At 39.2% G+C, this 72,089-nt stretch overlaps 1 protein-coding gene across 2 annotated transcripts; it reads right to left on the bottom strand.

Moving 5' to 3' along the window:
* Positions 1-45,547: 45,547 nt before the first annotated feature.
* ZNF326 (zinc finger protein 326) lies at positions 45,548-68,719 on the bottom strand. 2 transcript variants are annotated; one of them, XM_030953334.1, is made up of 13 exons: positions 68,592-68,719; positions 68,027-68,101; positions 62,129-62,255; positions 59,688-60,093; positions 56,710-56,908; positions 54,941-54,975; positions 53,990-54,077; positions 51,641-51,755; positions 50,443-50,590; positions 50,027-50,126; positions 48,711-48,841; positions 47,708-47,803; positions 45,548-46,259 (listed from the first exon to the last, which is right to left on the bottom strand). In XM_030953334.1, exons 1-13 carry the CDS (start codon positions 68,605-68,607, stop codon positions 46,098-46,100), a joined length of 1,698 nt encoding a protein of 565 aa, XP_030809194.1. In that variant the 5' UTR covers positions 68,608-68,719; the 3' UTR covers positions 45,548-46,097. The 2 variants fall into 2 exon arrangements, with proteins under 2 accessions (XP_030809194.1, XP_030809195.1); XM_030953335.1 differs by lacking the exon at positions 68,027-68,101 and having other exon boundaries at positions 46,092-46,259; positions 68,592-68,717.
* Between the last annotated feature and the right edge of the window lie 3,370 nt (positions 68,720-72,089).

Below are 72,089 nucleotides of genomic sequence, written 5' to 3'. Positions count from 1 at the left end.
CAGTTTTAGCTCGCAAAGCAGAACAAATAAAAACATGCATTTTAATAACTCAAATTACTCCCAGGAAGTGACCCTCAGCAGAAAGCCTGATTATCACTACTTAATTAGAAGCCTTGGAAATCTAAATCCTCCTTTAAATCCTATTCTGTGTACAGTGAAAGATGAAGCCGTGAGTTTTGTCTTAGATTCAATATTTACTCTTTACTAATATGTTTGCAGGGGAGACTTTCCAAGCATTATGAAGACATGCAAAAAAATTAATATTCAAAGAAAGAGTGCATAAAACCTGTGTTGGCTTGCAGGTGCAAAGCAATTAACAAGCTGGCATTTGCAGTACTTTTAATTAATTAATTAAAAATTCAAAGCTGACTTTCATTTCTTTAAATGTTTGAACATTTTATCCATCAATAATGAACCACTACTTACTGCTGTGCTACAACAGCTGGTAAATGAAAAACTTAGTCCAACACTGTAAAAAAAGTGCACAGGAATTTCACATTTTGCTTTCTCCTTACAATTTAAAAATGCACTAGATTATGAAACTCTGTATGATGTCGAGATGGACCTTGTGTGTCTGCTTAGCTGTAAAAATGAATTGCATTCTGTATTACAGTTCAATCTAGAACAGGAATTAAAATCAAAGTTTCAATATAAAATGTATTTTGGTTTAAATTTTAATTTGACTTGAAAAATTTAATTCTGTCTGCTTTGGGAAGTCAAGAGATTTTTCTCAAGAATAAAGTGTTCTGCCCTAATCTTGAGAGGTTAAAAAATTATACTATAAAAAGAGACCTGGAGTAATTGCTAAATGGTTGCAAATAATAAATAGTTATAAAAAGATGCTGCTATTAAATTTACAGGTTGTTGTCACTTGAAAGAAAAATGCATTGTTTTCAGCAGAAATAATTTGATCAGTATGTATTTAAAAGACATTATCATTAATATACTTTAATTAAAACATAAATACTACATTGCTACCTCACTAAGCATTCACTCAGCTGGAACTAACTGTATTTGCTTAATCTACAATTTTAGATGTATTAGCAAAAATAAATGTTGGTGAATGTAAGAGCCTGATTACATATCTTGGGTAAATTGGTGATAATGAGTCAAGAGACTTTGTGTTCATTCACATATATTAGAATAAGAATCATTATGAAATTAAAGCTAAGATTAATCCTGCTAATGACACCATGGAGCATCTGGGAATAAGATAACCCAGATGTCAAATTCACTGTGATACTGTGCTGCTATTTGATAGAGTAACCCCTTGAAGTGTTCTTCTAAGGCAGCTAGCTGGTACCCCACAGTCCCAGCACTTGAAATGCAAATGAGTGACAAGATAGACTAATAATGAGAGCAGATTCTAGCAGTAAGGAAAATGAATTAATTAAAAAAAAATCTGAACCACTGATAAGAACAAGCAGCAGGCAACCCAATGTCCTCAATTAGGGTGGATGACATCTGCAGTGTATTTCTCTCTAATAAAGCCCTCACTCTGTATTCCAAAGCACACGATTCTAACACTGTTAACATTTTAATGTCTTGGGCGTGCATGGTAACATTAATTACAAGATGATTTGGATGACTTCTGAATCTCTTTTATGTCTTCCACTGAGTAAAAATCTGAGTTGCAGCTTTGATATCATAAATAAAATGTAGAGACCTGCCAAGCATTAAAGCTCTCCTGAAGTAACTCAGATCTGCTAAGTTACATTAAACCTTTATAGCTAAGTAAAGAGCATTCTCTATGAATTTAAAGAGGGTCAGTGTCTATACATTTTAATGGCAAAGCTTTACACATCTCCAGCATTTTTCTTTAGACTGCAGCTGTTGTTGTTTTTAATTACTAATTAATTTAATCTAATGTTTTGTTGAGCTCAATTTACCTTCTCCACAGCATTTGTTCAGAAACTCACACCAGGATTAAGCGACTTGCTGCCTAATTTCCCCAACCCTCAGTCTTCTCTTCCTGCTAACTGCTCTGCTCCTTGTCTGGAAAGAGCAATTGTTAGCACAAACACTCCCAAAACAAGACAAAGATTATCCCCAGCTGAAAAAAACCACACTTAACTATAGCACAAGCCTCAGTGAGCAAACCAAGAGCAATCCAGGATCTCCATGGGCTTTTCTGAGTCACACTGAAACATAGTGGGACTTCATCTCCCTTGCTGCTAGGCACACCAACCACCCACTGCAGTGCCAGCAGCAGCAGCTGTGTAAATACACTCAGTGCAGTGAGGGAAAATGAACAAGGGACAGCTTTTGTGGAGGGAAGACACACAGTGTCCCTGCTTCTGTACTGCCCAGAACCTTCTGTACGTCAGCACAGTGAAAGTGAGGAGAAAGCTTTTCACACAGCTTCATAGCCCACTTCCTGCAAGGAGCAAAGCCATGCAGAATGGAGCTCTTATTTCCTAAATGGATGCCTGAAGCAATGAACTTGCACTAGAGTTTGGGTGACTGAGTCGAGAGGCCAACCTTCTTGCAGCTTCACCAGCAAAACTTCTCATAGAACCTCACTCTGCTGTAAGTTATGATACACAGCTTAGTAAGAGCTTCCTGAGAAACGTCACTGTAGGAAAGGCTTACATACATTTGAAAACCAGCATTTCTTTGGGGCAAATGAGCAAATGCAAATATCTTCATCTCTTCTCTGAGACAGGGACACATGTTGACCCGTGTCTTTGTGCCAAAGGCATAAGATTCAAATTGAGTCATTTCCACATGTAATTTGCAAGAAAAACAAATAGCAATATGTCAATCCACAGTTAAGATTTGTGATCATGAGATTTGTGATTAGAAGCCACTTAAACGATTTCACATTGTTACAAACTTCTTCCCTCAGCATCTTACATCTGTGCCCTCTTCTGATGACACTTCTGGGACACCACCACTAGTCTGTCTTCTGCTTTTGTTGGGTTCCACACGCATACACACTTCTCTGTCCTGCTCACCTATGTATATAACCACATGCACCTTCTTCTTATTCTGTCCCCCTCCTCGCCAAATACATTGATAAGAGACTTTTGCTCGTTCAATTAATTTTTTTATGAGTCTGAGACAAGATAATTGAAGAGAAAGTAAGAGGAAAGCAAACTGGCCTTGGGATCTCTGCCTTCAAATATATTTTTGGTGCGTTTTAGAGGGTAATTTATACAAAATCTCATTTAATGCAGATGTTCTTTCATTTTTCAACCTTCAGAGCCTCAAAAATTAATGAAGCACTGAGAAATTTCAGAAAATGTCTTGATATTAATAATTTTTAAGTCATTCTCTGACGAGCATGGATAATAATTTCTACCATTATTTTGTTGCAGTAGATCTTGTCATCCAGGGGGACCCAACTGCTGGCACAGTCATACTCTCTGTATGCCAGAAATTTTTTTTGTTGGGGGGGGAAGGGATTTACTATTCAGAATTGAAAATATTTTTGTTGTTATAGTTTTAAAAAGTGTACCCTTTTAAATCCATTAGCCCATGATCTGCTCAGTCAGGAACGTAATTCACATGAAGTTGCAGAAAAGGCAGAGACTCTTTCCCCTGGACAAAGATTTGACAGCACTCACATCTTCAGACTTTAATTGACATTCCACAGCCCTGTGGATTTTCCTTTCAGCCCTGCTTTTTAGCTTATACTGGTTGTTCTCCTCTCAGCATCTCTAGATCAGCTGCAGAGGATTTGTGAAGATGGAATAATCCACCCATATCCTGAGCCATTCAGAGAACTGAACATTTTGCTCAAGCACCCACAAAATTAAGTTAAAATAAAGAGTTCAGCATGTCTATACCTATAATTAAATCTGTACTATCAGCTCTAGTTATTAGAATGAATGTGCAACTAGAACCATGGATTATTAAAAAAATATTCCATTGCACGTTCACAAGATGAAAGCACAAACTGCAAATCACCCTCATCTGCTGTCCTTGATACATGTCATGTCTTTGTTGGTGGTCTTTGCTAAGAGACAAAGACTGAGCTTGACCCAGGCTACATCACTTATCCTATTAATCAGCATCTTAATGACCATTCCAAGTGGCTTTTGAGCAGAAAACTAAGCACCCACTGTCTAAGCACCCTTCCATTTTCTGGAGAAGCTTTCTCCTCCTAAAAATGGCTTTGCATCCTGCTCTGCCTTTCTACTTCCCCCTGCTCACCCCTGCAATGACCTGGCAGTGAGCTGGAGGAACCAGAGCCTCCTCAGCTTTCATTCCTTGGAGCTGGCTTGCTGGGGTGCCTTCACAGAGCACAGCATGCATGCTGCACGTGTTCCATCACAATCTGCACTAAACCCAACATTTCAGTGGAGTTTTAAAACCCCATGAGCCTGTATCTCTCCTCTGACAATACTAGCAGATTTGTTCCTTTGAATTTTTCTGTTAGAAAATAGTATGGTGCACCTCCTTGCAAGAACATGGAGTAATTGTATAGCCACTGGAGCTTTTTAAAATTTATAATATAAGCTTCATTATAGGAAAAAAAATTAAGTATGCATAAAATGTGGCTTTTTAAATAGCTGAAATGCTTGTAATGTAACCACAGGGACAAACTAGAGACCCAGAGGGGGAAAACCACAGAACAGATAATAGAACTGCCCCTTGAAAAGGTAACTGTTTTATCTACACACCACCATTTTCACAGGTAGGTTTAGCAAATTACAAGCCAGCAGGTTCCAAGAACAACTATATAGGGAATTTCCAAGGCAAAAGTTTAAGTCACAGTTACACAGGTCTTGTCTTTCCCTGTGCTTGGGCAAAATTGCCATTAATATTAATGGCAGACAGGCATGCATGTAAAGGAGAGAAACCCCTAATTAGTGTCATAGCACATGCAACATTCCTAACAGGGAAACCATTTTGTATGCCCTAATTGCACAAAATTGGCAACAAGTTACCGTATGCATCTGTATCAAAGGCTACAGAAGCTCATGAATTCTCCAGTGGTAGGAAAACGTGCCCATACTGCAGAGTTTGGGTGACAAAAGCACTCTGCCTGTGTGTTATTCTCACAACCTCTGCTACCTAGCAAAGGTAGCCCTCCAGGGGTCCCTCACTCACCAGGGTCAGTGCCTCCTGTCTCACAGGGTAAGCGCGAGTACCTGGGTTTTCCATCGAGGTACAGATATTTTTCAGCTTTTTTTACTTAAACAGATCTGACTGACCAATCTGTGCTGATATGCAGATATTACAAAACTGCACTAAGAACACTGCAGCCTTACAAGGGTATCAGAGTTACACTGATCATATCAGAGAGTGGGGCCTTCTCCCTCTAAATTACAGGAAGTTTCTTCACTGCTACAAATCACAAGAAAGTCCATTTGGCTGCAGAAAGATGTTCAAAGTCCCCATCATGCACACTATGATTTCCACTAAATACAAAGCATTACAGTTTCTGAAAAAATACTTCAGAACTCTTCTCACTTTTAAGTCAAAGTCAATATTTTTTCTAAGTAAAACAATAAGCCAATTTTATCTGCAAGCAAAAGTAAGTGGTTAAGCAGAATTCTATGAGCGGAAATTTTGTGACAATGTTTTTACAGAGAAAACCCCTACATTCCTATTCCTTTTTAGATTTTTAAACCTTTAAATATGCATTTCTTAAGCATCTATGTTTTCCCCTTCTAAAAACATCAGGACAAGCAATTCCTCAAGTAACTCAGTTGACTTCTCACTGATGCAACAGACTACATTTTTGCTCCAGAGATTCAGAGACAGAAAAATATCTTATTCAACATTTTTTAATTTTTAAACTGGAGAAAGAAAATACTGTGCAAAACATTTTCACCTAAATACTTAATTGGAAGTCAACATAAATAGAAGACTGGCATCAACCTACTTAACAAGAAACATGATTGACTCACTTGATATTTTCTTCACTTAATATAGAAGTTTAGAAGTTTCTTTCAAAAAACAGATTTTTTTTGTCTGCTGCCTTTTTTTTTCTTTTAAGCAGTAATCTTCATTCTTCTAAAACCAAAATCTGGAAACCCAAGCAAAGTCTAAGAATGCAAACATTTAACCATCTAGAACTCCAGGTAGCAACAGCATATCCACTTCACCAATTACAGCAACACAAATCTGCCCATGTTATATTTCTGGTTAGATTATTTGGCTCTTAATACTCAGCTTGGATGAGTTTAATGTTTCCCTGGCTGGTCTACTGTCATGCCCATCTGTCAGAGTGGCATGTAGCCCATTCTCAAGGTAGAATGCCAGTTTCAACCAGAGCATGGATTCTAACCAAAGACCAGTTTAGGAGGAAAGCCTATTGGACACAGCTAATGACACCTTATTTACAGAGATCCTCCTGGTGTCAAGCCGTGCCAAATTAAGAACACATGCTACATTACAAGGATCACATCTGTTAACAAATATTGGCACTTTGTCACTGGCATCTGCCTCTTTTGTTAATCCTCTTCAGTAGTGAAAAGGCTGCCTCAGAAGAAGAGGTGTTCAGGCCTCATCATGCCACTATAATCACAGATTTTACTCATCAAGCATTTCCCAGTAACAGGCCAAAATTTGTCAGCATTACCTCCGTAGTCAGTGATGCCCTATAAAAAGCTGTGAAATTATAGAATTATAATACTGATTCAAATGACCTTTTTCCATGTCTTTGAGGGTTTGCTAAACCTGTTGTCATCTTGTCAGCAACAAGAACAACATGATTGTAGAAAAAAGAGTGACAAGTAATTAAAAAGTAGAGAAATTACTGTTGTATATTCTTGGTACAGCTGAGTTTACAATCTAAGTAAAATATTGAATTAAATACCTCAGTCCAAATAAAAAACAAAACCAGTGAGTACCAAACATGATGTTCAATGCGATGGTTTTGGGGACTCCTTTGCACTCGAATTTAAGGCTTTGGGGGTGTTTTTGTTTTGTTTTTTCAAACTGAACAGTATGGGTGTATTAAGGCATGGACAGCACAGGCCAGTACAAAAAAGGCCTCTGTGCTGAAGCATGCAGCTATACAATTTCCATGTTAAGATTCTTCCCAGTTTGCACCATAAGAACAGTGAGCAGTTTGCCATGAGCCACGGCACAGATATTAAGTCCAGAAGCTGCCAGTCCTTGCCAGCAGTCTCAGCAGTGCTCTGTGTGGGAGGGGAGGTGGGCTGGCTCTCCATCCAAGCAAGTGGGAATATCAGCAGTAGGGACTCCTCCCTTTTGAGAGCTGTTTGCAAACATCCAATTTTGCTGGATGGAACTCAAAGGGATCTGCACTCCTAGCAAGCCTCTCCCTTCCCCTTAGTCCAGGAGGGAGAAAGGAAGGCATGAGAGATACCACACGAGGTTGAGACTGAGGGAATGCAACTGGTTCCTGCCTTCTAAGGCAGAGAGGAAACCAGTTACAGGGATCATCACTGTTCAGGGCTGGTGTAAAAGCATCATACACAGCAGAAGCAGGACACTTGCACTAACCTGCTTCCAGGCACCTCACCTTGGTGGAGAGACCAGGATTTCATTCTGTTTGCTGAGATACAATTGCCTGGCTGACCACACTGCACCAGCTATGGGTAATTTACAATAGGTTTGGAAGCTCCTGGACTGCATTAATTGATAACAAGCTACTTTCACTACAGGTACCTTAAAGGACAAGCCACATTTTCCTGGAAAGACAAGAGGCACATCAGTCCTGAAGAAGCTCTTTGTGTTGACTCTGGGAAGAAGAAACTACTTTTAGACCCTTCTAGGACGCCAAAGGTCTGGGAACAGGATGATGCTATTTGGAACAAAATGAAATGTTTTCACTCCTTCATCAGATGCAGCTACTGTTCAATAAATCTCTATCCAAAAAGGACCACTAAGTACTACTACATATTTCACATGATCTTTGGTACCAAGACATCTGGCACTAGCTCTCTTCTCTGTGAAGAGTTTCCTCTGGCCACTCTGTTCTTTCAGTTACACCAACCAGCCATAGCAGGTAGGGTCACTACTGTGAGCTGGCTGAATTATAGCACAGCTCGCAGAGTAAGCACAGTGCTCCTCAGCAAGCATTGATAATAAAGATGGCATAAAACTCCAGTCTTCCTGTGCTATTAGAACAGCTCTGCCCCATATCTCATTGGTAAGCAATGATCTTTGTGGAGGTTGGACCACAGGCTTCAAAGTGAACTGGCAAGATTATTAATTTTAAATGAAATGAAGACACAGGGCTGTGTGCCTGTGCCTTTGGTGTATGTGGAGAAACCACTCTCTCCTAACACCACGAGCCAGACATTTCTTGTACGCTCTTACCTCTATTAAAATGTGAAGCAATGGTTTGTTTTCCTTCTGTTGTTGGGTGAAGACCACTCAAGCCTTGAGCTGACTGCGCTCTTCAGCGGCGCCACGGCGTTTCGCTCACCAGGCAGCAACAGTTTAACCAGCCAGGATACACAAAAATAGACTGAAGATTTTGTTGAATGGTCACAGGAAGCTACAGTTACCAGGGATGTTACAGGCGGTTCCTGCCTCTTCCTTTTTTGGGGCAGGTCTTGAGCAGAGACGCCACACAACCAGATAGAAATATGCAATTGGGACAGAAGACAGAAATATCTTACATTGTGCATAAATAAGGTAAGTTCTCTAAACATCTCTAAGCCATTTGTCAGCCCACAGACCTGCAAAGCTTCAAGACAAACAGGCACACATTGAGAGGTATTTAACAAGAGTTAAAAAAATTAAAATGAAACAAAAATCCAACATTAAGAACAAAAAAGCAGTTTTGTCTTGAAGAACTGAATAAAGTCTGTCTTGTGACAATCTATTCCAGCAAAAAGTAACACACATATGATGATACAAACATCACTTGGCTGGTGATTTATTTTGCTCAAATAGTCTTGAAGCACCAAATGACATTTGTGATAATGTCATAGGGGAAATGTTTAGCTGCCTCCTGGATTTACCTGGCATGTGAAAGATGTAATTCCAAAGATAACGACAATGATATTCCATTTATACATCTCATGCTATCCAGATGAATTCTTCTGGTTTTCTAACTACACAGGAATATCTGTAACCATAAAGCTACAGTCAGTTCTGGAGACTAACAGCTTAAAATAAGAAATCAGAATTTCACCCACTCGGCATCCAGCATCCGAACCACACGAGGTGCAATGTGCTTAACCACAGCTCAGCCCCTGAGCTGGGAGAGTCCTTGGCATGTTTATTGCAGGCTGAGCACACACATCCTCAGGATCAGGCTTTCACCTTGCCTGTGCAGACAGCAATCCCAGCAAAGATGTCATTTACAAAGAGTTCACCTAAGTCAACGCCACTTAACCTGGTAAGAAAGAGAAGTCTATTAAACCACCAGAGCTTTTCCCAGCAGCCCAATGGTTCCAGCACAAACCCTGGGCATATCCGCCCCCTGTTCACCAGGGAAAAGCACTGGCATCACTGTTAAAAGTGACCTATGTGGCTGTGGAGTCCAGGTTACATCCCCTCATTTTAGACACATACAAATTATGTGTCTTATCACTCAAATGCTTTCTCTGGAGGATGCACATCTCCAGAAGGCATTTCAAATCTTCGGTCAGTTAAACTGTCCTTTTTAACAATCTCTCCCTCCCCCACAACTAGAAAGCCAAGGGTGATGTAGTGTCCTCGAATAGATCCCTAATGCTTGGTGGCAGAAGTCACTTTTCATTTGATGCCCCTAGTTCAGAGAAGCAAAATGGCATTTCATGGCTAGTGATGAATCAGAAAATACCTGTTTATCTAACCTTAAATGCCAAATCACACCTCTTCAAGGGTTCCTGTCTGATCAGGCAGTCCAGGTAGGCTGCCTCCTGGCCATCTGCATCCCTGGCCTTGTGGAGGCTGCAGGGAGCTGCTGGCCTGTCCAAGATAGCTGGAAGCTCTGGCAAAGCCAGGGCAAAGCCTTGCAAACAATTGAGAACCAACACCAGCAGGAGAGAAGGTTTTGCCTCTAGCACCATGACAGGGCTCCACAGGTGCCCAGCCATACAGATCTACTGAGACTCTGCAGCAACAAGAGATTTTTGCTGAATAAAATAATAATGCTGAGAGGACTGCTTGAAAATCAGTAGTAATAAAAAAAAAAAAAAAAATAAAAGGGAAGGGCTAATAGACAAGTGGACCCATTCATGTTTTATTCTTTTGCAACAATATAAAATTTAAAATATTAATTTATGTACATTTAAAAGGCTAAGGATAGAAGATAGGGCTGCAGGGTGCAATTTCTGCAAACCTGAAATAATAAATCCATCTCACACCAATTCGTATTTATTAGTGGAATAAATCCTTACATTTCTTTCAAAAATTCTCATCAACCCAAACATTGTTCCAGGCCCCAGACCAACAAACAGATATGAAAACTTATGTCAGAGATCCCTGCAAGAAGTGTTATTGGAGCGATCTGCATGCGTGTCTCTCACTTGTGGGGAGCCCGCTTTGAACATTTTATCAAATGCTGCCCTCTAGCGAGGTCTGGCTCCCAGAGAGCACAGACTGAATCAGCCTCACGGGCTAAATGAGAAACAATTAAAATCACCAAAGAGCCCACCAGTCGAGACAAAGGAGTCAAAAGAGTTGTCTGATTCATTAGTAGAAATTCTTACCTTGTTCTATCATTGCTGGTGATTTTTTCTCCATTACTATTTTATAACCATCTGAGTTAAGCACATTCAGCCAGTTCTATGTATTCTGTACCCTCCATGTCTCCAGCACCTCGCTGTCAGACATTTGGATTTCATAGGTTCAGGTTTAAAAATATATTTCACCATTCTTGAGACTCTCCAACATCACACAGGTAAGCCTGTTCAGAGTTAAATTCTGAACCTTAAATTAGCTGCAAGACAGCAGAGTTCAATGGCATGGTATAGAAACCAACGTGTAAGGGAACAAAAATAACAGAATAATATGAATCAGACATGGTGGTAGGCATTTTTCACTTTCTCCCTTTTTCTTGAAAGGGATATCTCCCATACTGCACTTGCTTACACAATTTAAGCTTCTGCTTCCTACCCATTGATGAAAAGAACTGCACTGACAGACTCAGAAAAAAAGAATGGAATTCTCATAAACCATAGGTATAATTATATAAAAAACAAAAAACCACAAACTACACCTCTCCAGCTCCCACAATAATGTGCATTTAATAGATTCCAACTCGTCAACATTTACAGTAGCTCAATATTTTAGTAGTATTGCTTTTATTTCCCCATCAAGTACTAATATCACTCATTAAGGTAGACTTAGTTGCCTTATAGTTTATGAGTAGCATTTAAGTCAAGGGGTTTGTTTTTCATGGGATAATTTTCTTTTAAGTGCACACTGGTAATATGCTCCAACGCTCAGCTTTCTTCCTTTTGCATATTGCATATGCTAAGTAAGTTCTTTCGGCAATAAAATAACAACCCACCACTTATCACTGCAGTCCAAAACTCCATGTGTAACAGGGTCATAAGCAAGCATTTCTTTAAGGTTGTGCCTCCCAGTATTTTCTTGAAAAACAGAACACTTGTGTTTTATTAGAGGTACATGAAACAAAACATGTAACATTAAAAATTACCTTTCCAGTCACTGCTACCAAATAGATATTCTGTCCACTACACTGGTAGGCAGTCATGTGAATTAGTTTGAAGCCTCATCCTCCAATCCATCTTAGAGATCTATTGATTCATAAGGTGGGAGGTTTCAGCATTCTGTGCATAGGAAATAGCCAAATCTTGGCAGCTGCTTGATTTTTTTTCTTCCACAATATCAACATGCTGAAGATTTTCACTGCAAAGGAAAAACAATGACAAATAATGGCAGGTCTTCAGAAGAACTGGCAAATCTAAGGGCATCCAGTTCCAGGTGGCCACCCCCATACAGCTTTGGGAGATCTGCCTTTTAAGAAGATGCTTAGCACTTACCTCTTTAAAAATAGGCTCTTTTCAAGCTTCTCAGATGAAATACTATCCAACAGAGATGCATGGTGGTACAGCACATTTTTGAAACTGCTGGTGTGGCAGCTTTGATTTTAGCTTTATATCTACATCTGAAAAAGCCAGAAATAATGAAAAATAACCCCAACAACAAAAACAACAAACTGGGAGAAATAGGGAAAAATATATTTAAGAAAATAGAAAATTCAGGTTCTTGTTCAAATTATTTCAGGCAAAATATATACCACTATCATGTAAAAAGATCTGCTACATGTGTCAAAAACGCAGGCTTTATATAATGCAAATATCTGTGGAAGGTGATGCACAAAAATCCAGCTCTGGCAGTGACTGTTCATTCATAACCATCATGGGCCACTCGGTCCTTAGACCTGACTGTGTTGCAGGGATTTTTCAGGAGGGTACGCAGGAACACAGCTGCATGACTGGAATACAAGCAGGAAACAAAAGCCAAAAGATAGACCAAAATACTATCCAAATACATAAAGTTTCAATAATCTGTTTTATGTTTCTGTAAGAGTGCAGAGCAAGTGTAGGAATCATTTTCAGTTTTGACAGAAGACTGCCTTTTCCTTTCTTTCATCCTGCCTTCTAGGCAACAAGAGAGCCCTCAGCAGCACTCCTGCCTCACGATGACAGTCTGCTCACTCTCCAGTGAGTGTGTGTGCCCAGGACTCAGGGACAAAGATGGCTGGATGGAGCATTAGCTTTGCTTGGTAAAGGCCTAGCACTGGCAGGGAGAGCAAAGAAAAAAACTGATCCATTGCTCCCCAAACCCCCACTAAAAGGAGCTCATGGACTGCACTGTAGACTTAAACAGACTTAATTATGGCATAGGGAGATTAATGAACTCCATAATTTGTGCAATGTGGAACGTACTGGCATCCCACACAATGAAGAAATTCAGAGTGAACAGGGCTTGGCTCTCACAGAAAGACTCCCAGCACTGTGTGTGGGATGCAGTGCAACAAGCCTTGGCTGCACCTCACCCACCTGAGGGGCTGGCTACAACCTGAGCAACATAACATGCAAGGCAATTAATCCCTAGTGCCAGTTCTTGTGGTTTTATTCCAAATTACATCAGTTTTAGATAATTTCTAGCCTGTGGTTCTCTGTCAGCACAGAGGGGTCTTTTGGAGGCTGAATCAGTGCTTAAATGAGGGCTTTGCTGGAAATGGTTCTGCCCAGTTGGTGCAGTGGCTCGTTAAAATCTGCCTCCAGCGAGCTGCAGCCCCCCACCACTGCTCCTTCTGATGCCCAGGCTGTGTCACTGACACAGAACTTCTGCCTCCCCCCCTGCCCAGCCAGCCATGGACCTGCCACTGCCCATGCAATTTAGTGTCATTAGTTTGAGGTGGGCCCTGGGCAGAACCATGTACCCAACTCCAGTGCTCATCCTCCTCCTGGAGCATGGGGAGCTGCAGAAAGAGCAGGAGAGCTTTTCTACACACTGTTTCCTGTCTGACCAGCACAAAAATGAACAACCCAGTTTGTGCTGGGCTTCTGTGCTGGTTAGACACCTGCTAACTCCATAACCTCCCTGTCCACCAAAACTTCATTGCAATTAGATTTTTCTTTCCTGAATGTCACCAGTTACAGGTTATGCCACTACTCCCAAAACACAGTTTTTACCCCACAACCAAGCATTGAAATGCTTTGCGTGTTTCAAAGCAGCACGTTACAGCAAGCTCTGGATGCAGTTTAACCAACCTTGATAAACCTACACCAGCAGCCATAAGTAGATTGATTTTTCTAACTATTTCCTTGAGAAGAGTGTCAAAAGGAACATTTCTCCACCTGCACAAAGACAATGTCCATCCTGAAAACTCTGCAGCACAACCCAAATGAGGTTGAGGGATCTGTCTTCCTCCAAGGTCTATTGGGCACCAAAATCACACATCCCAGGCCATTCAATTTGCACCTTTACTCAAGACTCCTTAACTAATTTGTATTCCTGTAAACACTGGAGATAGAACTTCCTAATCCATATAAATATGAGAAGAGAGAAGTCAAATCAGGGGTTAAATTTTATATGGGTCAGAAATCCAAAGTAAATCACAAATTATTTTGCATATACCATTTCCAAAGTTCGTCAGTAAAATCGCCCAATATAGCTAATTATTCCATTGTCAAAAAACTTCATCTTCCCTCCTGGTTTAAGGTGGATTTTCAGTAATGGCACAGGTAGTCAAGCACCTTATAGAATTCATTGCTGACCCTATGCTTCCACATCAGCTCCTCTGCTGTCTGTTGCCTACTGTTCAGTGTGAAAATCCATGATCCACCTTACAACTGGCAGCATTCTGGCAGGCATCAGACACACTTGGCTTGGTTAGGAGGAGCACCCCTTCCATGAGTTAGGCTCATATGCTTTTCTTCCCCTTAGTTTACACAGGTAGATGGTTTAACTCTGTTTGGACCAGGCTTTAGGTTGCAAAGATGAAATGTATTTGTCCATATGGATGCACATGCATGTTTATAAAACATAGCTATTGAAGTCATATAAAAGCTCTGCATAAAGTCTTTTTCTCCTGTAAAATGATATTTAGTTAATATTCATCCAAATACCTATTTAGGTAAATACTAAGACAGTAAAATCATCACTATCAAATAGGTATCAAATGGAGTTTGGTATCCTACTTACCCTTCAAAGAGTGACAAAAAAACCTTGATTGCAGAGGAAGAAACTGACATCTAAATGGCTGCTACCTGCCAAATATGTTGTCCTGTTAGCATTTTACAATTAAAAATAATTAAAATAATACAAAAAGAGCAATTAAATTGGCTTTGCTTATTTGTTTCCATTGTTTTCTTTGTGAGACATGTTATGAAAATTACATACATGTTGACTGTTGTCTAATTTTTACCAAAGGAAAACTCTGATTTGTTTGAAAATTTACTTAAGAAAATGCTCCCAGGTTAAGACCTTGTATGCCAAGTTTCAGCCCAGAGTGAATTTTTATGACCGAGTTATAAACCTTTGAAAATAAGAAACTAATACTGCAAGGATTTAAAATAATAGAAAATGTTTCACATAATATAAATCTATAAGCAGAGCATTATATTTAAGTCTTAATATCTACATAGTTGGATTAGCTTATATCTTGACAATCATACTAAGTAATCTTGCCTCCTTTCCCCTTCTTCTGATTCAGTGTTTCATTCTTATGCATAACAATGCTCTGGGCCATAAAATACTGTATTAATATTAGTTTGTCACAGTAGACTAAATTTAGAACAACTCATTAATATGGGAGAGTAAAAGGCATTCTGCCAGGAGTGTGAGTGACTCTACAAGCTCTTAAGGCTATAAGTTATGCAGATATGCCACTTGAACTAGAGAGCTAGCAATTCCTTTTGTTATTAATAAGAGATTCTATTAGTTGAAGCCATTTCTATTTCTAATTAAGAAATGTGGAAAAAGGCAATTTTACCATTGGATGTATCTCTGATGTGTAGCCAGAGTAAGCCACACGCCATCTTTCTCTGCTTTCTGGTCAGATAGGATTAGTGGCACATGCACAGAATGAATTTTCCCCTGCAGTACACAGGAAAAAACAAATGTACTATAGTATTTTCTTTGGTACAATCATAATCTGTGCATCAGGAAGAAAGTCCAGCAACCAGAGCTGTTTCAAAACAGATCTGATAACGTTTAGAACTGCCCCAGTGAAGAAAGTTTTCATTTTTCACAAATACAGTCTTTCATTCGTATAGTTTCATGCCAGTAATGCCTTCTCAAAGGTTGTCAAATATTAATTTTTTTAAATTTAGTCCCTTGCTAAGCTACAAATATTCATGTTTAACACCAAGTAGCAGTTCAGGGGCTGACAACAGTATGTACCTTTTGAATGATGCATAGAAAGCAGCAGTTAGCACAAAGACAAAGCCACCAGATTGGTCTCAGGGAAACCCAGTGTCTGAATTTTTCATGATTCCTCCAGCACTTAAAGAATAAGAAACTGGCTACTACTGTTGGGAGATCAGCGTTGTGAAGGTCAGAGCCCAAAAACATGCAAGTGAATCAGGTTTTGCCTGGGGAAAGTGAAAAGGGATTTAAGCTGCTTAAGAGAATTATAAAGAATTTTTTAATGCATTTTACAAACACTGTGGTAGCAAAACAATAGCTATAAAAATGAGGAGAATCATATCCACCTACCATTCATTGCTTGTAAGTCACAAAAGACAGAGCAAAGACCTTTTTTTATGTCTGAAGGCTTAAAACTTACAGAGATGGTTCTTTTACTTACAGACTCCTATTACCTTTCTTTTGCCTTTTAAGAACTGCAGCTACTTCAAATGAAAATTGATAAATAGGAATTGTAAAATAAATTCAGTAATTTATCTACGCTTAAAAAATGCAGCAAAGTGATGTCTTCATTACCCCACAGCCCAGTGTCTTGTGTATCTATTTATTTTACATAGCAGACAAACTTTGCTTGATCTCATAATTATTTCTAGAAAGTATAAATTGATTCCAGGGGAAAAAAAAAAAAACAAAAAAGAAAAATAACAGAAACTGCTTAGAAAAACATTACAGTGTTTAAGCAACTGATGGCTTCACCTGTCATCATCTAGTTAAGCTCTTAATGAGTTATTTTCTATTCTTGGTCACATCTGATTTTTTTTTAATACAAGTCCCTTTGAACAGCTGGGAGTTACAGCATCCTTTGATCACAGTATTCTGAATTTTCAGTCAAAATGAGGACATTTTTGTCCTTACTTGGGCTATTTTTACAAGTCTATTTCCTCAAGTATGTTTTTGGACATTACTTTTCAGGCATACAAGGAAGCAGAACAATTAATGTATACATTTTTACATAAATGTTTATAAATTTAGTAAAGGGAAAGAGCTTTGCCACAAGAAACCTCAGCTCTTTTGAAGGCAGTTTTCTAATGATGACCCTTGGCATGCTAGCCCACATGGGATTCCTCTGAGAAGAGTCTGATGAAAATTAGTCTATTCTCATTTCAAACAGAATTTTGCTGAAGTCCTGATCAGAGCATCAGCATGGAGTCCAGGGAGACAACACACGCTACTTGATTCACTCCGCAGCCTCCCTCTCCTGGTAATTGTTGCAGGAACACATAGTGACAAGACTATAGGATGTGAGGGGTCTGGATGTACTCAGGCTGTTACTCTCTGTTTAAAGATTTAAACCATCAGGGTATGATAAGGCTTTTTGATGTTCATTGAACATGGAGCTTGGGTACAGAAGAAGGGGAAAGGGCTTCACCGGAAGGCAATCATCTTTCAGAGCCACAGTAAGACTGAGAGAGGTGGGAAAATCTCAGTCTCAGCATAGACATGGAACAAAGGGAGATGAAAGGGCTAGGGTGAAGAAGGGGCCAGATCTGGCTGTGAGGCAGAACTTGCACTAAGAGATAGTTCGATGCCTTAAAAAGCAGAAAAAAACATTTAGTGTTCTTGCTCCATTAACATACACTTTTGGCTAAAATTTAACTATTCTGCAAATTTTTTACAGTTTATGTTGACACTATGTTTAAACAATGCCTCTGGCTTATTTTGAAATTATTTAATGAATGTACTTTGTCAGATGAACATCATTTCCTAATTACACAGGGAAGTACTAAGTGAAGAGCTATTTTCAAGCGTGGATACGATCATTTCTTTCCTGAGGGACAAACTGAAACCAGGCTGGTGCCATACATTCCTGTATAGCGGGAATGACTGGGGAGGAGAGTGCACACACTGAAATTTTCCTTGTATTGACAAAGCAAGGCACCTTAAGACAAACATGAAGAGGCATTACCATCACCAGGTAAGGCTGGTACAATACTGTTCCATCATCCAGAAGAGAATGATATTTCTGAGGATAATTAAGGGCCTAATCCTGCACCATGAATGGTGATGAGCACTTCTGATTCTCATTAGCTTTAAAGGGAGATGAGAGGAATCCGTGGGTCACAGGATCATGCTCTAAAATGAAAGAGAGATTTGAAGGAGTCATCTACACAATTTCATAGACTAGGAGGAAGAGAAAGGCAGTTTGATCTGAGCATCACTTGTATGCTCTGGGAGTTTCACAGCACCTCTGCTGTACAGCACGGTAATTTTGTAGGTCCAACAGGCATTTGCCAGCATTAGCTGCTCTGAAATAAGGGAGAAGGTAAAGGATTCACATAGAAAGCTGAGTGTTAAGCTGATCAAAGTTAGAGATACAGGGATTTATATGCACCTTTCTAGCTAAGAAACACTACCTGCTTTTTTATACTAATCTCAGTGGGCCAAATTTATCCTGATGTAACTCAAAGCATATCAGAAGAATTACTGCAGAGATAAAGCAGACCCAGTCTCCCTGTGATGTTATTTATAATCTGTATGTTTTGCTCTATAAGAGCATACATACTTGGAGGGTTGCCTAACTGCAGTCACTTACAAGGGTGCAAGAGTCTATTGACTTCAGCAAAGCTAATTCTGAGTTTGATGAGGGAGATTCACATCAAAGTAGTAACACGGACTATTCCTAAAAATCATTCCTATCAATTCACTGATGTTCTTAACTTGGCATTAAGGGCTGCATTAATACTTACATTAGGCTGTGCATTCCCCTTCAAATCTGAAGTCTGACATCCTTTCTCTAACAGCTAAATGCCTTATATATATCTGTTGTGAAACTTGGTCCTGCAGAGTGGACATACCGTGACCAGTCTGTTTCTGTGAAAATGCTTAGCACACATTTGGTTTGCTTTCAAATCCAAGGCTGGCGTTTTCAGAAGCATTTAAGAGACTCAGGAATGTTAATCCTGCTGAAAGTCAGTGAGACATCTTCCTAAATCAGTTAGGTTTTCTGAACACTAGATCCTATTGCCCTTCAGTGAGAGTTGGCTGCCTCCCAGCTAAGGCTTTGAAAAATCTAGCCAACAAAAAACACTGACACAAAAGCAACACAAACAATAGGAAAAAGTTGTGTAAACTGAGTCTTTCCATGATCAGTCCACTTAGACAATGGTAAGATATCTCAAAAACAATTACCTTCTATCCAGGAGCCTCTCTAGATTTCATGAGGAAAGGGATGCCCCAGTTTATCCACAGATGCTTTATGTGACCGTCCAGACAAGGCTCCCTGTATTGGCCTCCATGCTGGCCAACTTCCACTCAAAGAAATGAGACATTCTTTGCTGCCATTAACCAAAGGGGCCAAACTTGTCCATCCTCTCCTACAAGGACTTGGTAGGAAAATTTTGGTTCATTCTGAAAAAGAGACAATGTACATTCACCTTCTGTTGTTATTTTGATCAGTGTTACATGAACAGCAAACCTGAAAAAAAAAAAAGAAAACCTTGCAGGAAGCTACACATAAACCCAGAAGATGCTGCTGAGCCATTCAAGTCTCTATAGGCATATTTGATGTGGTGTTTGCATAATAGCAGTTGCAGGAAACAGAAGATGAAGAACAGTTTTTAGTACAGTTTTTTTTAAAGGCAAACGTATTCCCTTGCTTTCATTTTCCTATTTGCTGCCATACAACATATTCATCTGCAGCCATCAAAGAAATTATGCACAGAGCAGTAGCTCACCCAACCCCCTGTGGCTTCAGCCAACACTTTAGAAGCTGGGATTCAATATGCAGTCCTAGACCATGGGTATCCTACTTCTGCCATACAGCACTCCTTCCTCAGACAAGTTTAAAATGCAGCTTTGTATGAGCTGACAGCCAACAACACTGAAAAGGGCCAAAGTTTGCAAGATTCATTGCAGTCACCACAGAAACAAAATTTATAGGAAGAAAAAGAAGTCACAGTGATTTTCACAGCTTCAGTCCAAGGCTACTGGAAGACATTACGAGAAGCACAAATTCAACCTGATTTTTTGTGACGCACTCAATTGTTAAATAAATGGACACCTACAGCAACAAGAACAAAAATAGCACCAGTTGCTTTTGTGTTATCATACTTCTGTGTACTCTCACAAAAACTTTCCCCAGAAAAATCAATAAAGCAGATTGTGCCCAGCAGTCCCCCATTACAGCATTAAATCCATATGCCAACAGAAAACAATGAAGAAAACAAAACTAACAAGGTATCCATTTGGCTTTGTTTGACTTTGCCTGCCAGAGAATAAAATGTAAGGCTGGGTGTAATTTAATGCAAACCTTGGCCTATCCTGGTCATGCATATGACTGACCCTCAGTGCAAGACCATCAATTTTCTATTAAAGATCAGAGAGTTGACATATCAAAGTCAACATCTAGCTGAATAACTGCAGTAACTTGATAATAATTCTTTTGTGGATTTCAGAGTGGCTTTTCGGTAAAGTATCAGAAAGGTAGCAGTTTTCAATCCTGACCCAACAAGATCTGAATATGAAATAAAGGATTTGAGCTTGATCTCCCCATGATGTGAGGATGAATGTTCTGGTAAATGTTAACTTAGTGCTCTGAATAGCTCAGTAATAGATGGGTTTAGGCAGTAATAGGTTTAAAATGTCAACTTATTGAATAATAATTTCATGTTGTACAAATACTACGTGTAAGAAGGGATTTGTTTTGCAAATTTTGAAATAAATGAATGGATTTATGATGTCCTTCACTGTTCCGTTCAGAATGTTATACAAGAACAAAAATTAGTTTTGCTTCAATAATATCCCTCATTGTTTCCCTGCATTATTCTGAGTGTGTGTCATAACTCACAAGTGTTGTTTTCTCCTGTTGTTTACCCTTAAGTAGCTTGATGTGTGCTTTGGCCCCCGACAACAAACACAATTATTCATTGCAAAAATAAATAATAAGATAGAAAAAAAACCTTGACAAATTTTCCTTAAAGTTCTGCTATCCAAACTAAGGACAGTGTTAAAACTTCTTTACATCACTTACATCCAAACAATTCCTAGTGACTCTTAGTGAAGGAGGTTCTGAAGCAATGACAGCCCCATGCTGTCTGACTGCTAACACACGGATGAAAGCATTCAAGCTGCTCCCTTTTCATACCATGCTATTTCAGCCATTGCCTTCCATCCAGGCACTGATGTTCAGCAACCTGTAAAGCATTGCTAGCACACTTGGGAAGATGATGCCAAGCAATTGACCATATGGCATTTTGGAACAGAACAGCATTCTTGGGGCCTTTTTATTTTTTAAATATGTTTTTCTTTACTTATTTCTCAGCTTGCTTCCCTCTATGTACACTTCCACACTTACGTAAGTGACTCTCGTTTAGCTTACGTAAGCCTGGATGCACTATGCTTAAATTGATACCAAATCACCAGGGCTTGAGTCCTAGCAGTTGTATTTTTCTGACTGACCCTGCAACCCATTACTTGATGTTTAACTTATTAATCAAGAACCAAAGCTACAAACTGTGCCAAAACTGTTCAGAAATTCACTCTTCATGAATCAGGAGGACATGGGATAATGAGGAGGGTTAGCTAAGCCTAGTTATTCCTTCTACTTTCTCTTGATGAGTGCCAGTAGAAAGAACCCATGCAGCTCCAAGCCCTTTTCCAGACCTGCTGGAAGAATGCAGTTGCACCTGCTGAACTCAATGATTCCATGGCCTATTTTGCACAAATAGCTTCATGTGTTCGAATTTATTTAAATCTCCCAAATAAGCACAGGACTTGACATCACTGGGCAGATAACCCTGTCCCAATTTCAGAGCGAAACAGACTTCAGACACTCAAGTGATCAGAGCATACCTCAGTTAAGCGTGATGCTGTTCTTTGCTTCTTGATCCCAAATTGTTGAGCAGTGTGAGCACAGGGATAAATATGTGTTATGTTTCAGCCCAGAACAACCTGCAGTTTTGGGCAGCAATTCTATCTAAACTGTCCTAAGCTGAAAGGACCAACAGCATAAATTCCTGAGAAGACATGTCCCAACCATTAATTTGCGAAAGTGGTAGCTTAAAAGGTAGACCCTGCTGGGAGACATAAAACTTGGGAGCATCCATCTATTTCAATGGAACTGGCTGTAATACCATAAAGCAAAAGGTGATAATTCCTGTACAAGATCAGACATAAAGAGAGGGGAGGCTAAACTGTGAAAAGCAATTCCTCACTTTCATACAAATATCTTGAAGAACAATATAGGGATTGCAGGAAATCATAAGCCAAGTAAACTGCTTTTTGGATAAGTATTTTCCGCTTACAAGGGTGCCCCAAGGCAAAAGTTGCTCTTTAAACAGAATTTGATTTTAAGGGCAAATTTACAATTATAATTAGCTACAACAAGCAGACAAACCCAGAGGGAGGGCTGTGTTCAGGTCCTAAGTACAGATCCTCATGGTCTGGCAGCATGATCAAGAGCCCTGCCTTGTCGCCTGCCCCCAGGAGCGCCCTGCAGACAGCTCATGGGCCCTGCTGGCACGGGGCTGCTGCCCTCCTGCAAGGAAAGACACTGGAGCTAGGGATACTGGCTGGAAACGGGCACATAAATAAATGAAGCATTCCAAAGCTGGTCACAGAGGGGACATAAGCTCTCAAAGAAACCAGCAGCCCAGAGTTATTTGGAAAGTTCCCAGGCTGAACCCCCAATTCATGCCTCAGCTTTGTCTGAAGTCCCTTTAGGTCAATGCATGTGTACAGCACAGGGGAAAAGGAGGCAGCGCAACCAAAAACCCAAACAACAAAATACAATAAAACAGCCCTGAGAGACTCAAAGAGGGGTCACTTCTGAAAATACAACACAATTTTAGTCCAAGGTATGACAAGGTATACCATCAACTGTGATCTTGCAAAGAACATCAAATGGGAAGCACATGGCAAAGTTCCACCCAGACAACATTATACATCTCACAGACACCATGTTGTGTAGGTTAGGAGACATTATAGATTAATCCAGTCATCATAACAGCACAAACCTCTAACAGTGAATGGCAAACTGCAATGCTAGGGGTTCTGAGAACTTTGTTTATCCTTGGCTGCCCATTGACTTTACTAACTGCTGTGAGCACAAATGAGCTTACATTTCATCCAAAATGATTGCATACACAGTTAACGTTCAAAAGCAGACCTGAAAAAAAAAAGGAAAAGAAAATTCAGTTTTCTTGACAAATACAGGAGCAAAAAGACTTTCCAAAATCCATACCTCTATAATTTGATACAAAAACTGTGATGGTTACCACTTTCCTTGGAGTTGGATGCTTCTATATTTCTTTGGAAATATAGAAGCATCAATAAAATCTCTCCTAATAGGGCCACCCACAAAACCTTTTCTCCTGACTTCTCTGATATAACAGAGCAGTTTGGCCAAGGAACAAAAACTGGCTTCCAGAAGCTGTCACCATCCTTCATGTAAAATCATAACTTGTAGAAGCACACAGCTTCCCTCAGGTCACTGGCTTGCAGATACTGCCATTCCTGCCCACATGTTCAGATGAACCCTTCTTCCCCCACTTCACGAAAAAACTCCCAAAGATTCAGATCTTCCAGAGAAGGAAAGCTTAGCTAGTATTACTGGCAAAAGTAATAATAAAAATAAAGTAAAAGTTTCTCCTTTTTTCCTTAAACATATTAAAGTCAAGCTTCTAGACAGATAATACCACTGAATCAGGCTGTGAAAGTGCTATGCCACAAGAAGCTAAATAGCTGAACCTGGAGCAGCTGGTGGGTGAACCTTTGGGCAGGACTGGTAAACAAACATGACTGATACTATCTAGAGTGGTCACATTAACCTCTGAAAAAGCCCTAACAGGCTTTGAATTTGGAAAGAACTCATGCTGTAGCCAGTGCTATCTGAGAGCCCAAGCAAAGGGCTTACAGTTAACTCGAGTACAAAGACTAAATGACCTGAAGCTTTCTCTTCAGGATTAAAGGAAGGCATGAAGGAGGGAGCTGGGTGCTAACAGTACCTGAGTGCTTTGCAGGAATATGCTCCCTGAGGTCAAAGACTGCTCTTGGAACTAACACTAAAGCTTGCACTATCTACAGAAAAGGTGATTTTAAGGCACGATGCAGTTTCAATACCCAAAAATCAATACTGCTCAAGTAATTTTGAGCCAAACTTAAGAAAATCTATCCCTTCACTAACAAAAACATCTGGATAGCAGGATCTGCTTGGAATAGGATCTTTCATATGGCAGTTCAGATAGTGTACAAAAAAAACCAGACCCTAGAAGGAAGAAGAAAATCAAATTCACATCATCATGTTAGCTCCTCTATAGCTTTGTGTTTTCGCTAGGTTCTGACTTCATTTATTTTTGTGTCAAAATGTTATTTTTTTTCCTGTTAGCAAACACTTAATTTTCCAAAGACTAAAAAGGACACCCATCATGTTAGAAAATATTCAAAAGAAAGCCTCTTTAGAAAGCAGAGAAAAAGCTGTGTGTGTAAGACAGCAGCTCTGCGAGGCAGATAACATTTTTGGAGAATGAAGAATTTGGACCATGTAACTTTTCCTGGCCATGTGCTACAACCTCCACCAACAGGTCTGGTTCGTGGCAGAGCAGCCTGCCTCTTGAAGGTTAGTTAGGATCCAGAGGCCTCCCTGTATTGTTCATAGTACACACACAAGTCCCATCCTTTGGCAGAATCTAACCTTTATCTTTTTCCACTCTTGAAAAGAAAGCTTATGTCAAGGGGTCAAGGCGTGCAGAGTCATCTTCCTCCTCTCTGCCTGCCATATGTTGAGCCTGGGGGAGCACTGGGAAGAGCCAAGGATTTGCCCTTACAATGAGAGGCACCACAACAGCTCCAGGCTTGCCCCAGGGAGCTGCCTGTGTCCTTACAAGTGTGAATTTGGGTACATCTGCCTCACCTCTAGCTCAGGGAAGTACAAGGCTGTGGCATTTAGCCTGGGAGAGCCCTACACCCTGATTCCTTAAACAATCCATAGATATTGAACAGCATCCTTGATGGGATATGAAAAGCAGGTAGCAAGAAATGCAGAGTTTATAGAGGATGCCACACAGCTACCAAAAGAGCATTCAGGATACACAGGGACATAAATTGCAGAGCTGAAATCAAGCTGGTTTTTTAGCTGCAAACTTGTTAAACCCACATTCATATGCCTCCACCAAAATATTTCATTCTCTTTGATTAACAAATCTTTCTTAAATGAGGTTCAGTCCTACACAAATGTAAAATGGATGTGTGTTTTTTAAAGCACTGAAACTGATTTGCATTTCAGCACATCCATGTATCTATAGAACAACTTTAATAAAAAGGCTCAGCTCTTTCAGATTATTTGGTCTATGTGTTTGTTTTTCTGGTGCATATACAATTATCTTTAAAAATGTAGGCAAACCAGGGATCCATAGGTAATCTAAGAAGCACAACATTCATGCTTGTTTATATCTGTATTTTCAGCTAGTACATATCCATGATTTATTTGCAAACAAATTAATTAATGTTTCAGCAGCTGTTTGCAGCCAGTCTGTGATCTAGTTTAAACAGAGATGACACTTTTTTTTATTCCACAGGGGCAATTTCAAGTACTCATAGATTGTATTCTTACTATCAGTCCAAATGATAAAAGAGTAGTGAATCCTGAAACAGCATAGCTGACTTTATAAGATCCCTGTGCTTCCACATATCCACTTATTCCCTAATGCCATCTTTCCTGTGTTATCTTTTAATTAAGGCTGCATAATGCTAGTTTATAAACAAATCTCTAAGTAAGATCAAAAACTGACATATTTTAAATGTTTTTCATTCTCTAGTTTGTGGTCTCCTGGGGGTGTTATTCTAAAATGTACATCCCTGTATGAAATTACTTTTTTATCACATTGTGTATAATGAAAAGAAATGTTTGAATATTTTTCTGTAACCTGACAATGAACAAACAAATGAAAGAACAAGTGCTGGGTAGTGTAAAAGATAAGAACAGTGTACAGTAGGTAGATAACTGCAGAAAACATTACTGTACTTCGTGATTTTATTTCTCTTGATTAAAAAAAAAGAAAAATACAAGACAAAATCCCCAAAGCCTCACTAGGCTAAATTTCCTCCTTCTTCTTTGAACAGACTACACAGATTTTGTTGACTAATTGAGATCAATCCCAGTTGTAAATCGCCTTGCTATCCTACAGCTTTAATTAAGCTACCAGAGGGAGTTGTTTATCAATTAACACTTGTTACAAATTATTAGTAATTATATGGACTTTGCGTATATACATCAGCCAGTAAAGACTAAGCCATACCTCCCTGTGATATAAATTAAGTCAGATATAGTGTAGAATATTTTTCTTACCAAAAAAACAATCAGCACAAAAACATATGGAAATTAGACTGGTGCAGGAAGACCTAAAGTAATCCACATATTAATCTTAACTAAATGCAACAAATTTTAACATATCTTGTGCATAAATGCAGGCAATTACACTAAGTAAATTAAGTTAGTCAAACTTTTTAAACAATGATAATGTTCTTTAATGCATTGTATGCATTCCCATTTTGAGTAACAAACATCTTAAATAAGGAACATTAGGTAAAAGTTGATAATGTATTCAAACATTAAAGCTACCTATTGCTCTGTGCACTACATTCTGTGATAATTTTAATTGGCTTAATTGAGATGCACAAGTCTGATTAATGTTTAATTCCTTTATATTAAAAAAGAGGGAGTCAAGTAGTTAGACATTTCTTCAATTATGTTAGATCTTTCTCGACTTCAAAGGAATGTTACAGTAGACAGCCAGATACTGGATGAACTGATTAAAGAATAAAGACTGCTCATTATAATCTAAGAGTACAAAATTGGTTTGTGTAGCCTTTGAAAGTTGAAATTAAGAGCTGTTGAGTTAAAACTCAAGCTACAGTAATTAACCCAATTTATAGCCATCTTCACTTACCTGGTTGACTAAGATTAGTCATTTGAAATGATCCAGTAGATTCACTGGTTCATTTATTATTCATTCCATCACCAATGAGATATAATTTCACCCTGATGAAACCTTCATTTATGAGACAAAGATTTAGTGCCTCTACTTAATTTGTTTTTAATTACTTAGGATAGAACCTTCCTCTTTCACATTAATGAGTAACAAACTCTTCAAAACCTGCCGAGGATATTTTGGTCAGGGTTTGGTGGTTTTTTTTGGCTATGTAAGAAAGAAAAGATTACCAAAATTTTTATAATAATACAAGTATTGCATTATAGACATAAGTACATTACAGTACATTTTATATCAGTGCCACAGTTGCACTTTGCTAATACAAGTTACTGTCTGGCAGAAAGGGATGGTCTGTTCCTGCAGGACGTGTGTGGATAACACAAAACTACTACCGGGTATGAAAGGTGTAACTGAGCTTCTACTGTAATGTTAGAAAAAGGGGCATTGAAATTTCTTTGAAACTAGCCTGTGCTGGCAGGAGCTTACAGTTTGTCTCTACTGACAATAAACACCGAATCAATTGATTTTAAAAAATCTTTGTGCTTTGACCAAAATAACAGCTTGAAAAGTGACAGCACTGCATTTGTCTGAAGACAGATTCACACAGGTCTCTAATTAGTCACTATCTATAACCCTTCATAAGGAGAAAGAGACGAAAACAAGCAAACAAAATTTATAATAATAAATGGGCTTATGAACTATACTGCTAAATTAGTCACAGAAAGTAGAATATGAGTACAAAAAGAAGTGAATAAAGCAGGCAGGTAATCTGTTTTGCCAAATGAAATTAGCTGTGTTACAGAGTGTATTTGATTGTCGTAGTAATGATTTGATCAAGACTGTTCTACAGCTGGGCTTACATGAGAGCCCTACACCCAGAAACAACACATGGACTGCATGAAAACACCCACCCTGACTAACCAGCTTCAAGGTCTGCAAAACCAGAAGTGATAGCAGAGGAAGAGAAGCTTTTCAAATGGAAGCAATACAGTGGCCAAGGGCATGCCAGAAGGCATTGCTGGAAACCTCTGAATACAGTATTTTATGACAATACCTAGGTAACTGTAACTGAACATGAAAAGACAGCAACATCCGAAAATTTCTCATCAGGTGAAAACTCTCACGAGTTCTAGAAACACTAGCTGGGGCAAAGGTAGTTTTCATATTCTTAGAAGATATGCCTAGCAGTTTGTAGTACCTTACTAGTACTTAGTTACATTAGTGTTACCTATACAGAAATGCTGCCTTGTAATCTATTCACCACAGGCAAGAGGGGTTTCCTTATTCCCCTTTTCCACACAAACTGAAGTTATTGCTCAGAGACTGAAGTGGCCTCTCTCTGTAACACATTATGGTCCCTTTCCCTGAACTATCAGATTTATAGTTGATTAAGGAAAAATAAACACAAGATATATCATAGTATGAAACCTGTAACCATCTATCCTGCCATTACAAATACCTAAATAATTCTTTACAGAAATTCAAAAGCCAGCTAATCTATCTCTAAAAAAAGAAGGCTCTCGTTATTTCTGAAGGAAAAGGAAACAGTATTGAGGCAGACTGACAGCCCCAAATGTCAATTATTGCCACAAAAATGCTCAGGACATGATTACTTAAACAAGATTATTTCTTCAACAGAGCTAGAAGGAACTGTTTTTGACAGACAAATTATTTCAGATAAGTTTTCTCCAACCTCTGAAAAAAACAGATGGAAAAATCCTAGAACCTTATCTTGTCTGCATCAATGTGTGGCAGCACAGAACAAGCAAAGCAGCACACTGAGGAACTGGCTGGTTTTGCTGGAACAACGCCCACCATACAACAGCACACTGCTTTAGTCTTTACCTGCAGAGTCCCACCGCCAGCCATTCAAGTTTCTGCTGCCTCTCACAGCAATAGCAGATACCACCAAAGATACAATTCCATCATGCAATGCCATGATAGCATCCACATTTTCTCATATCAGAGAAAACGTGCTCATTTTCTCCATAGTGAGAGGTTTTCTCACAAGTTAGGACAAGCTGAGATTTCCTGTCCTCTTCAATACCACTGCTGTTTCATCCCCGCACCAGGGAGACTGTCCCCAGGCTCCCTGTATCAACTGATACTTCATAGATATAAAAGAAGTGGTCAGGTGGTAACCTGGAACAAAAAAGTTTTCCTTTAGACAGTTATGTTTGAATCCTGTAGTGCAATTCTGCAAATGGAAGCCAGGAAGACACTGAAAATCTTTTTCCATTGAGCTCTTCCTATATATGCAATAAAAAGGTTCCTATATACATTTTTATTACATGTTCCTATGGCATTAATAGTATCTTATTAAATTACACAACAATGATGGGGTTTATGTTTTTCCATAATACTCTTCTTTCTTTGGATGAAAGACAATCACTCATCCAAGTGGCAGCTACATTTTATTGAGGCGTAATACCAAATACAGTAATTTTTTCAAGCAATGGGTATCCTTTACAAAGTAAGATACTATTTGATAAGTTCATCAGCATCTACCCTTGTTTTGTCACTACCTGATCTGCCAAATTATATGTTGCAAGAGCAAAAGGAGCAAACTTATGGTACCTTCCCACCTATTTAGTATCTTCAGTGGATAATGGGAAGCTCTTACAGCCTTAGGAGCGCTCACCTGAATATATGGCAAAGAAAAAGCAGCCCAGGTTAGTTCTGTCCTCCTCCACCTGCGGCAGGGAGCTCTAGCAGATTTCACATCTAATTGTGAAGTTTCTTGATCTGCTCAAAAATGTTCCTAAACTACAGAGTACCTTTGAATTTTCATTGTTGGCTGAATATGACAAAACTCCTGGTATCATATCTTACTCTCACTCATCTTGAGCAGATCTTGTTAGTGCAGATTAGATCTTGTTAAAGATTAATTCTTAAAGCATCCTCAAGCTTTCTTTTCCAACAAAGGAAACATCAATTATAGGCTCACACATAAACTTTGCCCCTATCTTGAATACTTGCTGCCCTTTATAAATCTTAGATTTCTTCCCCTTGTGTGTGTTCAAAGGAGAGATTTTATTGCCTCCAGGGGTTGTTAAACTGATTGCAATACCACGTATTTAGAGCAGTTCAGTGGGAATTAAGCTGGTTCAATGCTGTCAGACCTAGAATATAGCTGTCAAATAGCATTACAAGTAAAACACCCTTGATAAGAAATAATGACCAAATGTCAATCTGTTTTTTACCAGCAGCGCTACAGACGTAGCCTTGCCAATGAAAAATGCAATATTTTGCACATTATAGTAGCTGTGCTTTTGTGATGTTACATAGTGAAGGGTGTTTCAGTCTTTCAATGGAGCTTATTTTCAGATGATAGGATTTGATCACAAAAATGTGTGTCTTGGACCTACCTCGGATTCAAACTAGCAACGCCTTAAGTGTGGCTTTACCCTCCTTGTAATTTTCTGCTATTAAAAAAAACACAAAACAAAACAACAAAAAAAAACCACAAAACCAACACATGCATTAAAAATTCATTAATCATACTTCCTAAATGTTAGCCATGCAGAAATTAAAACAGCCAATTTGCTTAGAGCGGCTTTATGCTCTTACAGCATAAAGGTTCATGTAACTTCAGACTACAATGCAACACATTAGCTAATGTTATTTTTCTGATTTATGGATTGTTGTTTTTTAATAACTCTACTGTGTACAAAATTAATACATTTCTTATCATTTCTTTGGCAGATACAAATATTTGTCACCTATATGAAGAATTAATATGCAATAAATGTTTTTAATACTTAAATACACACTATTCCTAATCCAATACTTAAATAGTTCTTACTTCAATACAGTGTTTACAAGTGTGTATTCATTTTTGATAATACACGTTTGACGTATATGAAACTGTTGCCATAAGTAAAAAACAAGACTTTAAAAACTAAAATAAAACCATTGCCAAGACACAACTTAAGACTTATTTATCCAGATGTGATGTGGTTCAAAGCAATATGCCTGGAAATTTGGTTTAGATAAAGCAGGAAGTATTTAAAAATATCTGCAATAATTCGGGGTCACAGTTTCAGCCAGATTAAGTGTTGCAAGAGTGGGGTTTTTTTGTCTGGGAGAGATTCAAGAGGAATTATATCCAAAGAAAGGGCAAGGAAAATCTAATACAGTGTCTTTCAAAAAGACATTTTAGAACTAAGAACAGTACTAGTTCCCCAGGAGCTGATGAATGAACAGAGAGGGAAAACAAAACATGATGCAAACTCTCAAGCACTGTAAGACTATGAATGTGAATGCCAAATTGTGCTCTCCACAGCACTCAAAGAGGGCACCTGTTGACAACAGTGAAAATCTCAGCACATGAGATAAAATTAATGCGATATGTTTAAAACAATTACACTACTTTTACAGAAACCTCCCAAAAATAATTAAAAATATTTGAGACGCATTAATATTCTCTCACACTTTAAATCTGCAAAATACTTTCCACCTCTGAAATATGCAATTAAAGTACAAACAGCATCTTTGTGTTTACACCTTTCAAACTCAGACTTAATTTTTCCATCTTGCAAACTTCTTCCCTACATTCATTAATCCACCATACACAAAGAAGTCACATTAATTGCTAAATTGCACATGGCTGAAAGTACAGGTTTCAAGTATGCATAACCTGACAGCTTCAATCAGACTGCAGAAAAGCTGAATGCTTCATACCTGGTGAGCCACTCAAAGTCCTTACACAGCTATGCAACTCCCTGTCTTCAGAGAAGCTACATGACATGGAAGTTAACGCTGAAAATTAGCCACAACATTTGAATAGAGGTTTGAGATTTTTGTTGTTTTTTTTTCCCCACAGATGTATTTCAGGCAGTAAAGCATGTTGCCAGCTTCTGACCCTGATCTTCCTCATCAATCCAGGGCTTTGAGCTCAAACTCAGAGCACACACATCATATGTAACAGGCAGGAACTACTACCAGGCAGCAGTACTAGATAAACAGTACAACATCATAATCACTCTAAAAGATAATATCTGTGTTCCAATGCATTTAACAAGTAAATTCTACTTTCTGCATAAATGATCAGCATTCATTATTAATGGCTGAAGTAATGCATGGGGTAATCCCTTTTGGGTGAATTCATGAGAATTAACTTCCACTTGTAGTTTTATTTTAGTGCTTTTTCTGTTCCTCTTGTGAAATGTTTACAGCTCACACACTGATGCTGGAGGAGTAGCTGATTTCAAACTCAATAACATCGTTTCATAACTACACTTAAGGACTCACAGGGGAATTGAGTGTCACCACTGAGTAATATGAATAATTTCACATTGTGAGATAAATGAGGCAAAGATAGGGACATTTATCCAAAAATCAATCCAGAGCTGCATGCAAGATTCCCTTTCATTTTTTCTTTCTTAAGTGAAGTGGAAATATCTGTGGGTGATGTCATTTGGCTTCCAGTTAAAAAATTCAGCATGCAGTCTGTAATTATAGATTTTGGCACAAACCAGCACAAGTTTCTCACTATGATGTCAAAAAGCCAGCCCTTAATTGGTCTTGCAAATTATTTTCTTTTCCTTTATTGTAGCTATTTCACAACCAGTTAAGATATACTGCAGCAAGCCTCTTTTACATTTATTTGTATTTTAGCAAATATTTTCAACTGCAATTTTTGTACTTATTTTGAATCAGAAGAGTACTAACCAATGCATCAAACTGACATGATCATAATTTATCTTGTTAAAAAATTGGTTTGAACCTCACTTAAAAAAATAGAACTTTGCTGCCCTCTACCTGTCAACTCCAGGATTGTGTAACAACACAGAAAAATCAAAAGTGGGTCCAAAGTCTCAGACTCCACAGAATTCTAAAGAGAGAAAAGAGGTCAGAATTCAGCGACATTTACACAAGCTGTCTTGACCAAGCAGAAAATCAAAGCCTCAATTATTGTCCCCATTGATTGAATTTAAATGAGGAAGTAGAACCATAGCATGTTTTGGGTTCGAAAGGACCTTGAAGATGACAAAATCACAATCACCAAGTGGGAAAGGTTGGAAGGAATAATGGCATCATCTGTTCCAACCTCCCTGCTCGAGCAGACGCTTCCAGGAGCACACTACACAGGATTGCATCGAGATGATTCTTTAGTATCTCCAGTGAGGGAGACTAAGATCGTAGAGTTCCAATGCCCCTGCCATGGGCAGGGATACCTTCCAATGGAATAGCTTGCTCAAAAACCTATCCAGGATTCCCTGGACAACCTGTTCCAGTGCCTCACCATTCACACAGTAAAGAATTTATTTTTAATACAATCTAAACCTACTCTTTTTCAGTTTAAAGCCATTTACTCTTATTCCATCACTATTTGTCCTTGTGAAAAGTCCCTCTCCAGCTCTCTTGCAGACCCTACAGGTACTGGAAGGGGCTCTAAGCTCTCCCCAAAGCCCTCCCTTCTCCAGGATGAGCAACTCCAATTCTCTCAGCCTGTTTTCACAGGAGAGGTGCTCCAGCACTCTCATCATCTTTGTTGCCCTCAACTGGACTCATTCCAACAGGTCCATGTCTTTCTTATGTTGGGGCCCCAGAGCTGGACACAGCACTCTCTGTATTGTCTCATGAGAGCAGAGGGGAGAATCACCTCCATGCCCCTGCTGGCCACACTGCTTCAGCTGCAGCCCAGGGCAGGGTTGGTTTCTGGGCTGTGAGCGCACATTGCTGGCTCATGCAGAGCCAAACCCCCGCATCTCCCCAGGGCTGCTCGCAATCCATTCTCTGCCCAGCCCTGTCAGTGCTTGGCATTGCCCCGAGCCAGGAGCAGGACCTTGCTCTCGGCCTTGTTGAACTCCACGAGGTTCACAGGCCCTCCTCTCCAGCCTGTCAGTGTCCCTCTGGGTGGCATCCCTGCCCTCCAACGTGTCAGCCACACCACACAGCTCGGTGTCATTGTCACCGACGAGGGTGCTCTTGATCCCACTGTCCATGCCACTGACAAAGCTGTGAAACAGAGCCAGTCCCAATACTGACCCCTGAGGATCACCACCAGTTACTACCCACTGGATTCCACTTGGGCATTGACACGTTGACCACAACTCTTGGAACGTGGCCACTCAGCCAATTCCCCATCCACCAGGTAGTCCATCCATCAAATCTATGCCTGCTCAGTTTAGAGACAAGGATCTCATGTTAGGGTAGTGTCAAGTGCTTTGCACAAGTCCAAGTAGATGATCAGTTGTACTTACTTCATCCACCAGCACCAGCTCCCTATGTAGAAGGCTCAAAATTTGTCAGGTATCATTTTCCCTTAGCAGAGCCATGTGGGCTGTTACCAATCACCTAATTTTCCACATGCCTTTGCACAACTTTTAGGAGAATCTGCTGCATGATCCTGCCAGGCACTGAGATGAGACTGACTAGCCTGTCATGCTGTAAATGTTTTATGAATTCTCTAAAACTATTTGGAAAATATAATAAAAACTGACCAACAAATCAGTTTGTGATTAAACATGAGAAGTACCATTGGAGGAATGATTGCTAAATGCTTTTAATGCTATTCAGCTCTAAGATACTATCCCAAAATTACTCATTTAGTCATCCCTTACCAAAGCTACCAGCATGTTTCCCACAGGCCAAAGACACTCCATTTCAGTGCATGAAGGACAACAGCAATGTTTCTACCTCTGCTTTCTCTCACAGTCTTTTTCTTTTGACAAGCTATATTCCTCAAAAATTCTGAGTTTGTTTTGCTGTTACATAAGGCAAGACCTGGACAAGAAAGCAGGAATCAGTCTGCTCTGATTTTCTTTCTGTTGCACTAAAAAGTGCTGAACATCTATGACTGAAATCACTGAAACAGAAGAAAACCTCTCTTCATTACTCTCCTTTTCCATGAGAAATTTAAGTTTCGTTTGTGCTAAATACTTGTGATCACAGAATCAATACAGCAATTACTACACTCAGACACTGTTAATTTAGATGTCAACAGTTTTACCCCTCCTTTTTAAACCTGCAGTTTGTTCACTGTTTTCTCCTAATACTCCCTTAATTAAAACATCAAAAGAAAAAAAACCTCCTCTTTGAATGCCATTTTCTGTCCATCCTCCTCTCTTACTGAAGAGTAAGAAGAGCTTCCAGTGAATATTTCCAATGTCCCCAGTCGGTTCTATGAAATCAAAGACAGACAACGTCCTTAATATCATGATGGCTAAAATCAAATAGGAATAATTTCATATCAGCAACAGCTGGGTTAAGAGCTAAGGAGACACCCTCCACCCTGTCAGCTCAGCTTTTGTTACTGAAGTCATCAGCCACAAGTAGGCATACATGGAATATAATGAACATCCACTGTTTTTTAATGAAGTCCTAAGCTAAGACAGATGATTCATGCTACTTGTATTGCACACTAGAGCACACCAGGTCAAACATCCAGAGCGAGTCATTAACCTTAAAATGTAATGAAGCATTTGCATCTACTGAATGTGAAAACACAGGCTACATCCTCTTTGTTAATTGAGTGCACCTTTTTTAGACATGGTCTTGATTTGCTCCAGAGAAAAGCCCTTCTTCACAGTCAGACCCCAACTAATGGTTGTCTCAACATGTTTTATTCCAGTCATACAAGCAGGCCTTCAGATCTGATTCTTACTAAAATCTAAAAATCAGGATGGTGAGCAAAAGTTACTTTTTGTTAGGGTTAATGGCAAAACTTCTGAGACAGCTCCAGTTCTGTAAAGCTTGTAAAGATGTAAGAAGAGCATACACTATCCAATGAGGGAGAAGGGGCAAAAAGGCCTTTTCTCAGTCATGGTCTAGGTTCCACTCCCTGACAAAGCTAACAAATCAACACTGATCATCTCAGGATTACACAAGGCTCTGCTGTCTACCACCACAGAGGATAAAAAGCCTCCAAGTTCACTTGGGATCTCATTTTATTAACCACACTGCTGCACAGAAACTACACCAGTGGGCTCCATTATAAAGTCTAAAGACAGAGAGCCAGACAGACTCGGCAATTCAGACTTTGTTGAGGTTTCTTTTTAATCCTGAGCTTGTTTTAAAGAACAACTCCTTTTTTTGTGAACTTCCCAGAAAAAAAAAAAAACAAAACAAACAAACCCCAAGTCTTTCAAGAGGACCTGAAAACCTGATGAGCTTCAAATACAAGAAATAACAAGCTTTTGAATGGAAACCATGGAGAGCCACTTTGGAAATTCAAGAACTGAAACATTAAGCCAGCACATGGAAAAGGAATTAAATTTTGCTCATGAAAAAGGAATTAAATGAAAGCATTTTCTTCAAGAAAGAATACGGAAGTCCTGGGGTTATTAAGTCATGGTAGCAACAAAATATGTGATTCTGTGGTAGACTCTCTCACTTGGAATCTCAAAATATTTTCAGCTTATTAACTTTTATAATTTCCTTATCCAAATGAGAAGATTAATCATTACCAAAAGAATTCCCACAAAACATCAGAAGTGCTTGAAAGAGCTAAACACAAGCAGAGAATCCTTGCTTGACTCTTATTCTGTTACTTCTAAAGCAATGCTTCACTGTGATACTACCACTCACTCAAGGACACTTTTGTGTTTTGTTTGGGGTTTTTTTGTTTGGTCTTGTTTTGTTAACTACCAGTGCTCCCAAATAGCAGGCAAACAAATAAGAAACTAGAAGGGCCACAACAAAACTTCTTCAAAGCAATCCTTTCCTAACCCATAGCAGCTCTTCAAATGTCAATGTAAAGGACCATACAACTCTAAGAATGTAGTTTACCTCCACTGACAGAAGTGCAGCAACCTGAAGCCTGTTCTCCTGTGAAGGGTTATGTTTTCTGACCCCCTCAGAGGAAAGGAGCAAATACAGGAAGTTTTATGAGGACAGTTATGGATTTTAAAGTAATATCATCACAACTGTACTCCTTCATGCAAGTGCAACAAAACTAGGACTAGAAATGTACTATTGCTAGGGAATATCATTAGCAAAATACAAATATTCTGCATTTGTATACTGTTACTGTAATGTTAAAAAAGGCTAACGAGCTTGAGCTTATGACAATCTGCCAAAAAGGTCCAAAAGAATTTTATAAAAATATGAACATTGATTTAAACTTACAAAAAATAAAAATTAGGCCCCTTATAATAGGGATTTTTTTTCTTAAGTTAGGAAAAATAATTCCCCAATAACTTGGGGGAGGGGGGAAATTATGGCCAAACTCCATTTGGAAAGAAAATACAATTCTCAGGAGCTAAACAATTAAAAACCTCTTACAGGAAGTGAGTAGGAGTCTGAAATTAAATGAAAGGACTCATGAAACATTGCATTCTTGTTCTGCATTTTGTGTGTCTTATTTTAGCTACTTAAAATCTCAGGCACTTGAGTTTTGAAATACAAAAGGTACACTGAAGTTAGATCTGAGCTTATGTGTTCAGTGCTACAATTGCATCTGGATTTAAATAAACTTTCTACTATAAATGTATAGTAAACAAAAATATTGGAAAGTGGACAACTCCTTTTTTGTGTTCTCTCAAAGACCAATATTTACCTGTCTGTCCATATTTACTCTTCCAGCAATATTTATCATTGATTCAGGTTGGTAAAAATAGTGATAGAACAACTGTGGGATAAGGAAGAAGAAATCAGACTGTACAAAATATCCTTACCTCTTTGATGACAAATTAGAGACCATGAGTGGAAAAGGAAATGTGATACAGGCACATTCCTTGATTCCTCTCTTGAAGGAATCAAGAGAGGCAGAAGAGAAAGTAAGTCAGTCTTGATTTACAACAATGACATCAACCTAAGAAATGAGATTTGACAAAGCTAATACGTAGAAAGAAAAATTAGCACAGTAGGGTACCCTGGCACATTATGGCACCCTCCACAGGCTTGAGACATGAAGGCTTCTGAAGGGAGCAAAAGACAATTAGAAGAGAGCAAAAGAGTAAATGTAGATTATATCCTAAGAAATATGTGGAATTTAGCTGCCTCTGATCTTGACATGTTCTCTCAGCTTACTTCTATGGAAATTAAATAAGTATTCATGATTTGGATGAAAAGAAGTAAAGGCTACAGCATCTAGAAAAACAGCAGGCAAAATTCACATTCTGAGACGCATTCACATTCTGACAACTTCTGTAAGGCAGGAAGTTGGGTGCTTTTTGCTTGAAGTAACACCTTTTTGTAAGAATAAAACTTTCACTAAAAAGTCCCACAGCATTTAAAATGTCCCATGCTGTTATCTTTCATACCTTAAACGTCCTGAAATACTTTATTGAAAAACACTCAATCATAATGAAAAATGTTTCAAACACTGTTAAACAAGTTTGATAAGTCCATGAGCATTTTTGGTAAGAAACAAAATGATAATGTGATTGTTTGAAAACTCTGTGAAATGGAAGCAAGCTAGTTCTCTTCAATGAAGGCCTTTCCTTGTTTTGGCCATATTTAATGTCCAAAAAATCGTATTGTCATGAATCTCCAGATAAAAGAAACCTCCTGAAAGCAGCAAGGATAAAACAAATACAAATTAATGTTGATATGATGTTCATTTTAGCTGACCAAGACTATGTTAATTACATCATACATTACACAAACACTGTAACCATAATGTCCATCTCCACAACAAGCACGGTGCTCAGCTCTTATGCAAAAGGAATTAGGAAACCACCGTGCTCTGGCATGGAACTTTGAGTGCTCTGAACAGTGTTTTATGTAATCGCTCTTGCATTCACAAGGACTTTGTCCCGACCAAATTTTGCTGCAATTAACTAAGACTAAAGATACTGATTATTTTACATTTACTTTCGGAGCTTGAGATATCCTTTGTTTAGGTCATCTGAAAACAAACACCACCCTAATTCAAAAAGGTTACTGCAGTTTAATAATCTTTAACTCAGTCCAAATCCAAGTTTATAAGGGATGAATTCACACAGTTTGATATTTAACTTGGGAAATGGAATCCTTTGTTTGACATAACGCTTTAAATAGGAATTTTTTTCTCAGCCTTCCTGAATTCCCACCTGACAAAGGACAGGTTAAAGACATAAATGTAGAGCTATCTTTACAAAGGGGACTGAAACACAAGTCAGATATGACTTGCATGGTTTGTCCTCTGTAAGTAAGCTATTCTTACACCTTCTAGCAGACAAGTCATGCATTACCTTTCAAAGAAGACTACCAGTTCTTAAAAATATGCACAAGAAACTAATGCAAAACTAGAGATGAAAACAATAAAAGATTCCATCTTTTCTTTAGAGATTAGCTTTCACAGAACATGTATGGAATTGTACTTCTGTAGTATCAGCAGAACTATCAGTTTTGCAGGAGTAGTGCTGATGAGCACCCAGCCTTACTAGAGCAGGCTGGGAGCTGCCCTGCCTGTGCTGCTGCCTTTGCCCTCGATGCAGGGGGGGCCTTGGCACACAGTACACTCCTTCTATCAAAATGTGACTGCTTTCCATATACTGAATATATTTTTCTGGCAAATAGGAAATCACTAAACTGAAGCAGTTTCATGTCCTTTAAAGATGTTGCAGAAAATAAAAATAGTATGACAATTTTGTCAGCATTAAAGATGCTTGGATAAACCAAGTGCAGTCAAAGACTGATAGCATGTACATAATTCCTCACACTTAAAAATAGCCTTTTACACTTCATTAATCTCAATGTTTAAGCAGATGATGGAGGTTTAGGAGTAAACGAGTGCTAGCTTTCAAGTAGATATGTTCTAAATAATTTATAGTTAAAATACATGTCAATGCTGCTATACAGACATGAAAGTTGCAAAAATCATACAGCTGAAGTGAATATAGCTAGAGATTACAAGGAGATAGCAACAGCTATAGGGCAGGGATCATCTTCTGTCTGTACTCTGAAATGCCTGCCAGGCTTTTAGGTGGTGTGAAAACAGAGTATAAAGTAACATTTTCATGAGGCGTGTGCAGCATAAAGGTCAATCAATCACATTTTTCAAACTATGTCTCTTTGTTACAACATAAATGTTGCTATTTTACGAGAGTATTTTAAAACAGATGTTATTTTAAAAGGCCAGTGTTGTATTCTCATTAAATCAATAAAAAGCCAGGAAATCCCTGGAATTAGAAAACCTATACAGCTGTCCTCCTTACCTCTTATCCGTGTGACATAGAAATGCAGATTGTGACTGCATTGTGCAGATCTTAGCAGTGAATGCAGCTTTACAAGGTGCTTAGATTGAGTCTATTTCTTCTCACTTAAAGTTACATTATGCTAGACTTAAGGCATGCTTTATTTACATGCATTCAATCTCTAGTGGGAGTTTATATACTGTGCACTGGATAATTCTCTAAGTGAACAACAGTCCAGCATCAAGAAGAGTTTCATGCAGAATACAAATAGAAAGCATTAGACAACTACCTCCCAGGGACAGTGAGTTCCCTGGGCTTACGCTGGGGATGAGGATTGGTCGATCTGTTCACCCTCCGGGGCTGTCTGGAATTATAGACCAGGGACCTTATTGTCATACCCCAGCTGCTGCACAAAGCCACTAGAAGAAAGGAGATTTACGAGTATTTCAGCAGCACTGAACAAGGGATACAGCAGCTATACAACTGGGAGTACAGTGGCTCTAAATCTATAGGCATTATGCAAAAAGAAAATGCAGAGTTCGGCATCAAGGGAGCTCTCCCAGAGCAATAGGACATCTTTGTAAATTCTCTAAAGAATAAATTTAACAGTTATTAAAGAACAACACCCTGTTATTGCAGTCACTGAACTTTACAACACAAGGAAAGATGCAAGGGATTTTCAGAAAGACATCTGTCATTTAACAGTGACAGTGACCTCAGCACAGACAAGGAATTCAAATCCCCGGTGATGGAAACAAATTAACCCCTTGGTACACAGTGGGTTGAGAACTCCAGCATTAGGACTGCCGTGCATTCTAACAGTAGTAACAGGCTACACCAAATTTTACCTTCAGCAAAGCAACAGATGGAATGAGGGATATTCTTTAAATTATAATTGCTGTACACAAAATGTTATGACATTATTTAATATATGCTACTGACAGTCAAAGAACCATAAAATAATTTATGTTGGCAAAGGCCTTTCAGATCATTGTGTTCAACCACTAGCCTAACACTGCCAAATGCACCACTAAACCATGACCCTAAGTGCCACATCTACATGTCTTTTAAATAGCTCCAAGGATGGTGAAGCAGCCACCTCCCTGGGCAGCCTGTTCCAAATGTTGATAAACCCTTCAGTGACAAAATTTTCCCTAATATCCAATCTAAACTTTCCCTGATGCAATTTGAGGCCCTCTCCTCTTGCTTGTCCTACTGCCTGTGACCTGGGAGAAGAGACTGACCCCCCCCTCATTACAACCCCCATTCAGGAAGTTGCTCATGGTGACACTGTTCCCCTCAAGCCTCCTTTACCCCAAACATCCCCAGCTCCCTCTGCAGCTCATAGGACTTGTACTCCATACCCTTCCCCAGCTCTGCTGCCCTTCTCTGGACATGCTGCAGCACCTCAATGTCCTTTTTGTAGTGAGGGGCCCAGAACTGGACACAGTATTCAAGGTGCAGCTTCACCAGTGCTAAGTACAGGGAGACAACTACCACCCTGCTCCTGCTGGCCACAACATTGCTGATACAGGCCAGGGTGCCATGGACCTTCTTGGCCACCTGGGCACACACTGGCTCATGTTCAGCCACTGTCAACCAGCACCCCAGTTCCTTTTCCTGTGGGCATCTTCCTCCCACCTTCCCCAAACCTATAGCAGGGCATGAGGTGACTGTGATCCAAGACAGGATCTGGCACTTTGTGTTGTTGAACCTCATACCACTGGCCTCAGCACACCAGCTTGCTGAGATTCCTCTGCAGAGCCTTCCTACCCTCCAGGAGAAAGACCCCTGCTCAATTTGGGCAGAAAGCCTGCAAAATGAGGGTATACTCAATCCCCCCATCCAGAACATTGATAATGATATTAAACAGAACTGGTCCCAGTACGCCCTGGCCTCTAATACTGGGGAACACCACTTGTGATCAGATACCAACTGGATTTAACTCCATTCACCACCACTCTGGGCCCAGCCCTCCAGCCAGTTTTTACCCAGTAAGGAATAAAACTGTCCAAATCGTTAACAGCCATTTTTTTTCTCAAGAAAATGTTGTGGGAGACAGCATCAAAGGCCTTACTGAAGTTCAGACCGGTAATATCCACTTCCCCCATTCACTAAGCAGGTCACTGTGTTGTAAGACACCAGGTCAGTCAAGCAGGACCTGTGTTTCCTAAACCTCTGCTGGCTGGTGCAGATCCCCTGGTTGTCCGGCATGTGCTGGGTGATTGCACTCAAGATCTGCCTCATGACCTTCCCAAGCACTGAGGTCAAGCCTGTAGGTCCTCAGACCCTCCTTTCACCTGTTCTTGTAGATGGCAAATGTGACACCTCAATTCCAACAATCTGGGCCTCCCTGTCAGCCAGGGCTGCTGGTCAGTGATGGGAAGTAGGGATAAGCACTTCTGCCACCTCCCTCAGTAACCCCTGGTAGCTCTTGCTGATCCTTTACTCACCATTTACCCTTGGATTATGGGGGCTTCATCCTGTTGCCTGTCCTTGCCTTCCAGCTCAGGAGGCTGGCTACCCAGACAATAACTGCTTTTACTATTAGACTGAGGTGAAGAAGGCATTAAGTACCTCAGCCTTTTCCCCATCATTTGTCATTGTTTCCTCCTACATTCAATAGAAGATGGAGAGTCCCCTTATCCCTCCTTTTGTTGCTAATGTATTGATAGAAGCATTTATATAGAAATACACAGAAATCTTTATACTACAAAAGGTGCAAATTTCAATTGCAGAAATAAACCCTTCACTAAAAGACATATATAATGCAGGGTTCAGGGACTGGATACAAAAGTAGGAAGGCACCATCCTTTGTACATACCCATTTCACACAGCACTTATGTTTTACCAAGAGGGTGTTCAGTCAGTAAGATTCAAAACTGGAATACCATAGAGATCCTGCAAATTCTCTCTCTTAGGAAATGCTACAACACTGGCCTGCAACCTGGCCTGACTCCAAATGCTACACATAGTTTGTTAGAAAGTCAGGGAGAAATACAAAATCTGACCAGAAATACAAAATCCAGACACTCAGCAGATGCCTGCAGGGCAAGAGACACAGGCCATAGGCATCACTCCATCTCAATGACTCTAGTATGCCATGATACATATAGAGAGCAGACCCAGATAAGAAGATCTAAGGAGTAGGACATTCAGTTGACCCCAACTCTGATGGTAAGGCAACTGTTAACTGTCTACTCCCACATGTGCAGTAGCTAATTAGCTTAGCAGTGTTCTAAGACTTTCAGACAGGCTCCAAAGTGTTTCAGTGTGAAAAAAGATTGATTTACAGGTACATTTGGAGGAACTTTAACAACAGATAGTTAATGATTAAGCAACCTTACTGGTAACAAAAGAAAACAAAAGGATATGAACAACCATGTTATTAGCTGGTGATGAAGGACATCTATCTTATGACCTATCTGAAGTGAGAAGATTGAAAAGGACTATACAATAAAAATGTTCTTTTTTAAATGGGCCACGTGGCCCTTCTCCTAAGCCCACACAGCTGCTCTGCTCTTCAAAATCTTTGAAAAATATTCAGTTATATACACAGTAGGTTGTGCTTATTCACAGTACATGCATTGCTCCTGCCACCATGTTACCCATCCTTAGCTTTTTAGATGACCCGCAACAACTCTCAACATTGCTGACTTACCTTCGCAGCTTTGGGTATATAAAGAACTCTACAAACACAGCAACAGTTTGGAACACATGTCCTAGAGTCCACAAGGAAGATGTCCAGGGTAGACAGGAATGAAGATGGTAAGTCTCCATAAAAAGAACAGGCACGTTTGTTGCAAATACCCAAATGTTTCACCTGCAGGGGACCAAAAAGGCAGGGAGGTTACTTATTCCTTGTTCTCCTATAACACTTGGTAATCTTCAAATCATGGGGAGGAAAAAAAACCCACCACAAAAACCCCTCAACCACACTTCTGCATACACAAAGGACTTTATTTTAAATCAGAATCAGAGGATAGTAAGGGGTTGTGGGGTCTTAAGAAGTCTTCTCTTTTATTTTTGTCTCAGCAGATTCTGATGCTCAAATTTACCCTGTGGATATTTACTCCTTTCCCTGTTGGCACCAGCTTTGAAGTAACAAAGAATGGGATGAGGAAAGCTTAGATTTGCAGAGTAAGATCAGTTCTTTTGTATTAGATGTTGGACTTGAGTTTATACACCTTTTTATTTATACAGAAAGGCTTATCATTCATCAGCTAACTTTAAACCAGACAAATCTGTTTGAACTGAGGTGCAGGACTTAACTTTAAAGAGAAGTACACTATTGTAAGCCTAAAAACGTGACACAGTTTTAGAAATTAACTTCAAGAAATTAAACAGATGGTATATTACTCATTTTTACATTTAGGTCAGAACAGACTTCACTGCTAAATGCAATGTAACATTCTAATCCTCTCACATGATTTGAGGGACTTCACTGCAGGCTTTTGACTCAAGAGGACGTGGGATTTAGCAAGGGTAGGAGAGATCCAACTCCCTGCTTGCTAGGGGCATTCCTTACAATGAAGTTTCTCCCTACAATCTTAAATCTGAGTGGGTGAGGACTTCAGTAGTAGGATAACCAACTGAAGAAAAGCTCTGGATCCTCTATTTTAGGGCTACTTAGAAAGAGCAGAAGACATTCTAGAAGCTGAAAAATACATTTAAAGAAAAGCTTCATTTTTTTGTAAAAGTCTGATAGTCAACAACAAGAAAATGTAAAGCTTCTATTCAGCAAGCTGAAAACTGATTTCCCGCTACAGACACAGCAACAGTTTGGAACACATGTTCTAGAGTCCACAAGGAAGATCTCCAGGGTAAACAGGAATGAAGATGGTAAGTCTCCATATTTTTCACATTCTTAACTGTAACAAAACCAGGAAAAGCCAAAGCAAGAGAATCTACAGGCTTGTTTCAAGATTTCAATTCTTCACACAGCATGAAATCAAACCAAGTTATTACACAAGTATGATACTAATAATCCTACAGTTATACTGTGTAGCAAAAAAATAATAGTAGGTAAAAACCCTAGTGCATTTTGGCTGCAATACACATAAGAGCTTGCATATATGGCAATTATTCCCTGAGAGCAAATTGCAAGGATTAGTGCCCATATTTCTTACTACTCTACTGGCTATTTTAAAAGTTCAAACCCTAAAGAAAACAGAACCACAAAACTCCACACAGTATTTGTCAACATTTCTCAGAGCAAAAAGATTGAAGTTCTAGCTCCCGAGGTAGGTAGAATGTGAGATAAGTTGTATGTACTCTTCAGCACAACTATAAACCAAAACCACCATTCAGTCCTATGAAAGACTTAAAATGCACCAGGATGTTTCCAGCAGAAATAAACATAGCATGAGTATCATCATGCAAGTCAAAACTCTGCCACCCCTGTATAATGTAAATCACCACCTGAAACATTCCATACCATTTTGACTATTCAGATAAGAGGCACCAAACCTCCTCTATCGATTCCACTCAAGACCCTAAAAAGTTACACAGCTCATGCTGTTAATTCCTAAGATAGGCATGAGTACACCATATGTAAACACACAGAAAGCACACCTCCCCCAGGCATACTAGGAGGGCCCAAGGACTTACCTGTCCTGGCAGGTGGAGTCTGAATATATAAAAACTCAGCAATAAATTAGTCACTTAAGATGCAACTACAAACTTCAATGATAGTATCAATCAAGATTTAATTTGAAACCAGTTTAGTAGTCAGCATGGGGAAATTTTTGAAATACTTGAACTACAGACATTTAAAACAGTAATACCTCTTACGTATTTTATTGCTACAAACTGGTACATCTTATCACAAAAAGCTACAAGGCATATTATAAACACATACTCTATTATACAGAGTGCAATGCAGTCCCCCAAACAGCCACACTCAACAGCACAATTTTTGAAGTTACTCATCCTGTACTATGAGGTAAATATGTATAAGCTTACATCATAAAGCTTTTAAAATATTTACCCCACAGACCCACCCTCCTTTTCAACTGATTAGACCAGAAGTTATCATATTCAGCTTTCAGTACACACACCAAAAAAATAGGATGCTTAAAAAAATATACAACACAATGTTTGATCAGCTTTAACAGTCAGTTTTCTATAAAAAGCTCAACTAAAATAGTCTTAATTTCATTTTAACAAAATCAGAAACACAGAGGAATTATATAAACAAGTTTTCCATGGAATGGAATGCATGCATATGGTGGGGAACCTTCAGATCCATCTGAGACTTTTTAATAAAGTCTGAGCCACTTTAGAGCAGAAATAAAAGCTGGTTTGCCCCCACTAATTTATTTTCATTTTCTTGCACTTAGTTATCTTCAGTGTGGTCTAAAGTGAAGTCAGTTTGTTCTTCAGTTTCTTCCTCCTCTTCTTCCTCCTCTTCCTCACCCTCAGCTGGCTCATCAGCTTTTTCTTCTTCTTCCGTTTGCTGCTCCTGAGCTTGATCATTAATTTCAAAAGGATTTTCACCCTGAAGTAGAAGATTGAAAACAAACAAAATCATACTCATCATTTCAGTGAATGAAAGGGGCAGCCACTAAGAAATGCTACATTACTTTATACAGTTTTTTAATAGTTGTGGGTTTTTTGCAAGAAAATTAAAACACGTTGGATTTAAAACTAGCAACACCACATCTTTATGCACATGGGAAACTGGGATCCCAAGAAATTCTTTCAATGAAAGTGGAAATGGCACTGTGAAAAAGCCAAGTATGCTACCTGAACTACTTCAGTCTCAGTTAATTCTAAATTTGAATAAGGATGAAGGAGATTTGCACAACCAGGAGCCGGATACATTTCATTGAGCAGGTCCTGGTGAAAGTGTATTAAGTTCAGTCCACTACTTTCCACAGAAAGCACCAGTGCTAGGCATTGTGAAAACATCAGTTGTCTCCTTGTGAAGACAATCTTGCAAATTCTTCTCTCCTCAATTTTCGAACTGGTGAATGGCAAATTTCCATTCTCCATTTTACCAGTCTCTCGCTAGGGGGCTGTATTGGACAAGGCACACCAGGCATAAGGAACTGGGAAGAGGTGGCTGGAAACGCCAGCAGATACTCCAGGCTCTGCTATCTGGCCATTTGCAACCTTTCCTTAACAGATCCACAACAGTTGTCTGAAACTGATTCACACACCCATCCATACATAATTTTTCAGGACACAACTAATTTGTCATTTTAAATCACAATTAACTTGGGCACTGGCTCATACCTTGCCATATTTCCAAAAGACAGTATTGCTTTGTCTGAAAGAGTCTTATTGTTATGGCACAGGAAGAATCATAAACCAATTAAAGGTAATCCAGAAATAGCTAACAACAGTATTACAGAGTCACTTAGCAAAGTAAGTGGCCCAGCAGAAAAAACCCCTCAATTTTGCTAAAATGAATTCACCTGTTTCTCAGGCTACATCTCTACAACATAGGCTTCCATGCCTTTTAAATTCTCTCATCTCATCAACTACTGTTGCAAGCTTTTGTTTTTCTCATGAACCCTAAAAATTTTACAGAATAAAAAGTAGCTGAGTAGTGTGCACACTATACTTCAGTACAAACCCACATGCTGGAGCTTTTGCTTCTAAATGTGAAGATGGAAGTAATTTGTGTTTTGTGCTCTGCAGTTAACATTACACATAAAGATGGCTGATGTTTGCCTGAAGTTTGTTTCGGTTTTTTTTTATTAGAGAACCCAATTAAAAATTGCCTAGGTACAAGTTTTAAATGACAACCAAAAGCTGGTGAATCTGGAGGTGGTAATTTTTGCTGCAAAACAATTTATCTGAGACAATGATCTTTGACTGCCAAAATACATTAAAATTATATTAAATCTGTGAGCTATCTGAAAGACCGAGGACTGAGGTTAAACTCTACCAACATGGAGAAAATGGCAAACAATTATTTTCTTTCCATTTGCATCTCACCTTCACATACAGCTCGTATCGTGCCTTGACAATAGGATTATTCAAGATGCTGGTGGCAGTAAGAACACTCTCCCTTTTTATTTGTTCTCTGTAGGCCTAGGAAACAAATTTGACAGTGAATAATTATCATGTTCCTATAACAACTGTCACATGAATTTGAATTCACGGTCAGCTCCTGTAAATAAAATAATGAACATACTACAGCGTCAACTGCTTGTTCTTAGCGCATAAGCCCAAATCACACGAACCTAACCAATTAGGTTTAGTTGTGTTTACACCTTGCTACTTTAGCTCGATCAAAAGATGTATCTTGCTTATATCAGGGGTTACAACCTGTTATCTGCTCTCATCTACAGACAACATCCAGGCTTCTCCACCAGTCTAATATTGTTGAAGGTGATTCTGCTCATTTTCACAGTCCCTTCCAACTCAAACTTTCTACAACATTCCACAATCACATAAACCCATATGAAAAAACCCATAACTTTGGCAATCTTGCTTACTATCATGCGCATGCTACTCTTTCAACCCTTCTACCAGCCCTATAAAGTTTATCACTATAAATTTTAACAGGGACAAATACAACACAACTGCTAAACTGTTAATTCTAAACTGCTCTCAGTTGTCTTCAAATTAAAAAGATAATGGCCAAGAAAAGAGACTATGTCCATCTTGCTAGAAACACATGTGTTTTGCTTTCCAATCTGAGTAACAAAATGTTTCCAATACTTAAACTCTGTAAAGCAAATCCTCATCAAATGAGGAAGTGATTTCTAATAACTTTCTCATTATTTTCTACTGGCAGCTATTAAGCACACCACAATATTTCATTAGCTGGGGTGCTTAAGTGCTGGCTAGTTCCTGAGGTGTTATACTTACAAAGTGCATTAAGGACATTACAGCTTTCTAGAGAACAAGCCACATCAACAAGAACTTAGAAATTACTTGCACCAAGAACTGTAACACTTTTCACCTATTTTTTAAATAATATAAAATATCTTACTTGTTTTCCTTTTGTGTGATCAGGAGATTTTAAGTGTTGCTGAACAGAACTGTGCAATGCAGGAACATAGACACTGCAAGCACTGCAGTGAACAGTCTCAACTTTCATCATATGGTCATCAGCTGTAACCCCTGCCAAAGAAGATGCAACAAATCTTTAACACAAAATTTGTTACTTTAGGCAGCTGGAAAAGTAGCCTGTTTGTTTTTTACCCAAAAATTAAGAGCTCTCAGTTTTTAAACATGTCAAACTAAACCACTGAGGAATATTCACCTAAATTCATGCATCAAAATTAGGCTCTTTGAGGGCAATACTGGAAGAGGAAGTTTTTCACTTCAATACTCCACCTCTTCACAGACTACACGAGACCCAGGCAAAGTACAAAAAAAGCATTGATTTTCCAATCAACAATAGCCAATATCCTTAAAAATACACATTTTGATACAGCAAACAAAACCTAACTGAAGTAGCTGCACTTACTTTGCCCCTTATAAAAAATAATTTACTTCCTTGCCCTCCCTCACCATCAGGAAGAAGCACATGAATCCAACTCCTCTTGTAATTTTAAGTATTAGCTTGGTAATAGAACATTCTCATCACAAAGGAAAACAGGCCCTCCAGTACTTAAGGAAAGTAAAAAATAATTTGTGGGATTGTTAAGATGTTGCCTACATCCATTTTTAAGTAGTTTTTAGTATTTAAGTTCAAATTAGGTAATACTGCAATAGTTATTGCCTAAAATAAAGACGTCTCATTTGGTTGTAGCCCATATTCTGAAATCCCTCAAGCAAAGAAGGGGAGGATATGGCACAGCAAGGCAGGGACATATGAATTGCTCCAGAAAACTTCCTGTAGGACAGCCAAGGGGAAAAAAATTCCAGACATCTTGGGTAACCAAAGAATGCTCCAACTCCTCCTTTTGGCACTGTCCCTCCAAATCACAGCAACTCTCCTATCTGCGCTTTTCCAAATCCTTGTATTTGACTACTGTCACCTTATTGCTTTATTACACTCTACTGCATCCACCTGCTGTCACCCCTCATGCCTTATACTGAACGAGACTGAGGCAAAGCCCACAGAATTGTTTGTCAGGTACCCAGCAGGATGTTCTCACCTTCTGAGCAGGCTACCTGGGTACCCAACAAACAAGGACTACCATCTCCTGCTGGGCTTACATTCCACATGGGATCAGAAACGAAGCAAGGAACCTCAACCAGGTACAGAAAAGATGTGAAAACTAACTGGTTTTATGCATTTTATCAAATTCAAAGAAGAATGAAAGGAGAAACAGACCAGGAGAGCTCCAAATTACTCACCTTCCATTATATCTTTTTCAGCAGCTTGGGAATTCTCCGTTTGGTTACTTGTCTGTTGCTTACGCATTGCTGTCTTCTTGAATTTATTCACCATACACTCCTACAAAGGGAAAAAAATTGTAAATACCTGTGATGTACAATTGTTTACCTTCCAATATTAACCCAGATTTTGAAAATTCTTTATAACAAACAGTAAATAATTGCTATTACTTCTTAAGGAACTACTTTCAACTGTAAAAGTAACAGTAGAGACTTTGAAATTATTTCATTTGCTTGAACTTGCAGTAGTTCGTGCTGCACCAAAAGTCATCTACAAAATGATTAATTGTAAGTAAAGCGTATTTTGAAAATAAATGGTGAATTGTAACTATATTCTCATGTAGAAGTATTATACATATCAAAACCAGCTGTCTTACATGAAGAAATTCCATCACTACTTTGTCAAATTTTGTTTGCTTCTGGATGTGATCCAACGTCTCCTGGTGAGCTGCACTCTCCAGATGTGATTCAATTTCTTTTTCTTCAAATGTTCGAAACTTGCAAAATGAGCAAGTAAATGCCATTCTATCAAGAGAAATATATTAAATATTACTAGTAAAACTCCTCAAAACAATGACACTCGACAAACCCAATCAGAAAGGGAACAGGAAAAGCATTCTTTGAAGCAGCCTAAGTGAAAAAGAAATGAAAAAAAAAAAAACAACCTAGACTTTTTCCATTACAAATGGTAAGTGCTACATGAATCAAACATAAATTAGGCCAGTGTCAGAGTAACAAATTATCTATTCAGGAGACAAAAACTGCTGAAATCAGAAGCCAGGCATTTAAAAGCCACATTATTCTGTGAGTTCATCTATTACAGTTCTCTACCTCCTGTCACCTTTTGTAGAACATCTCATAGGCACAGAATCATAGTCCAGCCAGGCCATGAATTCCTAACTCTAACTAGAAGAATTCATCTAAAGCTCATTTTCCATACAATAAGCTATATAATCTTTATAAGTAAATATAAAACTCCTCAGTACAATGAGGAAAAGCCACTAATCACTAGCTAGGATCATATACTGCACTGACATTGAGCAGTTTTGTACAGGGCAGCCACTGGGCAAGACTAAGCAAGTTACAAACCTATGTACTTATTTTTGCCACAAAACAGCTGACCACAGATACATATGCACAAACACACACATATATAAAACTGGAATAAAACCAATTTCTAACAGCTTTTTAAGTCAACATGAACATATACTTCAAAAGCAGTACCATTCTAATCTGCTTCTCAAGTGTGCACTGATGCACTTGTGGGGGAAAAGGGGTTAGTAAATTGTGGATTTCCTGATACAACACTGGTTCAGTGAAACATCCAGTCTTCTAAGCCCCTGAATTTGGGTGCCAGGTTTTGGCTTGAGGTTTTTTTCTTTATTTGGGTTAGCTTTTTGCTTTTGCTGGGGAGCAGGGGAATTGAGGGGTGTGGAAGGAGGTGGGTTTTTCCCGTCATTTCTTTATTGCATTTTATTTTCCTAATATCAGTCCAAAGGAAAAAAACATGTGTTCTTAGTGAGGCATTAAGGGCAAGAAAAACACTGTACACATCACAGAAGTTACAACACAAACCTGTATCCATCACCATATTTTTCACTGTTTTTTTCTCTTCTACGCCTTTGCTTCTCTCTTCTGGCCTCAATCCGCCGCTTTTCTTCTTCCTCACTTTTAACTTCTCCTTTGCCATCTTAACATACAATTGAAGGATTAAAAAACCAATTCAAAACTAACAAACAACAGCAGAAGTACCTGTCTTCCCCATCTCCCCCACAAACACTTCAAAATGCAGAGAAAGTCCCTGTAACAACATGGTTTGATGGTTTTCTTAAATGTTCTGAAAGTTTTGCTTTGTTTTCCCCCTCTAGAGATAACCAATTTAAACACTTGCTTTCAACTTTACAGCTAAGGTTTTACACTCTAGTTTACAGTCATAAAAGAAATTCTGAGTTAAAGCAACTCCTTCCCTGTTGTGCCTAGCTATTAAAGGCCTCTTCAAGGATGTGACCAGAAAAAGTTAACTGGAAACACATAGAGAAAAACACATTGTTTAAAGCTCTCCCATGTTTTTAGAGAACCACTGCTACAGTCCCCTTACATAAAAGGAAACTATCTAAAGGCTGTCTCTTCTACTGAGAAGGCAGTTCCCAAAAGTGAAAGCAAAGATTCTCATAAATGAGACAAGACAGTGTTGTTTCAAGGTATGGTACCCAACATTCAACAACTTTATTATTTTTATCCACTACACTTCACTTGGGTTCACAGAAAAATATTCCAAAGATTTTCAGCCAAATAAATAAACCAGTTAATGGAGGCAGGGAGGAGGGAGAGACAAGGACAGACAGATTCACCACACAACAAAGTACCCAAGCAGACCTTCAGAGAAGAACTTGATTAAATTACTACCTAGCATGTAAGTAAAAGTGTCATTAAGTAAATGAAAATAATTTAGTTCTGCAACATTTAAGACTTCGAAGGACATTAACTTTTTGCTAAGTGCACTTATGTCTTTCCTATGTCTGCTTCAGTAGTCTATGGACAAAGAGAAACAATTAGAATATTATCCAGTGGGTAGTTTTAGATCAAAATGAAGAGGAACTCTTCATTTTCTTTTACAGTTCAACCTCTGAAGAGAGGTCAGCCTCCAGGAAATCCACCTCCATCCAAACAGGAACAGAAAGGAACATACAACAGCATCATGCACAAACACCAAGACTGCGAAACACTCTGTGGATCAAGAAGTGTCACTGAATACTGAAAACATCTTCAGGACTAACAGCTCCTGATTATCCCAAGGTCTACCATTTTGTAGCAAAGAGTTTCAAAATTTACTGTGATCCAGAGAGGAGAAAAACTCCTGTCCATGAGACTATTTAAAAAAAAATCAAATTGAAAACAAAAAAACACCTACCTACCCATCCCTGATCTCAGGATTTAAATTTCATTTAGTGCATTACCACTAACCCTGGAAATATTCAAAGGACCACTTGTTTTACTGCTGTAATAACCATCTGGTACGACATTCTGTGGCGTGAAATGGCCTCTATTTTGACCCTCAAGCTCATAAACTGAAGTGTCTGTCCTGTGAGAAGCTGGGGAATAGAGACCTGAATTTATATATAAACTAAAAACTCCCTCTTTCCTTCAGTGCACTTATGCAAACTTTTAAAACAAAAAGAAACTCACACAATTTAAAAATAAACTCAAAATATTGACTATTACTCCAAGAAAAGAAACACTCATTTGGCTGCAAATTTCCAGCCCTCCTTGCCCTCAAATGAGACTATGCCGGATGCAATAGGGCAGCCTACAAGGAAATGAGGACTAAAAGTAATTTCAGCGTTATCACTGGATTTCTTTTTCTATGTGTCTGGAATCACTACAGTTAATACACACTTGAACTGATTTTTGTAAACTAATAATAAACCCGTTCCATTAAAACTGTACATGAAACAGACCCTGCATTCCTGACAGCAGCTCTCCAAGATAACTGAATCCACTTTATTAAAAGTGACTCACCTAGGATTTAAGGGTGAGGTTGATCAGCTAGTGGGATAAATAATAGGATATGGGTGAGGAACCAGTGGGATGAACAACATTCAATGCAATGGAATGGTAGCAGGTAAAGAAAACCACAATTTTTTTGCACAAAAATAAAAAAAAAAAAGGCAAACAACAACATATTGAAATGATCAGAGAGCAGAGACACAGAAAGCACAAAAAAACCAACCAAGTTATAGATGGATATTACAAACAACCATATTTCCACAGCCTAAATTTTTAAACTCTTTAAACAAAAACCAGGCAGTCATGCTACCAAATAACTACTAGAGGTCATAAATACAGGCTTACAAAATGTAATCTCTCAAAGTCCCACAAACAGAATACCTACAACACCCTACCTGACAAAGCAAACTGACTTACCTCCAAAAGTCTGATATCCAAGATCATAAGCATCTCTTGTGAAGTCTTCATATATAACAACTGCACCACTTGTATCAACTTCAATTTCCTAATAAAGTCAAATCCATAAATTAAAAAAGCCATTCTAAATCCAGAAAGGCAGTGTAATTTACATTATTTCCAATGATCTGTTACTTGCTATTTATTACAACAAAAGAAAGTGAATTATCTTGTGGAACTCCATGTACAAACATTTCTAGCTCTGCATTCCTCCATAATGCCTTACTAAATTATCTTCACAATCGAAATAGTTTTCTATATAAATATTTTGACTTCCAATCCAGACTTTTACTTAGTTGAGAAGGTGTTAATACCCTCACTCAAACAGAAGGGAAATGCCATTCCAGTCTTGCAACATTAAACCAGGATACATATAGACACATGCTTGGCTTACTAGTAACATTCTCACATAGTGTTGCAACTGATCCGTCTGAAGGAGGAACCAATCTTCCTACCCTATCAGAGAGTACCTTTTAACACTGACCCTTTCTTATTTACCCTCTCTCCTTGAGGTGTCTTATGTCTTAGCCATTCCTTCTCACTTCTGTTTAGTGATTTTCCTTGTACCCACCCAGGCAGGTCACAGCTGCATGAGCTCAAGCTGTCTACCTGTGGCAACATGAGAAGTGTTCATATGAGAGCTCTCTTGTGCATTACATGAACAGGTAGGGTCTACAAATACACCTTAAAATTCACTTTCCAGGCTATCTGCACAAGCTACATCTTTCACTCAAAATGAACTGCCACCAAAATAAGACAGTTTCAGATAAAAAACCCAAAATCATGTTCAGAAAAACTTATCTAGCTTAATGTTCAATTTGGGAACTCTAGTTTAAGAATTGTGTGTCTTCAAGGTATGCTATGCAAACTTCTCAAAGAATCAAAACATTTTCCAGTTCTGGGAATCTTTACCTCTACAGTAGAATCCTGGTAAGATGTCTTCGTGTCTATTAACATAAAATGAGAAACAATGCAAAAGTGCTGTCACTGACAATTCATTTTAAGACAATAAGATATTTAGGAAAAAAATCAGCTTGTTATGCAGGGAAGATTGTCTACATTTACAATTTATCATAGTTTAGTAATAATGTAAAATCAGTTACCCTTAGAAATACAAACTAAACACTTTTAGAAACAATCACCTATATCTAATTCCAAAACAAGAATCTCAAGGTTGAAAGGACAATAGTATTTTGAGATATATTTTCATTCATACAACAGATACCAACTGCATCAAAGTTTCTGTTAGTTGTTACCCACTTTTTAGTTTTCAACTACATGATACTGCTTAGGTCTTTCAGTTCAAGTTTCAGAAACTCTGTTAAACTACTCAACATTTTCTTCCCCCCAATCTCAGAGCCAGAGGACAGGCTGCATTCTTGCAGGCACTATATATCCCACTTCCCAAAGTGACCCAAATATTATGTACTGGTCTTTGGATTGTGGAAATCAGTGAAGGGGATGAAATAATAAATTAGAAGCATTATGCCTGAATGTGGCTTAGAAAGGAGCATGTACGAAAGTACTGAAAGAACTCGAATTTTAGAGACCCTTTTCATAACAACAAAGCTGATGAGACCACCAATAAAGTTCCCTATACAAAAGGCAGAGGAGTGTGTTCTATACACCCAGTTCCTGGAATTGGTACAGTACTCTTGGCATTACAGTTAAGGGAACAGTTATGTAATACATAATAATGTAACCAGAATAATGAAATCAAAACCACAACTTATGTCTCAAAAGTCTCTGCCAAGTCTGTGCATTTGCCTTGCAAGCTATGAGCTATAGCAACTTTAAACTATTTTCACGGGTCATTTAAAACCAAACTACATAAAACACGGCCCATCAAAATTACTAGGAAATCACAAGCATAAAAACTAAAATCTGACTGCTGTACACACTGTTCACGATATACAATACTCAAGTTTACATTCCCTCAAAGCGAGTACTTTATTCAAACCTCACTAGTGGCTTTTTTCTCCAACTTTGACTGCAATATAAAATTCTAATATTAGAGTTGTAGAATATCTTTATGGAAGTTAAAGAAACCAAGCATCACTAATACAATTTGCATTTTGCATTATGTTTATCTATCTCATTTACAATTCTTCTTATCATTAGAGCATTTCATTTTGCAAGTGGGAGCAATCTCTTTCTGCCTCTCATAAATTATTATGTAACAGTTTTTGCCATTTTTGCAGTTTCCCTCCTTTTCCCTCTCCTCTTCACCCACGCCTTACGTCTTTATTTTAACTGCACCGCAGCTGATGCACTACTTTTTATATCCAAAGAATGTGGACAGCAGGGCCCAGGCTCATGCAAGAGCACATTTTAGTATTTGTCAGGCATTGTCTCTTCAGACAACCTGAGCTCTGATGTTATTTTTAGTGGTGAAAATCTGCCTCCAGGAAGTATCATCATGATGTCTCAATGTTATAGTCTTCCATGGTACATATCTGAACACATCAAAATATTCAGAATCATTTAGCAAATTATCTTTGTAGTAGGAAAGTTAGACATGTAAATTCCTAAAATCCACTGTGGACTATTTGAAAGGTAGAAAACGAAGAATTACAAAACGGCACATACAGTCCTCTTTCTGAATATTATAACTAAGTAATTTCTAATGAATAAAAAAAATCACTCATTTTATCTTAAAAATTTTGACACTTGCTACTTACTAGGTGATTTTTTCTGGCTCAGCTTCAAAATAGGCTTTGTCATTTTGGGTTTCTTGATAAACGTCCCACCAGGTTTGTTATATGGCTGTGGTATCATTTTTCTTTTTATTCCTCTTGCAGCAACTGCTGCAGGACTGGGTTTGTTATGATAGTCAACGACAATTCCAGGTCTGTGCATTCCGCCAAAGTCTCCCATATGCTGAAAATTTGTGAAATCAAGAGGAAGGTATTAGTATATGAAAGCAATGTCAACAAAACAACTACTTGGTACAGTATGACTGTGATCTTAACTAAAATCTGTGTTCTAGAGCAAAATGCAGGAGGAAACTTAAGCTCCTGGTCTGATGTTCATTTGTGCAATGGCTTTGTGGGTGTTTGTCCAGTAGAACTAATACTTATGTATAAACTGTGTTTCTGCTTATTCAGAACCATTGTCCAGGCAATGAACATGTCTGTCATATCTCAGCCTAACATCTTGGCTCCTCTCTTCAGATTCTCTAATGAATTCCATCTGCCTCTGGGGAAAAAATAAAAAAAAAAAAAGCACCAACAACAAAAAAAAAACCCCAAAAACAAAAACAAAAACAACAACAACAACAACAACAACAAAACAAAACAAAAAAACACAAAAACCAAAACCAAACCAAACAACCAAAAAAAACCAGAGCTTAACAACCCAATTTTCAACACTAAAAAAAAAAGTTTTAACAAAAAAGCTTCCTTGCTTTGCATCTTACGCAAAATGATATAGCGGTCATCTGAAAACCGAGTGAAGAAGGTTGCGCACTGTGCAATACTGATTAATTGAAGGAAGCCCATTCTTTCTTTTATCTATCTTTCCACTGAATTCAATAAAACCAGAATTTTTAAGTTGGGCCTGGAGAGAGTGATACAAAAACAATGCAGCGAGAGGAATGAAAATTCCATTGAAATACTAAACCTTTCCACTACTTCTAAAATTATGTACAGTCATTTGTGGATACTTGTATATGAAAGTTACCTCTCTGAAGACACAGAATAAATGAGTAATCTGAAGAGGGGAATTTAAGCAGCTGGAATATTTTCAAAAGTGCAAACATACTTCTTAATATTAACTTAATTACTTGATTAATAAAGGGCAGAAGAGAGCCCACAGACTGGATGAGTGACTTGGATAAGCAGAAATATATCTCTTTCCATGAGAACAGAATTAGTATTACACTGTCAAAAGATCATAAAAATACCTTCAAAGCCTTTAAGAAAAGCATTACTTTTTTAAAGCAGATTTTAAATGACAGACAGAATGTACCAAAACAGGCACTTTCCATAATCAGAAGTCCATGCACAAGAACTCCATGTTAATTTGTTTAGCTGAGATAGCTATAGACTGCCTAGCATGTACATTTACATCAGACACAAATTTGACGTGAAGTACACACTGGATAATTTCAAGTTCAGGTTTTTTTAAACAGACAATCTACCTATTAAAGGTGCAATGCATTTTACATCTGGTAAGTAGTCTAGCCTTTACATTCTCCTTTATTACAGGAAAGACTAAAAGGATAAATTTCAAAAGCAAATTAAAAAATAACTCAGTTGTAACTCTGCACAAAGCTTTCAGATCTAAATGAGTTCTGAAAGATTAGCATAAAGGCTTAAGAATGTAACATTTTCAGCTTCACAAGCAGAGAAATGAAGATTAGAATCTTTTTCTCATACCATGCTACATGCTGGCTAACAGCCATGTGCAAATCTGAGCTAAAAGTTGAATATGGCAACTACAATACTCAAGATTGCTGCAAAGTAGGCTTTCTGGAACAAAACCACCAAGCATGTTAAGCATATAAAAGACCCAGTAAAAAATAATTTTCCTCTACACTTCAAGCTGTATAGTTTAAACTTAAAGAATCACTTCCCAAAGAAATACAGCACAGTCAGGAATTTTAAAAGGTAAGTTACACCTAGAGGCACAGGCAGAAAGGTGCTCACTGAATATTTCGTGCTTAAAAAAAAATCAAAATTGGGATTATAAAACCAAGACAAAGGGACACCATCAACCTAAAGTTAGTATTTCTGTCAGGTTTGGGTTTTCTTTTATTCTCTTCTGCTGTATTTTTTCCCCTAGGTCACTTAATATTAAGCATTACTTCTTCAAACTGATCACTATTTTGCATACAGTTAATCATGCTGTTTCTAGGACATACACTTTTTACATCCCATACTGGAAAGGAATCCACTGAGAAGCACTTAGAACTTCAGTCTTCAAAACAAATACAAGTAAGAGGACTAGGCACACTGTGTGGAAATTAATTTCAGTTCTGTGAAAGGACCTGATTTCAAGTTGATGATGCCCCTTTAACCATGCTTTAATTCTGAGAAAGAATCACTGTAACTGCTAACCACTCACCTTTGTCATTTCCTCCCCATCACCCTTCCAGTAAACAAGTCAGAGTAAGAATTAAGTTTAAAATAAGACTTGATGTTTGATAAAACATGTACTCAACATATTAAAGAATTAGCTCAACTTTTCCCTCTACATGAACCAAAAACTGCTCTAGTGTTCGCAACCTGGGTTTTAATTTTTGCTTATACATTGCACCTTTAACCTACTCAAAACTTCAAAAGACTTTGAATTCAACTTTCACAATATTCAAAAATTTCCCCACCAGCAGCAGAGATGCTAGTGTTCACAAGGAAAAATGGAAGTCCTTTTAATCCCTTTTAGACCAAACCTACTACTTTTATCTTCACCTTTCAAACAAAAGGAGAGATTTAACAAACCTTATCAACTAGTCTATTACTCATTACTTTCAGCAGAAAGAGAGACTGGGTTCTACTTGAAGACAGCTTCAAAGGATAAACAACATTGTCAGCCATGATCGTTTGCTTGGACAAAACCCCCACACTGTACTGAACAGTGCATCCATTTTAAAGCAGTGGTCTTGAAAGGGTTTAAAAGAGTGTCTAGTGAAAAGAATCTGAAAAGATTCTGTACTTACTCCTCGGCCTCGGCCTCTGCCTGTTGATGGTCCTCCAAAAGCATCATAGTTTCTGCTTCCAAATCCACTTTCAGGATAAGCAGGCGTTCCTCTCCCCCGAGAGCCTACAGGTGCAGGCTTCATATGGGGTGAAGAAAAACTGCTGTAGGAAGAGTAACTCTCTCTTCCTCTGTCCTCCATAAACCCAGGCCTCAATTTTGAACGGGAGTAAGGTGCTTCCCAGCTAGACCCGCCCTGGTTTCTACCTCCGAAAGAGTCAAGGCTATTCCGGTAGGAGTTGTCAAATCGACCACCATAACTACCTCCGAAGCGGCTTTGTTCGGGTTCATTATAACCATAGCCAGATCTGTACAGATCTCGCCCACCCAGAGAAGACCCGGAGTCGTAAGACTCATAAGGTCCAAACCTGGAAAAGTTGCACAGTGAGGAGAAAAAAAAGTAAGCTTACTAATGTTATACATTTCAAAAGACAAGTTAGCAGTTGACATTTATCAACTAAAATCACTTTATTACTATACTGATCTGTACAGTTGTGTTATTGTTTAATCTTGATTAGGGCTGGGCAATTCACACTATGACCAGACAGAAAGCTATCTGAGCCATTTTGCTACAAACAATTCTAAAGTTCAGTATACCTGAACTTTGTTCACTTAAATTTTCAGCAACATTTATTTACTAAAATATTATTGGAGCCCAGCCCTAGTCTCACAAAAATAACCACCTGCAGACATTCAAAGCCTAGTCAAACTCCCCTTTCTTCAAAATCATACCCTCACAGTCTAACAGTTAAACAGCAGTTAAGAGGCAGCTTAGTTCTGAACTGAGAAAAAAGAAAGTTTTGGCTTTTTTAGTGGTACAGTTGTGAGTTCCAAGTATCCCACAGTTCTCATTTTAAAGGAAAAATACATATGCTCTTCTGTTCACATCTTTTCTTTCTGAAATTTTTTTCCCCTGTAAAATTCAGTCTCACACTCAAAGAAGTTCATGGTCTTCAGTGTATCCAGCTTTCACTTGCAGACCATTAGGTCTAGCAACTCAAGATTCTGAAAGTCTCCCCAACGCATGCACAGCGAACACACAAAGAGTCCTTGGAATTTCAGAGTAAAGCAACAAGGAGCTACAATCTTCAGCTATTTATCAAGAGTTTGCTTTGCCCGGGACATGGGCTAGAAATCAGCATCTGTAACTGCTTGGAAGGGAAACACATTAGTGTCCCTGCAGGGTTATAACAGGGTGATTAAGCAGCTGGGAAAGACAATCCCCTAACTGATACAATACAACCTACAAGAGACTCCACTTACTAACTGGATCTACAGCAAACTGAATGCCTTCATTTTAAAATCTGTTCATCTCAAGACTCAGAGATACACAGAAAATGACACTAGAAAAAGTCCATGCATAACATTAGGTTACACAGCAAGAGACATTTTGATGTCCAAGTAGTCATTCAACCTCCATCATATGCAGATTACTGTATGGTAGGTACAGCTCATTCCTCAATCTCTGCTCAGACTTGTAAATCAATATTAATGTTCACTATTAAACAAGTCATACTTAACTAAAATGCTTAATAGAACAGAGCAGCAAGACACAACACTTCTCCAGCCTCCCTCTTTTTAGTAGTGTCCTTCCCCAGTGGCACCACAGTGACTACAGAGAGGAACCACACAATCTGGCAACAGCCAGACAAAAATTCAAGGATGCACACAAGAAAACCATCAGATTATCGAAGTTTTTTTCGCATTTTATATCCTCCAAGATAGAATCACTACTCTGAAAAGCATGCTTCTTTGAATGCAATTTTAAGACCTAAATCAAAGCAGCTGCTCCCTACTATTATCATCTGAAAGAGCAAATGGTACCCTAGCATTAAATACACAACTTTCAGACCACTGCATGAGAATTTTTAGTTTTAGACTATTCCATCTTACAAAGCAGCCCAGAACATGCACACAGTTTCAAGTGTCATCAGTACCTTCCAATGAAATAATCTGGACATGACTTTCAGATTCAATACCAAGATCACTTGAGCACTGCACATTTAAACCAAAGAACACATACCCTAAATGTTCCTTGAAAACGGAATGTTGATAGATTCAGTCTAAGACACTAAACCAATTAGGTCTAGTCTGCAATGTCAGAAATGGTGTGACAGGCCAATCAGCTGCAAATTGCTAGACAACACCAAAAAACAAAACTTTTGCTATTTTCATTCAGACGCACTGTTCCGCTGTCAAACTTTTCCACAAAAGTGCTGATTATTACAAGGATCTAGCACTTAGAGTTTAGTATTTGCCAGTATTTATCAAACATGAAGACTTAGAATGAAAGTGTTCATAAAAAATCCTAACAACATGCCTCAGGAACACTTAAGTTAGAAGAATGATTTAAACTTAAATTGGATTTGATCAATTCTTGGGACAACTGAAGGATTATTTTACCTGTTACCACCACCACCACCTCCTCCGCCTCCACCTCCATGACTCTCCATCCCATAGGATTGGTTAAGGTAAGAGTCCATGGATCGTGGGCCACCATAGCCTCCATGCCCATAATCCCGGTCCATGTCTAAAAAAAGAGCAGAAAAATGTTTATAAAGAAAGCAAGTGAGAATTCTTATTAAGCAATCTAGTTTAAGTTCTTAAGTAAGAGGTTTAATCATTGCCATGGTGCTTACAAACAAAATACAGAATTGACAGTTGCAAACCAATTTTTACACTGTGATTAGAGAAGCCACATGTCTTTGTCATCATCTGAGCACCTCCTGACTGGAATAAAGTTCCTAATTTTTTCCAACAGTAAGTAACTCAGGATTATTGTTCCATCAGCTGGAATCGTCATAAATTAAGCAAATTAAATGAAGATACCTGATGTAGAATATGTCTGAAGTTGTAGAGAATTAAGACCACTTCCAACCCCTTCATAATACAAAGAGCTCAGAGGCTCTCTCTATTCAATGCTCCAAGAAACCTTCACTGTCATTGAGAGACCCTGGGTCAAGGTTACAAGCTGTCACGCTGCAGTGCAGGCTCTGTATATAGGCTAGAGTCAAACAAAAGAATTTTCTGCCATCTAGTCAAACAAAAATCCACCCAAATTAGCACTGAGCTGCAGCTCAGTAACTGCATAAGGTGCTGGTATTTCACAGTCAAACTGATGTCACTTCATGACATCTCAGTATCTTGCAATGAAGTCTGGCAAAAGAACCAACTTCCTCCTCAGCACTGGAAGGTCTATGTAAAAATTCTGGGCAAATAATCACTCAAAGCACTAAAACAATGCTGCAGATCTGCATAACAATTATGATCCACTGTCTTCCTGTAATGTACACAATCTGCACCTCACTGGCATTCTGAAGACCAAAACTGCTTCCCAACACCAACCAACACCAGGGTTTGGGTAATACCAAGAAAACCTGGCAAGTCAAGTTTCACAGAAAAAGTAACACAGAGAAGGAATACACAATGAACACAGGAAGGATAAAAATAAAACTAAGTAGCTGTTTACTCTGACAAGAGAGAGTATTTTATGCATTTCAGTATCTCCACATGTAAACCACTGACTTTTCCAGGACAATTAGCTCCCCTGAAGTCATAAGAAGTTGTCCTATTTTAAAGAAGTACAGTAACTCTCTATGCACATCATCTCATGAAAATAACTGTAGCGCTGAAAATATGTATATAAATTATATCCCATTTGTACCTAGTTCTTGTTAGCACCAAGTCACTGTCATTTACTTTCTTGTATCTGTCAACAATGAAAACCCTGCAAATTATATTAAGATGACTGAATCACTTTTACAAAGATATTCTTAGCATGCCTGAACAGAGACTCCAACACAAAAAGACCTACTGCTGATTTCTAGTCTAATGATCATAGGTACTTCCTAAAAAACTTAAAGATGATACTTCTGGGAAAAGAAAAAAAAGCTTCTAACATAGAAGTCACACTGTACCTTTTCATATTCTGAACATACAATAAAGACTCAAAAACCAAAGCACAAAAAAACCCTTTCAAAATACTAATCATGTAGCACCACCCATCATCAACTTAAATTGCAAAGAGTTACTTCAAAAAGAAACTGATGAGGCTTCTAATAAAAATATCTAATGCTCCTCTCTGGAGGAGAGCTGCTTCTGAATGATCTGCCACCTAATCCAGTACATCACCCTCAAGACTGTATACATAAAGATGCAGACCAGCAAAAAGAGAAGATAGTTAAGAAAATAAACTCAGTTTCACAGAAATTAAAATTGACCATGGGATCATTTAATCTCAGATCCAGATTGTTAGGTTTTTTTAATACAGGACAACTTCAAATCAATCAAAAGACACTGACATTCTGAAAACTGACATACCCGACCTGAAAGCACCCAATAATTTACCTTAGTTTCACTGACTCCCTATTATCTACAGGCCCTAAGATGGCACAAAATCAGTGAGGTTAAGAGTTGAGAACGGAATGAAGTCATCCAACAAGGAAGAACACAACACTCTATCAAGATCCCTGCCACTGCAATGCAATTCTACCACAGCATAGAAAGTAGGGACCAATGTTACGTATATGCCAGCAGTTCAGTATTGGGAAAACACAAAAACTTTCATGTGCAAAGAACTCTTCCAAAAATGGTTTAAAAAGCATCAATTTGAAATATATTTTTAGTCTAAAATTTTTAGCATGAAAGCAAACACTAAAATACAATTTACAATCACAGGATAACTTCTGACATCCACACTTGCTCAACGCCCCTTACTCATTCATGTTACATAACATCAGCAGTCTTGCTATAGAGCTATGCCAGTCCCTAAATCCTCAAACCCTCAAACCCCTGCCTTCAGGACATCACCACCATCTCCTCCCTGACCGTGAACAATTTATTCATCCCTTTCCAGACTCACTGCCCTGCATTCACCTACATTATAACAGACTCACATTTGAAAATGGTTAACACAGGATACAAAAGGTACAAAGACGTGAAGAGGGATGATCACTTAAATTATTTACCACAAGAAACCAGAAGGAGCAAATGAAATTTACAAGTAACAATATAAAGAAGGATCCAAGTCACTTTTCACAAAACAGATGTAGGAGTCCCAGAATGGAGTTACAAGTAGTAAGTTACTACTGATTAACAGGGATTTAAAACAGAAATTGAATAAATCAACTGACAAGAAATTCAAAGCATGTCAAACACAGACTATGACTGGGAAAGCCCTCAAGCTGCAAACCAGTGAAGGCATATAAATATACCAAAGGAGTGCTTGTACTATTTGTTCCCTGCCTCCAAACAGAGAGAGACATACAGGACACAGGTGAGGTAGGATAGACACTTCTGATCTGATCTACTGAAGGTGACCTTATAATCTCCCTCCAACTTTTTCATTAACTGTTCCACACTGCTGATCAGTTAACCTATCATTCCAACCACTGCCCTCCTGCTTCAGTCACCAGCTACAAACTTCATCAAAGATCCCTACATTTTATACTTCATGCCCAGAGCATGACAAAGAAACTGCATTCAATTTAACAAGTACAGTATTTCTTCAGGTATTAAACTTCCCTCTCAAAGCATGTTCTTCAGACAGGCTTTATCCTAAAAAGGGGGAAACATACAAGATAACAATAAAGATTCATTTAGATAAATGAAAATAGAAAGGACCTTAGTGTAGTAACTGATGATAATCACTGTCACCACCAGTAGAGATACAGAGAAGTTGCCTGTCTGTGCAGACTAAATGTAAAATTGTTTCACATGCTGAGAGAATATGTATTCAAGCACTAGAGAAAAAACACCAGGAATTGCATTCCGGTGTCTCAAACCAAAAATTCAAAAGAGTAGTAGTTCATTTAAGTTTAAATAGTAACTGCTTATCAAAGAAACCTCTGAAGAAATATTATATTTGTGTATCTATGAAAACCACAGAATTAAAAAGAAATTTAAAAAGTGTTCCATATTTGCTCTTAAAGCTTAAAAACAAGAGAGTGAACCTGTGAGATGAAGGCATTATCAAAGCATCTGAAACAAAGAATTTATTAATAGAATAAATCAGGTTTTGGCATCTGCAGCTTCTTGCATAAATACCCTGTGGATCAATGAGCCATTGAACTTAAGTAGGGAAACAGAAGAACTTGCAAAGAACTATCTGGTTTTTAACTTCTAGATTGTATTGAAAAAAGGGGAGAAGAGCTACATCAAAACTGAAAATAATATATTACCTCTAAAATAAAAAATAATGGTATACTAAAACACAAGTTAAATTTAAAAATGAAAATGTATATGTATTTCTTCAGATTAATTAAGGAAAAAAAAAGCCATATTTGGTGGAGAGATCTTTTAAAATAGCTGCAAAATAAATCTCAGTAGCCAGTAAATAAAAATCAAATTTTCCAAAGGAAAAGAACTACAAAGTAAACAAGCAGTAGGTAAGACTCAGAATCTCTTGGTAGAAAGAACTCAATTTAAAATAAAAAGCTTTCGAACAGAGAAGGTTGAAATCATATTCACAGCATAAAGACAAGAAATCATTTTAAACAGTGTGCCCCACTTGAAGCAGATGAAAAGGCTAAGAAAATGAGAAAGATCTTGCAAACTAAATGATAAATTAAAAAAGCTAAATGTTGACTACCAGAAGCTTCAGGGTCTGTTGTGCAATAGGAAGCAGTATTTTTTCCAGGCACATTACATTTTCATACTACCATGTCTAGGTTGTTAGCATGACAACTTTGTCGTTAGGCCATTCCCCCTTCCAGACAACAGCTGCAGTAACTAAAATATTAACATGAATATTTAATAATATTTCTCCTCACAATACTAAAAATTTATTCCAAAGGGCATGTCAACTCTGGGCCTGAACTGAGCGGTCAGGAAGGGACAATGGTGCAATTACAGGAGTCATCAGACACACAACTGAAAGCGCTTCCCACTGGCTGAAAGTTTCCGACAGGAAGAACCTTGCCAAGAGCTCAAATGAAAACTAGGCAAGGATGAGAATTCCCAACATCTACCCTCTGCTGCCTGACTTCTGAGCCCCAGAAAACAGCCTTCAGTCCCCTGTATAGAACCTGGGCAAACCAATTTTTATGCATGCCTTGCTTATGTACATACAGTGTATAAACAGTCATGGTAAAAGTTTCAAGCTGCATACATCATAATTAAACTTTAGTAATAATTACAAATAACACAAAGCTTAATTAACACAATGAAAACTAGTATTACAGAGGTACATGAAAGGAACACTCTAATTGTACAGTACTCATTTGATTAGTTAGTTCCCCTACAATGAGCCTGGATTCACTTTAATACTTGTATAATCAGACCTCAGAAAACCAAGTTCTGGTTAACAGTTACAGTGAATATTCCAATAAGATACTTAAACTAGCACTTAAGAACAACCTTTCATTCTAAAAAATCAAGTAGATATTTAATTAGCACTCAATACAGAAGATGAAAACACAGGGCAATACATTTATTTATTCACTACTTATTAATTTTACTATGCAAAAAGATAAACGCAAAATAATACAATTGGGGGGAAAAAAAGCTAAGACTCGAGAAATGTGTAACAAAAATTATTATATTGTAATCAAAGATGCATCTGTAACTCAACGTGTTACATGGAAATAACAGCCAGCAAGTGTCAAGAGAAGCAACAGCAAGCACTTACTTGACAGGATCTGTAAACGCAGCTTGGATACAGTATCAGTAAAGCTTTTATATTAAGATCCTTTTAACACTTGCTTGCATGCTGGCAAGAGATGTCAAAACATTTCTTGAGTCTTTTCTACACTCATAACTTTAATCATCTTACCAAAGTATGTGCACTCCTTTTATCTACATAGTATTTTTAACAGTGCAAAAAAAAGAGGTAGCTTTTAGTCTTGGCTTTACATGTTTTTTCTATACTCCTTTCCAAACTGTTAGTTAAAGTAAACTTTAGTAAGGGGGCAAAAAGTAAATAAAACCCAAGCAGTTACAGGCTCTGGTTTATATAAAAAAGGAAAGTATCCTTTATTTTCAACAAAAAGAGTACTCTGTAAGAATATACTGGTTTATGTAAAAAAAAACCATGATCTTAAGAGAAGTCTGTATTTCTACCCCATCCCCCCATCCCCACTCCTTTATCTCACAATTTTTCACTTGGAACGTGCAGTTCATGTTGACATGCCCAAGATGAAAATCAAGTCTCACTCCCAGACAGTTACAACTCCTCCAGAAAACAACATGAGCACTTAAACCATGTCACGCACTTTAAAACACCCGTTTCCTTTTTTGTTTTTGTTAACACTGATTGTTCAGCCCCAACTCTTTTTACAGGTTAGACGTATTTATAGCTCATACCTGAGACTGACCCACTGGGCATGTTCACACCACAATGCATGGGGGTATCTGGGAATCTCCAATCTCTGTCTTCAGCTGGAGAGGATGGGTCAGTGAGAATGACTTAGTGCTTAGCAAGAGCTGGAGGGGAGAGACAGGGAGCCGCACCAAGAGGCGGCTCTCTCTCCTGTCGGATCTCCAGGCTCCTGACACGACCCCCTCAAAGAGCTCGCCCCGAGCTCCCCCCGGCTCTGCCCGCGCCCCCCACCCGCCGCCGCCCCCTCGCCCCCCGCTCGCCCCGCGCCCCCAGGGCGCCTCGGCCCGCGGAGCGTCGCCCCCGGCCCGCGCTGCCCGCCCCCCGCGCCACCCCCGGGAGGGCCCTCCTCCCGCGCAGCCCTCCCGCCGCCGGCCGCCGCCGCAGCTCCCCCAGCCCGGCAGTGGCTGCGGGGAGGAGGACGAGGACGTGGGTGAGGGGGGGCTCCGTCCTGCGCGTAACAAAGAGGCCGCTGCCATTTTGAGTCACGGCCGGGCCCCGCGGCGGCAGCGGCGGCCGGGCCCTGCCCGTGCAGCGGGGGAGCGCCCTCACCTTCCCCGTAGTCCATGGCGGCGGCGGCGGGCTCTGCTGGCGGGAAGGTGGCGGCGGCTCCGGCGGCTCCCAATGGCGCCCTCCACCACAACGAGGCGAGGCGGGACCCGCGCGCTGCACGCACGGCCACGGCGCGCGGCGATTGGCTCGGCCGGCGCGTCACGTGACTGGGCCGGCGGGCCCGCCGCGCACGGCGCCGCGCACGGGGCCTGGCTCGGCCGGGTCACGAGGGAGGCGGCGCGGCGGCCATTTTGAGCCCTGGCAGCCGCCATTTTGTGTTCTGGCGGCGGGCCCTGTCATGCTTGAGGTCGCTGCAGGACGAGGAGTGGCGAGACATCCACACCATCACCCTCGCGCACACGCCCAGCGGGCCCTGGTGAAGTTGTTCAGAGTGCGCTCCGCTGAAGTCGGGCAGTGCCTGGCGGGACTGAGCCCTCGATGGCACCCCTGCAGATGCAGTGCCCTGTCCATGGACCCGGCCAGTTCCCAGTGCGAGCTGCTGCTGTGTTACGCAAACCAAACGGCTTTGTGAAATAAACCGTTTGTTTAAGAAATGGCCTCTGTGATGTCCCCTTTGATGGACCTAACCCCACCAGTTTACCTAACAAAGAAATTCTTTACTGCCTGGATTATGTCACACTGTCTAGTGTGAGGTGTTCTTGCCCTGGGGGGGGGGGGTGTAGGGCTGGGACTAGATGATCTTTGAAATCCTTTCCAATCCCTTAACATTCTATGATTCAGTGATTCTGTGATGCATCAGCCTCCAACCAAAGTATTTTGTGTCTGTAACAGGCTGCACTGTAACACTCAAGATGGCTGATGTTAAACACAGACTTAACTTGAGGCTAGTTGTAAGGTACCACTGTGCTCCTCTATGCAGCCAAAAGATTTGAAGAAACAGACTTCGCCCAGACACATGATCATGCAAAAAATCCTCAACGACCTGTGTGAAGATCACATGAGGAGTATGCCACTCCTTAGAGTTTCTTAATGTTTTATACAACCCTGAAAGAAACAAAAATAAATGGGAAAAAAGAAAAAGCAGAATAAAAAACATATGAGATGGTAATGAGCAGATCTGGTACATAAAACCTGGGGAGATGTCTCTGAGGACAGGCTGTGGGTGAACTCTCAGGCTGTATAAGCGAGCAAAGCCACTCTCTAATGGGGTTTGATTTGCCGGGGAATCAGGGCTTCCTTCAGTCTTGGGTGGCCGTACCAGTTTCTCGCCATCCTCAAAGTGATAAAAGCCGCACTGCAGGCCCGCACGGTTTGAGTCTCCGCGGTGAAGGAAGAGTGAGATCCGGTTAACCCCGAGCCGGGGCCCGGCGGGCACAGTTCAGTTCCGCCGGCCGGGCTCTGGAGGGCAGCAGAGGCGAGCGCATGGGCCCGCGCCGGGGAGCGCCGGCACCGCCGCCATCCCTGCCAGAGAGCCCTGCCTTCGGCTTCACCCCCGGCCTCTCCGCCAGAGATACCGTGTGCTCGGGCAGAGCCATGGCTCCAGTGACTGACTGTGTCCTCTGTTCTGTGTCCATGCATACGAGCTGGTAACGAGCTCCAAGCCAGTCAGCTTGTGAGTCACATGAGCAGTGTGGGAGACAAGTGCTGGGAGAGCCTGGAAGGATTTTTCCCTATGCACGCATCCTTAGGAGCAGGATCAGGCTATGCGTGCTGCCTGCATGCATGTTCGGGGTCTCTACAGACCAAGACTGAGAATGGACAGAAGCAGGTCCGCGGCACCTAGCACTCCTCATTCATAGGAAATTATGCCAAAATACATATTTTTGTGAATCTCTCCACTGTTCTCCTAAAGCACATCTATTTGGTGACTAATCATCAGCAAAATTACTCATTAGAGTATGCTAGACTACCAAGGGTCACAGGGTTAAGCCTCTATAGTTTGTCATGTTAAAAACCTGAATTCGAAAGGTCAGAAGCAGCCCCTGAAGACATGAGTGATCGTTGAAATCAGCAGTTTCATATGGACTTCAGGAGGTTCTGAACTGGGCCCATGCACATCATGGCAAGATTACTTGAAATTTGTATGCAATTCCCCAGTGTTCCTGTGGAAACTACTGCTGTCCTTTGTGTCCTTTCATGGTCAGAAGAACTTATTGACAACAGAGATGGTTGTTATGGGGACAGGCATCTGTCAAAGAAATGTGCCAAAGAGAATACCTGATTATGAAAAATTTGGTTTCATACAGAAGAGGAGATATAGCCCTGAAAACACAAAGGTTTATTTGGGCTTATTGTCCCACAACCAGAAGCTCAAGGAGAAGAAACTGGATCTGGGGGCAGATCAAAACTACAGCAGGTATAACATACAATTTTTTGGATTCAATACAAACAGGTCAGCAAAAGCGTATTATTTTAGACTTAATTATGATCAATGGGCCACTGTTGGTTTCAGACGTTTTCAAACAAAGACTCCTTCTTTCCTCCCTGCAGGACTCCAAAAAGGAAAAAAATCTAAGCTAAGCAAAGTAAAACAAAATGGAGACATAAGAAGAGAAGGGGAACAGACCAGCATTGTACTTCATTTGTTGTCAACGATCAAAACATGAATGTTTCAGTTCAGTGTAGAATCTCCCTGTACAATTACATTCTGCTCTTGTATTCATGTTCTAGTGTTTCCTTGGGTTTGTTTTCTCAGGTTTTTTTTTGGGCTTTTTTGTAGATTCTTCAGAGTAGTACAGGGATAAGAGAACAGTGAGTGATTTTTTCCAAGAACAATAGCAGCGCAGTTACTGTGAAATACAGTTCTTCTGCAGTTCAGTGCCGTGACTACCTACACCCTCTCCTCCTCTTCCCAAGTACCGTGTTTTCCTCTGCCCCTCCTTTTAAAGCTTTGTCCAAAACCTGAAGAAATTCTGTCAAATAACTATCAATCGCTGCTAACAGTGGTTAGCAACCAGGTACCAACAATTGTGGAGGCCTAACACTAAAACAGTTTCATTGCAGTGGAGTTGATTTACATCTCACTGAAGAGAGAGGGTTCTTCTGGCCTTTGATGGAAGCTGTCTATTAACCCTGTTCAGAGCAGGTGTGGCTGACATAATGTTTAAACCTACAGGAGTACATCTCTCCAACAGCTCCTCTCTCCTGTACCATTAAAGCAGTGTTCACAGTAGGGATATATATATATATATATATATATATTTAACATGGATGTCCCCTGCCTGACACTTGACATTTTCAGGAAGTAGCCTTCTTTGCATTTTAGGATGATGGAGAGTAGGGCAGGAACATGAAAATTACATTGTTTCTTTCTAGAATGCTAAATCTAATCCCCTTTGTTTCTTTTTAGATATTAACATAGAAGCAGATCCTTCCATCCCAGCTTCACAGAAGAACCATGGTAACCATCCAGAGCCACACTGATTTCAGGGCTCTTATGTCTGTCATCACAGCATAAATCAGAGCCGTAATATGGATTTCCAAAGCTCAAATATGCTCTCTGAATGCATATATTGAGAACACAAGCATAAAAGATAC

The sequence above is a fragment of the Camarhynchus parvulus genome, chromosome 8 (genome assembly GCF_901933205.1).
Source record: "Camarhynchus parvulus chromosome 8, STF_HiC, whole genome shotgun sequence".
Classification (NCBI taxonomy): domain Eukaryota; kingdom Metazoa; phylum Chordata; class Aves; order Passeriformes; family Thraupidae; genus Camarhynchus; species Camarhynchus parvulus.
Note: the sequence above shows the minus strand (reverse complement) of the source record. Positions and strands in the feature narration are given on the sequence as shown.

Bases quoted from the DNA above. Each gene is read 5' to 3' on its own strand.
- ZNF326 (XM_030953334.1), bottom strand. The intron at 48,842-50,026 runs GTGAGTAATTTG...CTTCTTTGGCAG, and splicing joins TGAAAAAGATATAATGGAAG to GGGTTACAGCTGATGACCAT. The intron at 46,260-47,707 runs GTGAGATGCAAA...CTTCTACTTCAG, and splicing joins GATACGAGCTGTATGTGAAG to GGTGAAAATCCTTTTGAAAT.